At 39.2% G+C, this 72,089-nt stretch overlaps 1 protein-coding gene across 2 annotated transcripts; it reads right to left on the bottom strand.

Annotated features, from left to right (window-relative positions):
- Positions 1-44,944: 44,944 nt before the first annotated feature.
- On the bottom strand, positions 44,945-49,381 carry LOC131524592 (uncharacterized). 2 transcript variants are annotated; one of them, XR_009267018.1, is made up of 3 exons: positions 48,715-49,381; positions 45,374-48,449; positions 44,945-45,097 (listed from the first exon to the last, which is right to left on the bottom strand). XR_009267018.1 is itself a non-coding variant. In XM_058751812.1 (2 exons), exon 2 carries the CDS (start codon positions 47,998-48,000, stop codon positions 47,254-47,256), a length of 747 nt encoding a protein of 248 aa, XP_058607795.1. In that variant the 5' UTR covers positions 48,001-48,449; positions 48,715-49,381; the 3' UTR covers positions 44,945-47,253. The 2 variants fall into 2 exon arrangements, 1 of the variants encoding a protein (XP_058607795.1); XM_058751812.1 differs by having other exon boundaries at positions 44,945-48,449.
- Between the last annotated feature and the right edge of the window lie 22,708 nt (positions 49,382-72,089).

The raw sequence follows: 72,089 nt of genomic DNA, 5'->3' as shown, positions 1-72,089 counted from the left end.
TGTACCGAGCAGAACATACATCTAAATTTGGGAGCATCAGAGATTAGAGGAGACATTCACAGTTGGCCAGAAAGGCTTAATGAGCCGGTTAATGATGGCAGAGCCACTGATATACCACAGAATAGGTACCTACTGATTAAACTTATGATTTTTCCTTCCAAAAATGTGAAAGTCTCCTAGGGGGTAGGGCAAATGAATTCATGGCCTTTGAATATACATAAAGCCCCTGTTAAAGCTGTTTAGCAGGGAAACAGGCCTCATTTGAGAGCAGAAGGTAATGCGAGGACAGTCATATCAGACGAGTTGGAGTCAATGTCCGGGGTTTTGCAAGGTCTGCTGAATACTGTTATTATTATACTTTTAAAAAAAAATTAATATGAAGAGCTCTGAGGCTTCTAACATTATGCTGAATCACTGTGAGGGCTGCTGTTACTAAAGCCCCAAAATAATTGGTGGCCATCATAAATACAGTACATGCTAATATAACAACAGTTTTATTTATGTATTTATTTATTTTTACAAGAATGTGCTGATTTGTTTACGCCTCTGGCTCAGTAGACAGAAAATGCTAATAGAAGCAAAAATTATTTAAAAGTTGAAATCTACAGGGTGCAGTTTTATTTCATCTGCCACTACCTTTGTACCTAAATACATTGATGGCATGTTTAACAGTCTGCTAAGATAACGCATTACTCAAAATGAGGTGGTTAAAGTTTTGCAATTCAGGCTTGTACACTATATGACCAGGGGTGTGAAGTAACGAATTACAAATACTCACGTTACAGTAATTAAGTAGTTTTTATCAGTAATTGTACTTTTTTGAGTAGTTTAAAAATTGTGTACTTTTACATTTTTAATGTACATTTTAAGTGATGTATCAAAATGTATTTGCTTACAACTCATGCACTATGGTCAAATTGTTTTGAGGTCACAACATAGTATTTTGTAAAGAACCACTTGAAAATAACTTTTTATTAACTTTTTTATTAATCAATAATCCGCCCTTGTAATCATACTTTGTGTGAAATGGAATAAAATTTGTTGACATTTTACTTCTACTAGTGTTTATTTCAGCTGGAAACTGCAGTGAATTGCACGTATACAGTAGTCAACATTTGAAGTGGATCAAAAAAGTTAATCAAAATTGTCCTAAGACAAGAACAGGTGTTTTAGTTTTAAGACAACTGTGATGAAAATTTTGATGAAAGGTTTTGATCCACTTCAAATGTTTAGTACTTGTAGTTTATTTATTTATTTATTTTTGTATTCAATTTTTTTTTTCATTTTAAAACTGGTTTGTTTGGTAACACAAATATGAGTTTTAGTTAAAGTAAACAGTGAACACATCAAAATGATAGCAAACAAATATGTTTTGGGAATTAATTCTTAATGCATGGCTTCATACTCTTGGATTCTTCAAACTCTGTTACATGGAAGAAATAAAGTCGTATGAGATTATAACAAGATGAGGGTGAAATTGATGAGAATGTTATTTTTGGGGTTAACTATCCCTTCAAAGAAAGCCAGTCAAGGTAAAAAAATGGTTCAGCTTTCAAAACCATAACTCAAGACCTCTGCATTCAGTTTTATGCAGTTGTGCTTGCTCTAGATATTTTTGAAAAGAAGAATGGTTCACCTACTGTGCACAGTGTATGCCCTCTAATGCTTTTCAATCAGTGTTGAGTGCTGTTGCTACCTTGAAAGTCACAGCATTCAGTGCTAACACAAATTGCTGTCTGATGAGTCAAACCACAAGATAATACCAAACATATGTATTATATTAGCTTTTAGCTCATATATACCAAGCATATTATATTTGGCCCCACCTCCATAGAATGCAACAATCGGTTTCTGGAAGTAAGTGCATCATCCTTTTTTTTTTTTTTTTTTTATTGATTTTTAAGAGTTGGTTAATTGATAGTGTATGATTTGATGAACTTATTTTTAAAATAATTGTCTTGAACAGTGGAATTAATTGATGAAAAACTACATTACCCATGATGCTGTTCAGAAAATCCCACCAATCAGAGCTGCGGCCAGCAAATCATGCCAAAAGAGGTTGCAGGGAATGTCCTCTACAAAAATATGCATATTTTGAAAAATAAATAAATAATATATATTGTTAAAAATAAATAAATAAATAAATTATATATATATATATATATATATATATATATATATATATATATATATATTGTTTCTATAGATATAATCAACAATTTTAAATTAATAGTTTTACATTTCACCATTGATTTAATTTGATTATGCCATTTGCAGTGCTTTGTGGGATTGTAGTTCTTTCCCTCATTGAAGCATTTTTCTTAAAATAAAAAGTGATTCACCTTGCAACTGGTTGGCTTTGTTCATCATGTTAATGCTTTAACAAAAAAAAAAAAAAAACAGCTGAAAGCATGAACAAGTGATGAAATATTTAAACAGCTTTTGATCCCAAAAGTCACATTAAACTTGCGAATGATGGCCATTCCAATACTGTGGAAATCTGTCAACATTTGTGGGTACAGATACTGTGTGGGCTCGACCATCAGCGGTGGTGGTTACCAGCTTCTGAGTCACATGCTGTCATTATCACCACCCCCAGCAACCTATTTTCATGTCAGTATCTCTCCAAGAGGCACAGTAATTGGCTGAAGGTTTCAGTGAGACTTTGATAGTTGATCATTGCTGCATTGACAGTGTCCTGTGAGGGGCCAGTGGATAGGTAGGAGAGGCAAATCATCGCACGCAATAATAACTGAGCACGTGGGCTGATTACTAAAGAGTCTGGGAGATTTACTGGGATCAGCAGCCTGCTGTGTTGGAGTATATTTGCATTGGTGAACGAATGCAGTGATCCTGTTTCTGTCACATTATGGCTGTTAAAAAATATTCTCTACATCTCTGGATGCAGGCAGGAGAGCGGCTACCTTCAATCAATGTAACACAAAGCGCGAGCGGTTACACCTCACTCCACATCCAGCTGTGTAGCTATTAGGGGTGCAAAAACTCCCATACAATTAAAAATAGATATAAGTACCCATATGGTTTGCTACGCTTGTACTTCAGTTCATTTAATGTCTAATGACATCTGTGAAAATATACAGATAAAACGTGTATGAAGTGCAAGGTGTATGTTTTCAGCGGTAATTACTGTAATTTCCTGTGTTGTCAGAGAAGACAAATAAAATGAACAAAACAGCAATAGATTACATGGATTTGGAGCAAATGAATTTTGCAACAAAAAAAAAATGCATTTGATAAATTCCCTGAAAATCGTAGAAACAAATATTGTCATCATTTGGTAAATTGTGCCGTTTTGAAATATGTAATTTAACCTGTTTAATTCACACAGAACCAAGTAGCTTTTGTGTGGTTAGTAGGCCGTTAGGGGAATCAGTCCAAAATGTAAATAAATATTAACCTTGTAAAGCCTGACAAATGAAATTACAGTCAGATTTTTTATTTATTTTTTTTATTTATAATTATTATTTTTTTCAATTAAAACAGTTTATTGAAACTTAATACAAGGTCTAGTGCTGATGGTTCAGATTAATGAGTTTTTATAAGTGGAAGACTGAAAGAGTGCAGGACTTTTATATTAATATGCTAATATTCTAAAAATTCTGGAATATCTGGAATATCACTTTGGTTCATAATTCAAAAGTAAACAACACAATATTTTTAAGATCATTCAATGTTTTGATTCATTCTAAATTATAATTTATTCAGGAACAAATCAAGTGACTGTCTTTATGTGTGAGCCACTGAATCATTCAATTGATTTGTACTAAATGCTGACTTATTCAATAACAGCACTGTTTCAATAATTAATTCAATTATGGCATTTGGAACTATTTTGTTGGCAGATAAAAACAGACAAAGTAACTGTCAATATTGTATCTAAAATGTAAATTAATATTAATTTATTGTTTAATGGATTGTTTTAAAGAATAAAAGCAACAGACACACATGTCCTAGGAAATGTCCAATCTTTGGTTATTTTATTAATTGTAGTCAATTACAGGTCCCACTTTATATTAGGTGGCCTTAACTACTATGTACTTACATGTGAATTAATTATTTGGTACAATGCACTTATTGTGTACATACATGTGTTTACATTGTACTTATATTTGTAAAATACTTATATGTAATTACATCTGTAATTAATTTCTGTAATTACATTTAGAATTACACTGTTAACCCATCCCTTACACCTTAACCCACCCTTAAACCTACTCATACTACCAAACCTGTCCCTAACCTTACCCGTATCCCACCTCAATAGCAGCAAATGTGTTTTGCAATACAATATGAACACAATAAGTACATAGATGCAAATACATAGTAGTAAAGTATACCACCTAATATAAAGTGTGACCCAATTACATATCTAAATGTGTCAAATATCCAAATAGTTTTAATAGAAATTTAATTGAAAAAGCTTTTCAGACACACAAAAGAAACTGACATTAGTTTCAATGGCCTGTTAATACATGATGACATGAACGCACATGCCTTTCTCATTATTTTTAATTATACCAGTCCACCCACAATACTTATGGAGATGATGAAGAATGAAAACAATGGATGATTATTTAAAAGAATGGGAAAATGGCACAGGGGTATAACAGGGTTATTATAAGATGTAAATAATTACATTCTTTATATTGATTATAGCTAATTATTGTGTCAAACTAGACATATTGTTATGGAGCCGACAAGACGTGAGGCGTGCGGATCCATTTGCAAGGCTTTTTTTAGGGACGTGGTCACAAAACAAGCAAGGTCCATGCAATGGCAAACAGGTACAATATAGACAAGACAAAGAGTAATCCTAGGGCAAGCGTGGGTCTTCGATCGGCGAACAACATCCAACAGAGCAAGGCAGAGAGATAATCCAAAGGGTTAAAGGGTTAATCCAGGAAACATGGGCAGGAATCAAAACACGAGAAAACAGGCAAGGCAAGGCAAGACTATGACAACTAAGTGGGCTCCGTAGAGTAGCTATCGCTAGGAGAGTGATATACGCTATACAATACTCGGCGATCTGACTGAGGAAGTCCATGGCTTAAGTAAACTGTGTGATCAGAGCAATCAGCTGTGTGATCAGTGCAATCAGCTGTGTGTGTGTGTGTGTGTGTGTGTGTGTCATCAGTGCAATGGATGATGGGAATTGTAGTCCGGATTGACATGCAACAGTTAGTGTGGTGCAAGAGTCAATGTGGCCAACGAGTGACCTCTGGTGGTGAGTGAACAGAAGTGCATGGACAGGATTCGTGACATAGCCAGCCCCCTCAAGGAGCAACTTCCAGATGCTCCTATACAATCCAGGAGGGCGGTGGAGCGGAGGCAGAACAGGGGGAGGGACGGAGGGCCAGGTCCACATGGAAGTGGAGTGGTCGGGGACCGAGGCAGAGCCGGCAGAACAGGGCACCAAGGCGGAGCAGGGAACCAGGGCAGAACCAGCAGAGCAGGAAGCCAGGGCGGAGCAGACGGAACAGGAGTCCACCAGGACAGAGAAGACAGAACTGGAGCCCACCAGGGCGGAGCAGATGGAACTGGAGCCCACCAGGGTGGAGCAGACGGAATTGGAGCCCACCAGGGCGAAGCAGACGGGACTGGAACCCACCAGTGCGGAGCAGAAGACCTCCACGGTGGAGCAGAAGACCACCAGACCAGAGCAGGAGGAACTATAGACCATGGCAGAGACTGGGACCTAGGGAACACTGAGACACACAAGACAGACAGAGCATTTATGGCCTCAAGGGACGAGGCAGAGAACACTACAAGTTCATCGACAGTCTCCCTGATGACCACTGAGCGGGTCAATAGTTCATAATCAGGCTCATTGACTGTGACTGGACCAACAGACAGTTCATAATCTAATGCATAGGCTGGAACAGGACTGACAGATAGCTCAAAATCTGGGGCATAGACAGAGACTGAAGCAGACAGTTCAGTGACAGAAACTGGCAAGACAGACAGTTCAAAAACAGACTCATTGAGGGAAACTGGACTGACAGACATTTCAGTAACTGGAAATGGACCAACAGACAGTTCATAATCAAATACATTGGCTGGAACAGGACTGACAGATACAGTAGCTCAAAATTGGGGGTATTAACAGAGACTGAAGCAGACAGTTCATTGACAGAAACTGGCAAGACAGACAGTTCAAAAACAGACTCTTTGGTCGAAACGGGACAGATATATGGTTTAAACTTAGACTCCTTGACTGAGACAGGATGGGTACACAGTTCATTAAAGGTCCCATGACATGCTGCTTTTTGGATGCTTTTATATAGGCCTAAGTGGTCCCTAGTACTGTATCTGAAGTCTCTTTCCCGAAATTCAGCCTTGGTGCAGAATTTCAGCCACTACGAGCCAGTCCCACAATGAGCTTTCCTTAGGACGTGCCATTTCTGTGTCTGTAGCTTTAAATGCTAATGAGGAGGAGGCGTGGCAAGGTGGAGGGTGGGTGTGTGGCCTATAACCAGATTGTGCTACCATGCGCTAATGTTGACAGTGGATGTATCGCAATGGCTCGTAGACACACAATCGTTCAAGCTTTTCAGTTTAACCCAGAATCTGATCCTGATGGAGAAGCACTGGATGAAGGAGCTGCAACTCAGCGGCTACAGCAGGACGTCTCCGAATGTTTAAAATATTGTGTCTGGATACGGTACTTTAGTTGGATTGTTTATGTATGCTGTTACACAGTGGCGGTTCTACATTGAATTACTCTCCGGGCGAGACCCCCTCTGAGCGCCCCCCACCCATCCGAGAAAAAAAAAAAAAGAATAATAATTTTGCACAAACAGCCATGTTTTACTATAACAATATAAGTGTAAGACAAGCTTATATTTCTCAATTGCACAAATCATTCAACAGAACATTTGAAAAACACAATTCTGCACAAAACAGTATAAGTTATCAGAACTTAAATAAATATACTCTATATACATAAAAGTGGCAAAAATATGTACAATCAGAATGTTTCACAATCAGGCTTTGACCTTTTTCTCTCCATCGCTGTGTTTATTTGGCACTCAACAATCAACAGATTTCCCATTCCCCAACATTGTCACTCACGACCAGAAGTCAAGACTAAACCAATTCACCTCCACATAATCGTTTTGTATTACCTATTTTTATTAGCCATTTTACACAATTCAGAAAAAAACAAAAACGTGCAAATTATAGGCCTGTGTTTTAATATTATGAAAGAAATGTGCGTTATTTGGAAGAAAGTAAAGGTATGACTTTAGCCTTGGCCGCCTGGCAGAAGCCCCTTCTTGACGCGAATTCGCGTCTGTTGTGAAGTGAATTTCAGGCGCGAATGAAGAGAGTAAACTCAAAATGTTCAAGTGTCCAACTATGCGCGAATAGCGTGATTTATTCGCGCAAGTCGTGTCTGGTGTGAACGCACAGTCACACAGCTTCTGTGCACGGCACCTTCTCAGCAAGCAGGGGTGCCAATTTGCAAATCCCCACACAGTTATATGAATAGAAAACGGCTTAGCGGCACAGATGATTTTTTATTTATTTATTTATTTTTTTCAAGTGCTTGTGCTGCCCCCCACGTGTCATGAAAAAATGCCGCCCTGGGCGGCTGCCCGGTTCGCCCATGCCTAAAACCGCCACTGCTGTTTCAGTTATTATCATGTAGCTAATGCTAGCCATAGGCTGGATGAAGGAACTAAAAAAATATTTCGGTGTTCATTTGTACATCCAAACACTGAGAAACTGCCATGCTTCGCTCATGTGCAAGCCATGATGTCTCTCGAGGAAAAAAAAAATATTGCTCTCGCCTCGCACGGTAGTAGCTCATTTTCTCATGGGTGGGCAAAGCAGAGAAAGGGGAGGTAACCTTTCCCCATATGACGACATAAAGGGAAGATTTCAGATTGGGCCATTGAGCTTTCATTTTCTCAAAGGTGAAGCAGGATACACAGGGCTCGGTTTACACCTATCGCCATTTCTAGCCACTGGGGGACCATAGGCAGGCTAGCGGAACTCATATTAATGTTAAAAAACCTCATAAAGTGAAATTTTCATGCCATGGGACCTTTAATGGTTTCTTTGGCAATGACAGGGGTAACGGGATAGACATAAAGTGCATTTATAGTTCCTGAGTTCATGACAGGCAGGGTTAAGTGTTCATGAACGGTCCCTAGAGGCGCAACGCAACAGTCAGGAAGTTCACCCATAACCTCCTCAGTTATGACTGACGGGACTGGTGGCCTTCACAGATGGCCTCTATAGCAGTGACAGTGCAGGACAAGGATTCGCAGACGGCCTCCATAGCCGTGACAGGGCAGGCCAAGTATTCTGTTACGGAGCCAACGAGACGTGAGGCGTGCGGATCCATTTGCAAGGCTTTTATTAGGGACGTGGTCACAAAACAAGCAAGGTTCATGCAATGGCAAACAGGTACAATATAGACAAGACAAAGAGTAATCCTAGGGCAAGCTTGGATCTTCGATCAGCAAACAGTATCCAACAGGGCAAGGCAGAGAGATAATCCAGGTACACGAGCAATAGCCCGAGCTAGGTGCAAACAAAGTCCGAACGGCAAGGCAAAGGGTTAATCCAGGAAACACAGGCAGGAATCAAAACACGAGGAAACAGGCAAGGCAAGGCAAGACTATGACAACTAAGTGGGCTCGGCAAAGTAGCTATAGCTAGGAGAGTGATATATGTTATACAATACTTGGCGATTTGACTGAGGAATCCATGGCTTAAGTAAGCTGTGTGATCAGTGCAATCAGCCGTGTGTGTGCGTGTGTCATCAGTGCAATGGATGATGGGAATTGTAGTCTGGACTGACATGCAACAGTTAGTGTGGTGCAAGAGTCAATGTGGAGAATGAGTGACCTCTGTTGGTGAGTGAACGGAAGTGCATGGACAGGATTCGTGACATATGGTGGTGAGCTATTTTCTGCCACGGAAGTTAGTTTTTATAGAAAAAAAAAAGTCTATTTTCATCAGGTTTCAAAATATTAAATAATTATGCATTGCAGTCACAGATTCAGGCAGATGGTTTGACATTACAAATCCTTTTACTCAAGGAACCTTTAAAATGCAGCAGCTTTGTGTCACAAACAAAAAGAATGAATAATAATATAGTCTCACTCCCCAAACAACTCAAATCATAGATTTTAGACAGAGCTTAATCTCACACCCACAACTTTACTTTCCTGGAAAACAAGTAAGACTCAGTCTAGACAGCAGATTTTAAACAATAATACCAACATATGAATAGCAAGAACTGTGGAAAGCTCAGTTTGCCATTTAAATCAACATTTGAGACAAAGACATGAATATGGGAAGATTTTGCCCTCACACTTTAAATTAGGTGGCCTTAACTACTATGTACTTACATCAAAAAATAAGTACAATGTACTAATTGTGTTCATACTGTATTGCAAAACACTATTGCTGCTATTGAGGTGGGATACGGGTAAGGTTAGGGACAGGTTTGGTGGTATGGGTAGTTTTAAGGGTGGGTTAAGGTGTAAGGGATGGGTCAACAGTGTAATTATAAATGTAATTACAGAAATTAATTACAGATGTAATTACATATAGGTATTTTTAAAAATATAAGTGCATTGTACCAAATGATTAATTTAAATGTAAGTACATAGTAGTTAAGGCCACCTAATATAAAGTGGGACCGATTTTGCTTCATAATACAACACTACAGTTATATATATTTTTTTTGCATCTGTGTCTTTGGGCCGCCTGCCATCAGGGAGCAAGAGAGCTTCAACAACCTCCCCGAGCTGAAGCATGGATCACTAAAGAGATTAGCAGTACTTCGTTCCAAATCATAACTGCCTATGTAGGCAGCATTTTAAAGTAACATATAGGTGCACTCATGACACTACGGCTGTTCCAAACAATAGGCAACGACATGATGCTGCCTTGCCTTCTAAAATCTTTTGGCCCAAGTTTAAGGCACCATTGCATGTATGTTTCTGGGTCCCTGGGTGCACCAGCAGCGGAAGAGGCGAGCCAGACCCCGCGCAAGGACCTCTCCTAAGAGGACGAGAGCATCGGTGCGAGTCGGAGCGGAACTCCTGTCGGACAACATATCCAGGATGCTATGCTTCATACGACTAGTAAGCCAATTCTCAAATAACTGCAATGATGGCTTTTGTCCTAACCACTTAAATGATAGAAGTACTTGCGTTGTCCAATCTATAAAAATAGATTTAATGTACTCTGCTTGACTGAAACCTGGCTCAAACCAAATGATTATATTGGTCTAAATGAGTCTACTCCACCAAGCTACTGTTATAAGCATGAGCCCCATCAGATTGGTCGTGGTGGCGATGTTGCAACAATATATAGTGACATTCTCAATGTTACCCAGAAAACAGGATATAGGTTTAACACAGTCACAATACTGCTTAATGTTACACCTGTCAGACCCACTCATCGTTTTAATCATATGCTAGATTTAATTATATTGCATGGAATTGACCTTACTGATATAGATATCGTACCTCAAAGCGATGATGTTACTGACAACTAACTTGTAATATGCATGCTGCCTATTAATGATATTAACTATATGGCTCCGCATTATCGTCCGGGCAGAACTATTGTTCCAGCTACCAAAGACAGATTCACAAATAACCTGCCTGATTTATCTCAATTGCTCTGTGTACCCATAAATACACATGAACTAGACAAAATGACTAGCAACACAGGCACTATCTTCTCTAATACATTAGAAGCTGTTGCCCGCACCAAATTGAAAAAGGTTAGAGAAAAACGTACTGCGCCATGGTACAACAGTAATACCCATTATCTGAAGAAAGAAACTCGTAATCTTGAGCGCAAATGGAGAAAAACTAACTTGGAAGTTTTTAGAATTGCGTGGAAAAAGAGTATGTCCAGGTACAGACAGGCTCTAAAAGCTGCCAGGGCAGAGCATATCCGCAAACTCATAGAAAATAACCAAAATAATCCAAGGTTTTTATTTAGCACAGTGGCTAGATTAACAAATAACCAGATGCCACCCAATCTGAATATTCCCTCACAGTTTGATAGCAATGACTTCATGAATTTATTCACTTATAAAATAGATAACATCAGAAATACAATAACAAATGTAGATCCTACTGCGTCTAGTACTTCAGCTTCATTCATCGCACCCAAAGAAAAACTGCAGTGCTTTACAACTATAGGACAGGAAGAGCTAAATAAACTTATCAGTGCATCTAAACCAACAACATGTTTATTAGATCTAGCAGAAGAACCGCTTCATATTAATAACTCATCGTTATCTTTAGGTCACGTCCAAAAACCATTCAAGCTGGCGGTTATTACGCCTCTTATTAAGAAACCACAACTAGAACCTAGTGAACTGACAAATTACAGACTCATTTCAAATCTTCTGTTTATGTCTACAATTTTTGAAAAAGTTTTGTCTGCTCAAGTGTGCTCCTTCTTGCAAAAAAAGATCTCTATGAAGAATTTCAGTCAGGTTTCAGGCCCCACCATAGCACATAAACTGCACTTGTTAAAATTACAAATGACTTGCTTCTTGCATCAGACCAAGGCTGCATCTCATTGCTAGTTTTACTTGATCTTAGTGCTGTGTTCGACACTATAGATCATGACATACTCATAGATTGATTACAAAACTATACGGGTACTCAAGGGCAGACTTTAAAATGGTTTAGATCCTACCTGTCCTACACTGTGTTTATTTAAACTAATCTAAATTATCAAAAGTAAATAATGGAGTGCCACAAGGATCTGTCCTAGGTCCTTTGCTATTGTCAATATACATGTTGCCCCTTGGTAATATTATTAGAAAATACGGGATTAGTTTTCATTGTTATACTGATAATACTCAACTATATATCTCAACAAGACCAGATGAAACTTCTAAATTATCTAAGCTAACAGAGTGTGTTAAAAATTTAAAAGATTGGATGACCAATAATTTGCTCCTATTAAATTCGGATAAGACAGAGATATTACTTATTGGACCAAAAAAACAGTACACAGAATCTCTTAGATTACAATTTGAAACTAGACAGATGTACTGTTACTTCCTCTACAGTCAAAAATCTGGGTATTATATTAGAGAGCAACTTGTGTTTTGAAAATCATATTTCCCGTGTTACAAAAACAGCATTCTTCCATCTTAGAAACATTGCCAAGCTTCAAAACATGCTACCTGTTTTTAATGCAGAAAAGCTAGTTCATGTATTCATGAGCTCTAGACTGGACTATTGTAATGCACTGCTAGATGGTTGTCCTGCATCTTCAATAAACAACCTACAGGTAGTCAAAAATGCAGTGTCCTCTGCACTGGCTACCTATTAAGTTCCGTATCAGTTACAGTTACAAATATTATTATTTACCTATGAGGCCCTTAATGGTTTAGCTCATGAATACCCAACTACTCTTCTATCTCGCTACAATCCATCACACTCCCTAAGGTTGCATAACTCTGGACTTTTGGTAGTACCTAGGATAGCAAAGTCCACTAAAGGAGGTAGAGCTTTTTCACATTTGGCTCCCAAACTCTAGAATAGCCTTCCTAATAATGTTCGGTGTTCAGACACACTCGCTCTGTTTAAATCTACATTCAAGACACATCTCTTTAACCAAGCATTCATTTAATGCATCTCATAATCTTGTACTGCAGTTAAATCTGATCAAATGCACATTATTATTCTTTAGCTTGGGTTGAACAAATCGTTTTACTTGGCTGGAACAGCAGCTACACTAATTATGTCTCCATTTGTTTCTCTGTTTCTGCCACGGGATTGACATCCTGTGGTAACTAGGAATTACAAAAGCTTCAGTCTGGATCCAACCCTTAAAAGATCTGAGATAACCGAAGACCTGAGAAGAAATGATGCCAGCCCCTCAGAGGACCTCAGATGATGACAACCCTGAAACACATAGAACTACCAAATTTGGTAACACTTTATTTCGATAGTCCACTTTAGACATTCAACTAACAGTAAGTAACTTTGCAACTACATGTCAACTAGCTTTCATTAGAGTATTAGTAGACTGTCTGCTTAATATCTTCTAACACTTTATTTTGATGAGTCCACAACATACAACATACTGACTATGAGAAACTTTACAAGTATATGTCAACTTTTTCTTCTAACCCTAAACCTACCCTAATAGTCTACTCTGAGAGTTAGTAGACATGTAGTTGCAAATTAATGATAATTAATTGACATGTAGTTGACATGTAGTTAATAAGTTACTTATAGTTAGTAGAATGTCTAAAGTGGACTATCAAAATAAAGTGTAACCCCAATTTTTGCTAGAAGTTTGATTGCAACATATAATCATTGCTGTTAATAGTGTTCATCGTCTGTTTGATTATGTCGTTAACTGATTTTTACCATACATTTCTGCCATATGTACATCAACTTGACATAGTCACCACTGATAAGCAACTACTAAATATATTGTAGAAACTTAATTTCCTATAAAGCTGCTTTGCAGTGATTTGTATCGTGAAAAACGTTATACAAATAAACTTGAATTGAAAACTTGAATTGTTTCTTGGAAAAGGAAATCCAAGATTGCAATGTGTCTCGCTAATTCAAGATGGTAGACGACCTAAAAGTAACTTTGATTATAAATATATCCATATGTATCCAAAGCAGTGTATGCTGCAGTGACTTACACTCTTTGAGTTACAGGAATGCATATTTAATTTGTAATACCAATTATATTACATATTTTGTCATTTATATTTATATTTATTATACATTTTATAGTTCTAAAACTGAGTTTTTATAGGTTTATAATTTTATAGGAATTCTATGAAACTATGTAATGTTAATATATAAAAACCTATTGTAGCAATACATATCTGTCTGGTATATTTTACTTATCATTTTAGCGATATAATACTGTACATTACAAGTACTTTCGACACTGTAAAACACACACACACACACATATATATATGTGTGTGTGTGTATATATATATATATATATATATATATATATATATACTTGTATATATACAGTATATGTAAATATATATATATATATACTGTATACACACACCCACACACAATACACACACATCTCATTATAACGATACATCACTGTACATTACATGTACTCTCTACATTGTAAAACAAAATTATATACAGTGGGAAAAAAAAAAAAGAAGAAGAAAAAAAACAGATCCCCTGCTGATTTTGTACGTTTGCCCATTGACAAAGAAATAATCAGTCTATAATTTTAATGGTAGGTTTATTTGAACAGTGAGAGACAGAATAACAACAACAACAACAACAAATATACAGAAAAACACATTTCTAAAAAGGATTTCACTTTATTTTGATGGTCCCTTTAACACATTATGTTGACTATAAGTAATGTTGCACCTACATTTCTACTAACTCTCATTAGAGTGTTAGTAGTGTATTAGTTGACTGGTAGGGTTAGGGTTAGAGTACGTTGACACGTTCTTGCAAAGTTACTTATAGTCAGTAGAATATCTGTTGGGAGACCAACACAATAAGGAGTTAGTAGATATGAAGCAGACAGTCTACTAATACTCTTATGAGAGTTTGTTGACATGTAGTTGCAACATTACTTAGCGTCAACTGTCACGAATCCGGTCTATGAACTTCCGTTCACTCACCACCAGAGGTCACTCGCTCACCACATTGACTCTCACAACACCCATCACACTCGACACAATCATCCATTGCACTGATGACACATACACAGCTGATTACACTGATTGCACATACACAGCTGAAGGCACTGATCACACAGCTATCACCAATCACACACTCTACTTAAGCCATGGACTTTCTCTCCCTCACTGCCGAGTATTGTATGCGCTTATTGCTCCCCTAGCTTTAGCTACTCTACAGAGCCCTTGATAGTTTTCCTAGTCTTGCCTTGCCTGTTTTGGATTGTGTTTTCCCCTGCCTGGACTATTGCTTTCGTTTTGGATTTACCTCTCTTGTCTAGCCCCTTTGGATACTGTTCGCTGTCGACCGACCCAGGCCCGTTTTGGATTACTCTTTGTCTTGTCCCTGCCATACCTGTTTGCCATTGGTTCAACCCTGCCTGTATTTATGACCATGCCTTTAAATAAAAGCTTGCACATGGATCCGCACATCTCACGTCTCGTCAGCCCCGTTACAAACAGAATGTTCAAAAGGGACCATCAAAATAAAGTGTTACCCAAAAAAGTTATGAATTGATTTGCATTTTAATGAGTGAAATAAGTATTTGACCTTTTCGCAAAACATGACTTTGTACTTGGTCGCAAAACCCTTGTTGGCAATCACAGAGGTCAGACGTTTCTTGTAGTTGGCCACCAGGTTTGCACACATCTTAGGAGGGATTTTGTCCCACTCCTCTTTGCAGATCCTCTCCAAGTCATTAAGGTTTCAAGGCTGATGTTTGACAACTCGAACCTTCAGCTCCCTCTACAGATTTTCTATGGGATTAAGGTCTGGAGACTGGCTAGGTCACTCCAGGAACTTAATGTGCTTCTTCTTCAACCACTCCTTTTTTTGCCTTGACTGTGTGTTTTGGGTCATTGTCATGCTGGAATACCCATCCTCGACCCATTTTCAATGCCCTGGCCCTGACGGTACATGGCCCCGTCCATTGTCCCTTTGATGCGGTGCAGTTGTCCTGTCCCCTTAGCAGAAAAAAGCACCTCCAAAGCATAATGTTTCCACCTCCAGTTTTGACAGTGGGGATGGTGTTCTTGTGGTCAGATGAGACCAACATCGAGCTCTTTGGCATCAACTCAACTCGCCGTGTTTGGAGGAGGAGGAATGCTGCCTATGACCCCAACACTTTCACCCAGTTCTCCTCTGAATCATTCAGATGTTCATTGGCAAACATCAGACGGGCCTGTACATGTGCTTTCTTGAGCAGGGGGACCTTGCGGGCGCTGCAGGATTTCAGACCTTCACGGCGTAGTGTGTTACCAAGTGTTTTCTTGGTGACTATCGTCCCAGTTGCCTTGAGATCATTGGCAAGATCCTCCCATGTAGTTCTGGGCTGATTCCTCACTGTTCTCATGAAAACTCCACGAGGTGAGATCTTGCATGGAGCCCCAGACTGAGGGAGATTGACAGTTGTTTTGTGTTCCTTCCATTTGCGAATAATCGCACCAACTGTTGTCACCTTCTCACCAAGCTGCTTGGCGATGGTCTTGTAGCCCATTCCAGCCTTGTGTAGGTCTACAATCTTGTCCCTGACATCCTTGGACAGCTCTTTGGTTTTGGCCATGGTGAAGAGTTTGGAATATTATTGATTGATTGCACCTGTGGACAGGTGTCTTTTATACAGGTAAACTGAGATTAGGAGCACTCCCTTTAAGAGAGTGCTCCTAATCTAAAAGACACCTGGGAGCCAGAAATCTTGCTGACTGATAGGGGATAAAATATTTATTTTACTCATTAAAATGAAAATCAATTCATAACATTTTTAAAATGCGTTTTTCTGGATTGTTGTTGTTGCTATTCTGTCTCTCAGTGTTCAAATAAACCTACTATTAAAATAGACTGATCATCTCTTTGTTAGGGGGCAAACTACAAAATCAGCAGGGATCACATTTTTTTCCCCCCACTATATATATTTATAGTATATATATATATATATTTTTTTAATTTGAATAAAATGAAAACTGAAACACTTTCAAATCACATGAGCCAATATTTTATTTACAATAGGACATAGAGAACATAACACGTTTAAACAGAAATTTTACACTTTTATCAGCATGATTCTGTCATTGACATTACTAAATGGGCCCAGGAATACCTCCACAAACCGGTAAACACAATCCGCCGTGCCATCTGCAGATGCCAACTAAAGCTCTATCATGCAAAAATGAAGCCATATGTGAACATGGTCCAGAAGCTCCATCGTGTCCTGTGGGCCAAGGCTCATTTAAAATGGACTGTTTCAAAGTGGAAAAGTGTTCTATGGTCAGACGAGTCCAAATTTGACATTCTTGTTGGAAATCATGGACGCCGTGTCCTCCGGGCTTAAGAGGAGGGAGACCTTCCAGTGTGTTATCAGCATTCAGTTCAAAAGCCAGCATCTCTGATGGTATGGGGGTGCATAAGTGCATACGGTATGGGCAGCTTGCATCTTTTGGAAGGCACTATGAATGCTGAAAGGTATAAAGGTTTTAGAGCAACATATGCTCCCCTCCAGATGACGTCTATTTCAGGGAAGGCCTTGTGTATTTCAGCAGGACAATGCAAAACCACATACTGCAGCTATTACAACAGCATGGCTTTGTAGTATAAGAGTCCGGGGTGCTGAATTGGCCTGCCTGCAGTCCAGATCTTTCACCTATAGAGAACATTTGGCACATCATTAAACAAAAAATACACCAAAGACGACCACAAACTCTTCAGCAGCTGGAAACCAATATCAGGCAAGAATGGGACCAAATTCCAACACCAAAACTCTAGAAACTCATAACCTCGATGCCCAGCCATCTTCAAACTGTTTTGAAAAGAAGAGGAGATGCTACACCATGGTTAAACATGCCCCCTTCTCAACTATTTTGAGACCTGTAGCAGGCATCAAATTTGAAACGAGTTCATTTTGTGTATAAAATTGTAAAATTTCTCAGTTTAAACATTTGTTATGTTATCTATGTTCTATTGTGAATAAAATATTGGCTCATGTTATTTTAAATTCTTTTAGTTTTCCTTTTATTAAAATTTAAAAAAACTTCCCAACATTTCCGGAATTGAGGTTGTATATATATATATATATATATATATATTAGGGGTGGCACGATACATGTATTCGTACCAAACCGTCACCATACGGACATCTCGGTTCGGTGCATGAGGCCTTACAACGAATACAGGAAATTCACCCCCAATCCAGAAGGGGGCGCCTGCAGTAATGCAACACTGTTTGATAACCGCCAGCAGAAGAACAGCGAATGCCGAGTTGCACACTTGAAAACAAAGCTCCCTAGACAGTGACCATGTGCTGATTCTGAATGCATCTCTCACTGACAAGGGAGTATACTTTAAAGGCTTGCGCACTCAACTGTTTGCGAAATGGAGCTTTGTTCTCATGTATCCTACCTCTCTCATTCGGCACAAATCCAAATATTGTAACGTATCTGAATGCAAAACTATTATTTATTATGTAAATGATAGGCTTTGTACTTCAGTCGCGTTCCAACGGTGACACAGAGGATGGCGCGCTGATGTTTGGTTCACTGTATTTTATTTTAATAAAGTACCAACTGTGCTGTCACATTAGCAATGCTGGAACTGATGTGTTTTGTGTGTGTGTGTGTGTGTGTGTGCGCTCCGGCGCGATCACTTCAACTGTTTCCTTATACCAGCAGAATCAACTTTAAACACTTATCGTCTTATTAATAATGCATCACTGTATAAAGGTCTGCTTTTATTTGTGTACACTCACAATGAAAACGAAAAAAATAAAATAAATAGGATGTGGCTTTCTGCCATTTGAGTTTCCTTTCTGTGAACAAATTAAGCGTGTCACAAAAATGAACTGAAACTCAGCATATATAGGCTGTTACGTGTCGTTGTCGCACTGTTTTTCCCCTTGTTTATCTGTAAACTAAATCAAATATATTTCAATAATGTATTCCTTGTATGTATATATATGTGCTTACTGCAGATTTTAAATATATAACATAATGCAATAATATTTAGTATTTTCACATCTAGGTGGAAAAAAATAGTCATTTGTACTACTGTCTGTTCAAAATAAATGAAAAGAAACCGAGCATATAGTAGATTTTTTTTTGTTTCCCGTTGTAATGAAATCGTATCGAACCGTGACCCCTGAACCTAGGTACGTACTGAACCATGACATCTTTGTACCGTGCCACCCTTAATATATATATATATATATATATATATATATATATATATATATATATATATATATATATATATATATATATATATATATATATATATATATGTGTGTGTGTGTGTGTGTGTGTGTGAAATGTTCTCTTACTTTCTGAGTGACCATCATTTTAGTGTAATAAAATTATTATTTATAAAGCCAGTCATGCATTTCACTTCTAAAACACATTTTTATTTTACAGTAAAATTATATTTTTCTCATACACTTATTTGACTAATTAGGGGGGGTTTACAGTAGCATTTTTAAAGTCTTTATCCATTAAAGTTTTTATTTACAGTGCAATATTTATGTGTGCTAATGCCTAACTTCTGAAATAAATTGAGTCGAACTGTTGTGAATGTACAATGTTATAAATCAGTCATTTTCGATGGTTCAGTTGTTGCTTACACAGACAGCAAGACAGCTGACAAAGTTTTGGAACGGAGCCATAATGTGAAACGCTTAGCTGATATCATTTTCTATAAAAGAGAAGGACATTTTGCCAGGGATTTTATTTCCAGCAAAACAGGAAAGAGGTTTTCTTTCTGTTGCAATTCAAGCCATTTTATGACAATTTCCTAGAAGCTGTTGTGGGAGGACAGTCTGACAGGAAATTCAGACAGGCGCTCTGAAAGTGGACGACAGAGTTTCCTTTATATTGCAATAGCTGCCGACAGGGCACCAGGGTAGCTAATATGCCTCACTTAAATTCATTAGCCATAGTCTCATAAAGAGAGTAATTATTAGAAGTCCTGCTCCTCCGTCCTGTTAGCATATGAAGCAATTATAACGAACAACTGAATGTTAACAGGCTCATTAGATAGCAGAAGACCATACAAATGCCTCATTTCCATATAAGGCCTTTAACATGGCCTGACAACAGACAGGGCCAGAAGAGAGACACAGCCAACTGGAAGTGCTACTTTAGCCTCGTGACATGCCCCCTCAAAATGAAGCTGTTCAATTAAACCGTCTTGCTTTAATCCAAATGACTTCATTCCTGAGGGACACATACAGGTCTCATTCCCTGCAGTCTATTAATGCTGAATTGCTGCAGGTCGCCACGTATATAAACTTGCCATTATGCACTTGTGACATTTTTGCTGCTAAGTCACCATATGTTCATCCAGTTTGTTATTTGTAATTAGTTCAAGCAATGAATCATTGAGATGAGGGGATCTGTCTTTGTAAAATAACATTAACACATGAAGGCTTTGCAGAGATAAAGGTTTATTTGATTTGAAATTCAAATTTTCCATGCAGAGGCATGTTATACTTATTTTAACCATAAAAGAGACGTTTTACCTTAATGTCTGAGAAGTGCAGAATAGTTTTTTATTCATTTATTTATTTTAAAAGACAGCAAAATAAATGAATCACCTTGATGAGTTCATTACATATGCTAATTAGAGAGTTCTTGATGCTTATTTCTCAAAACAGAATCGGTCTTTATGAAAACTACGCAATTTGATAACTGATGAAATGTAGCTAGCTTTTTAATGTGACCACATCTGAAGAGGTCAAAAAATATGAAAATCTGATTATTATAGGCTATAATATGTCTGTAATATTTATACATTAATTTGCTTGTCATAATATCATACAGAGACCACAAATAATGTGTCATCTCTGCACATACACACGCACGCAAGCAAAAGTAAACTGGGGAAAAACAAAACAAAAAAAAACAAACAAAAAAAAATTGGTCATTAAATTAAGAAAACAAGCTTTGTCAGAATGACCAAGAAAAATTTATTTAGCTTTTTTTAACCAAGTAATTTGAAACAGGACTTTTTTTTTTCTTGTCCTTTTGGAGTTTGATTTGAAGAGTGTGTGTGTACTTGTTTATATTACATTGTGGGGACCAAATTGTAAAGGGTGGGTTTAGGGTTAGGGTTGAGTTAGGGGATAAAAAATATTGTTTGGTCAGTATAAAAGTAATAGAAGTCTATGGAAAGTCCCCACAATTCACAGAAATGAACGTAAATTGTTACAATAACTACATTTCCAAAAACCATACTTCATTTGTGTAGTTCATGCCATAAATGTATACAGGTGCATCTCAATGAATTAGAATGTCATGGAAAAGTTTATTTATTTCAGTAATTCAACTCAAATTGTGAAACTCGTGTATTAAATAAATGCAATGCACACAGACTGAAGTAGTTTAAGTCTTTGGTTCTTTTAATTGTGATGATTTTGGGTCACATTTAACAAAAACAAAAATCTCAACAAATTAGAATACTTCATAAGACCAATAAAAAAATAAAATAAAATAAAACATTTTTAGTAAATTGCTGGCCTTCTGTAAAGTATGTTCATTTACTGTATATGTACTCAATACTTGGTAGGGGCTCCTTTTGCTTTAATTACTGCCTCAATTCGGCGTGGCATGGAGGTGATCAGTTTGTGGCACTGCTGAGGTGGTATGGAAGCCCAGGTTTCTTTGACAGTGGCCTTCAGCTCATCTGCATTTTTTGGTCTCTTGTTTCTCATTTTCCTCTTGACAATACCCCATAGATTCTCTATGGGGTTCAGGTCTGGTGAGTTTGCTGGCCAGTCAAGCACACCAACACTATGGTCATTTAACCAACTATTGGTGCTTTTGGCAGTGTGGGCATGTGCCAAATCCTGCTGGAAAATGAAATCAGCATCTTTAAAAAGCTGGTCAGCAGAAGGAAGGATGAAGTGCTCCAAAATTTCTTGGTAAATGGGTGCAGTGACTTTGGTTTTCAAAAAACACAATGGACCAACACCAGCAGATGACATTGCACCCCAAATCATCACAGACTGTGGAAACAACACTGGACTTCAAGCAACTTGGGCTATGAGCTTCTCCACCCTTCCTCCAGACTCTAGGACCTTGGTTTCCAAATGAAATACAAAACTTGCTCTCATCTGAAAAGAGGACTTTGGACCACTGAGCAACAGTCCAGTTCTTCTTCTCCTTAGCCCAGGTAAGACGCTTCTGACTTTGTCTGTGGTTCAGGAGTGGCTTAACAAGAGGAATACGACAACTGTAGCCAAATTCCTCGACACGTCTGTGTGTGGTGGCTCTTGATGCCTTGACCCCAGCCTCAGTCCATTCCTTGTGAATTTCACCCAAATTCTTGAATCGATTTTGCTTGACAATCCTCATAAGGCTGCGGTTCTCTCTGTTGGTTATGCATCTTTTCTTCCACACTTTTCCTTCCACTCAACTTTCTGTTAACATGCTTGGATACAGCACTCTGTGAACAGCCAGCTTATTTGGCAATGAATGTTTGTGGCTTACCCTCCTTGTGAAGGGTGTCAATGATTGTCTTCTGGAAAACTGTCAGATCAGCAGTCTTCCCCATGATTGTGTAGCCTAGTGAACCAAACTGAGAGACCATTTTGAAGGCTCAGGAAACCTTTGCAGGTGTTTTGAGTTGATTAGCTGATTGGCATGTCACCATATTCTAATTTGTTGAGATAGTGAATTGGTGGGTTTTTGTTAAATGTGAGCCAAAATCATCACAATTAAAAGAACCAAAAACTTAAACTACTTCAGTCTGTGTGCATTGGATTTATTTAATACACAAGTTTCACAATTTGAGTTGAATTACTGAAATAAATGAGCTTTTCCACAACATTCCAATTTATTGAGATGCACCTGTATCACATACAGATCCAAATAGAGTATATCGAACAGACCACAGTGATTCAGCAGAACCCTGTTCACTCTGAACATATGGTGAGTGCTGAAATACACTACACACATTTTATTTTTAGAACAGGCAACTTGGGTAATAAGTATGACCCACTCGTTTTTTATTAACATCAGCTAACAAAACAATAGGGAGTTTTTCCTTCCATGGTTTCGAAACAAGCAGGCATCAATACAAATACAACAATATCAAATAAAGTACAATATCCAAACTGATGTTTTGAAGAAAATGTAAGTGGTGCTTGCCGGAGCAAAACACAGTCAATGCATCCAAAATCACGTACTGAGGTAGAACATTTGAATTTGAACTTACTTCACAACCGTTAAAAAAAGTATGTTCTATATAGTATGAAGATGGGTAGTATGAATGAAATTCAAATGTACTCTGTCTGCTGTGTTGTGACTACATCATGTGACCTACCAGTGTCAGTTGCGTCGCTTCAATGCCATTCATAAATCCTCTCCCGTTGCCTCATGGGATAGTAAAGTGTCCTTCGAATACACACTTCAGAATCCTGGTGGAAGCAGTAAGTCATCTGGGTATTGTCCATCTACTGTTTTTTTGAGCACCATGAATTTGGACATATTACTCTTTTGGTGTAGTATTTTTTTGCATACTGTAAACTATATAGTAGGGAAGTATTTAATTTTGAATGCAGTGAAAATAGCTTAATATATATTTTTTTTCTTTTTTCTTTCAGGTTATTGCTATGGGGTGTCTACTAACTGGCAAACTGGCTCAGATCCCTTCTGGGATTTTATTACTCGTTTTTATCCCTTGAAAAATCCAAAAGTAATAGTACACCTCTCAGCATTCATTATGTGGAAATGTGGATGTACTTTCAGCAAGTTAGGCTCGAATACATTTCTGGAAACCTGCACAGTGGTACATGTAAGTTTCGGATTATGAAGCGATAACATCTCCTTGTGCTTTCCGAGGAAGTGAAAAGCATTTCTGGATTTTCCAAAGTGTTGCACTTGGCAAACGGCCTGTAAAATCTCCTTTGTCATGTCAGAGAACTGCACACTCAATCTGAGCAACACACACTGACACAGTGGCAAATATCTTAATAATATAGGCCCTGTGAGATGCAGGCTTTTGTCATAACAGGGGAAGGATCTATGCTTAGCACTGAGAGCTCTGCACATGCTGAAGTCAAGCCAAGTCTGCTGGGAAGTCTCATGTTGGATTCATTTGTAAGTGCATCAGGTAATACGCTGTCGACTGGAATTTTAAGCACACTGTACTGTATATGGCATTTAATGAGGTCAACACAGCTTTTGTCATGGCAACATTTGTAATCCCCAACAAATTGAGTTGATTTTTGCTATTTACTGTTCTATTCAGAGCCACACACACACAAGAGCCAACGCATCACCACCTGTGCTGAAATATCAACATATAAAGCCCTGATCAAGTGCATCTACATATGTTTAGGGTTAGTAAACAGGTTTGGCTTTACACACAGTGGCTCTATTCCAAAACCTAGTAAGTGGCTTGCTGCCTACATACACAATTGCCATTTAAGGCAACATCCTAGCTTTAATGGCATGATAAGTTACTGATTTAGGGCATATGTAGCAATTCTGTGCATTATACGAAGCACACAGGAGGCTTTACAATTGATTTCAATAGAATCTGTTATTAGCATGTTGTTCAATGATACGTTTCGTGAAATTATGTGTTTTGTATCATCCAGCAGCCTTTTGACAGCTCCAAGGCTTTTGTTAAAATTACAGAGTAAACTTCCACATTTTTGTATACCTGCCTATTGACAGTCAGGTTTGCATTTTCAAAAAGAAAAAAATATTTCTACTGCATAGAAGTAATACATAAATAATCTGCCTTCACATTAAGAACGTGCTTATTTTGTAAAATAATGCACTGGAAGAGCCACTAACAAAGGCATTGGCTTGATACAAATGCACACATGAAACAGAGGAAAATAAGAGAATTTGAATATATATCCTATGTGACAACTACAATAAACAAATTGGGGTGTCAATAATACAGGCAATTAGTAGCAGCAGCAGCTGACAGTGGAATTGCACTTTATCTAAAGCAAAGCAACTGATATTTCGACCTCGTAATCTTGCTGTGGGATTTTGAGGGAAGTTGAGAGAAAGACCCTTGTAGTTTTCAGCTTACCCACACTGACTTAAATGACATATGTCTAAATGTCTAGGAGTCAGGGCAGAATAAATACAGAGGGCACAAAAACAACATTCGTTCTCTGTGGCAGCCTGATCACAGTGCAGACTATCTGTGGCCTGATTTTATATCATTTCTGAACTGGACCCATGGGGCATTTACCCAGGTAACAGATTTAGCTTACAAACTGAATTCCGGAAATGTTGGGACATTTTTTAAAAATTTGAATAATATGAAAACTAAAATAATTTCAAATCACATGAGCCAATATTTTATTCACAATAGAACATAGATAACATAACAAATGTTTAAATTGAGAAATGTTACAATTTTATGCACAAAATCCAGAGAATCCAGGTTCTACAGCCGGTAATTCAATGTTCCGAAGAAGGATGGGGGGTTGGGTCCGATTTTAGATCTGAGTCAGCTGAACCGCTCAGTCATGTGACTGAAGTTCAGGATGCTCACTATCAAACAGATCGTGTCTCAGATCAGGTTTGTCATGTTAGATCTAAAAGATGCATATTTCCATGTCTCCATCCTTCCTCAACACAGGAAGTTCCTGAGGTTTGCTTTCGGGGGGGAAGCTTATCAATATCGGGTTCTTCCGTTTGGACTTGCACTCTCACCCCGAACTTTCACGAAGTGTGTGGATGCTGCTCTGGCTCCACTGTGACTCCAGGGCATCCGCATACTAAATTATATCGACGATTGGTTGATTTTAGCTCAATCAGAGCAGACGGTGGTTCGACATCGAGATGTCGTTCTCACCCATATGAAAGAGTTGCGGCTAAGATTAAAGGCCAAGCAAAGTGTGCTCTCTCCATTACAGAGGACCATTTATCTGGACGTGGTGTGGGATTCGACCACGATGCAGGCACAGCTGTCTCCTGCTCGGATCGAGTTGATCCTTACTGCAGTCGCAAGAGTCAAAGAAGGCCGGTCACTCACTGTCAGTCAGTTTCAAAAATTACTGGGTCTGATGGCAGCTGCATCCAATGTGATACCTTTTGGCCTGTTGTACATGAGACCCCTACAGTGGTGGCTCAAGACCAAGGGGTTATCCCCGAGGGGAAATCCACTTTGCATGATTAAGGTCACGAGGCGATGCTTTCGTGCCTTAGACATGTGGAGGAAACCTTGGTTCTTGTCACAGGGGCCGGTGTTGGGAGTTCCTTGTCGTCGCATAACGTTAACGACAGATGTGTCCCTCACCGGTTGGGGTGCGGTCATGAGTGGCCACCCTGCCCATGGTCTGTGAAGTTGCCACCATCTCACGTGGCACATCAACTCCCTGGAGATGATCGCTGTGTTTCGAGCATTAAAACACTTTATCCCTGACCTAAGAGATCGCCATGTGTTGGTGCGCACCGACAACACAGCGGTGGTCTCTTATATCAACCACCGGGGAAGTCTGCTTTCATGCCCCTTGTATAAGCTGGCGCACCAGATCCTTGTGTGGGCCCAAGGGAAACTCCTTTCACTCAGAGCAGTTCACATCCCTGGACATCTCAATCAGGGTGCAGACAACCTGTCAAGACAGGGGCCGAGGCCCGGGGAATGGAGACTCCACCCAGATGTGGTGTGTCAGATATGGAGAATGTTTGGCTAGGGTCAGGTGGACTTGTTTGTGACTCAGGAGACATCGCACTGTCCCCTCTGGTTCTCTCTGACTCATCCAGCTCTTCTCGGACTGGATTCCATGGTACAGACGTGGCCAAGGCTTCGTCTGTATGCTTTTCCACCGATTGCTCTGCTCCCGGGAGTTCTGGAGAGAGTGCGCTGGGACGGGGTCCTTCTGCTGTTAGTAGCTTCGTTCTTGCCGGGCCGAGTATGGTTCTCGGACCTGATTTCCCTTCTCGATGCCTCTCCATGGGAGATTCCCGTCAGGAGGGATCTCCTTTCACAGGCAGAGGGTATGGTCTTCCACCCCTGCCCGGAGTTGTGGAAGCTCTGGGTGTGGACTCTGAGGGGGCACAACTCGTACAGTGCCCTCCACTAATATTGGCACCCTTGGTAAATATGAACAAAGGCGGCTGTGAAAATAAATCTGCATTGTTTATCCTTTTTATCTTTCATTCAGAAATTCACAAAATTCCAACCTATCATTGAAGTAAAACAATTGAAAGTGGGGGAAAAATCTCATTGTGAAATAAATGCTTTCTCTAGTTCATGTTGGCCACAATTATTGGCACCCAATTATTGCAGCGTCCATTTCCCAGGGTAACAGCTCTGAGTTTTCTCCTATAATGCCTGAAGAGTTTGGAGAACACCTGATAAGAGATCAGAGACCATTTTCTTCATACAGAATCTCTCCAGATCCTTCAGATTCACAGCTCCAAATTAGTACTTCTTCTCTTCAGTTCACCCCACTAATTTTCTGAAGGGTTCGGGTCAGAGGACAGGGACAGCCATGGTAAAAGATTCATTTTGTGCTCAGTGACCCATTTTTCTGTTTATGTTGATGTTTGTTTTGGATTTTTGTCCTGGTGGAAGATCCAAATATGAGATTTGCCCATTATAAGATTTCTAACAGAGGCAGTCAGGTTTCGATTTTTTATCTGTTGGTATTTGATAGAATCCATGATGCCATGCATTTGAAAAAGATGTTCAGGACCTCTGGCAGAAAAACAGGCCTACAACATTAAAGATCCAGCAGTATATTTAACTGTGGACATGTGGTACTTTTTTTTATTTTTTATCCTTGTTTGTACTAAATTCATCTGGTGGGTTTGCTGCCAAAAAGCTATTTTTTTCAGTTTCATCTGACCATAGAAGCCAGTGCCATTTGAAGTTCATGTCATGTCTGACAACTGAATTTGCTGGAGTTTGTTTTTGGATGAGTGAGGAAAATTTTCCTTGAAACCCTCCCGAACAACATGTGGTGATGTAGGGGATGTTTGATATATATTTTTTTAGGTTTCTGACCCCAAGACTCAAGTAATCTCTACAATTCTCCAGCTGTGAGACTTGGAGAGTCTTTGGCCACTCAAACTCTCCTCCTCACCATGCATTAGGATGATATAGACACACATCCTCTTCCAGGCAGATTTTTAACATCTTTAGTTGATTGGAACCTCTTAATTATTACCCTGATGGTGGAAATGGGGATTGTCAATGCTTTAAGTCTTTTCTTACAGCCACTTTCTATTTTGTGATGCTCAACAATCTTGTTCGGCACATCAGAACTATATTTGTAGGTTTTACTCCTTGTGATGGATGATTAAGGGAATTTGGCCTTTGTGTTCCTCATATTTATAATCCAGTGGAACAGGAAGTCATGGCTGGACAATTTCATGCTCCTAGTCAGCCTGGTGTGCTAAAAAAAATGTAAATACGAATGGGAATATACTTCAGAGACATTTTACTCATAATAATTTCTAGGGGTGCCAATAATTGTGGCCAACATTCATTGGCAAAAAACATTTATTTCATCATGAGATTTTCTCCCCACTTTCAATTGTTTTACTTCAATGATAGGTTAGAATTTTGTGATTTTTTTTTTTTTTAGTGAAAGATCAAAAGGATAAACTGCAGATTTATTTTCACAGCCGCCTTTGCTCATATTTATCAAGGGTGCCAATATTAGTGGAGGGCACTGTAGCTTCAGGTCTCTCAACTGAGGTTGTTGAGACCATCCTCCAATCCAGAGCTCCCTCTACAAGGAAACTGTATGCCCTGAAGCGGAAACTCTTCACTTCCTGGTGTAGAGATCACCAGCTTGACCCAGTTAACTGCCTGGTCGGTTCAGTGCTAGAGTTTTTGCCAGCTTGATTCTCTGCAGGGTTGACCCACTCCACCCTGAAGGTGTACGTGATGGCTATAACTGCTTACCACGCCCCTCTTGGTGGCCAGTCTGTGGGAAGACACCCCCTGGTTACACGTTTCCTCTGTGGTGCGCTGAGGGTGAGACCTCCTGTACGACCTCATGTTCCTCCATGGGACCTGGATGTCTCCACCACATGTGGTTTAATAGCTTCCTGGTCACAATGAAGCTGTGTTTAGTTAAAACAGCAATTTTATACCCCTCGTTGCTGAGAAATATAATGTAGAGATTCAGTATTGATTAATAAAAGTCGTTTATGATAAAAGTTTATGAGCTTCTGAATGTTACTTTTTGCACAGCGTGATCTCCGATCTCTGTGTGCGAGTGGTGTGAGTGAGTGTGTGTGTGTGCGCGTCAATTAAAGCAGCGCATTCATATAGAATGGTGATTAAACTGAACAGTTTGAATGCATTGGTCTTGTCACACACACATATACACATACAGTGGTGCTCAGTATGGTCACATTGTATATCTGTTATTCAAGAAACTTTTTAAAAGTTTGAAGGGGTCATATGATGCGATTTCTTGTTTTCCTTTTCTTTAGTGTGTTATGTAGCTGTTTGTGCATGTATAAGATCTGCAGAGTTACAAAGCTCAAAGTCTCCCACAAAAGGATTTATTCTATCTAAAAGAGAAGGCTGATATAGACCGGGCTAAAACGCCTCATTCAAACATGCCCCCACATGTCTACGTCACGATGTGGAAATATTTGCGTAATGCCGCCAAAATGTTCATGCAAAGAATGAAGGCGTGGTTTCAGTAACCGCAGAAGTGTTGATGCAGCCATGTCAGGAAGATGCTGTGTGTTTCCATGCGAAAGCAAAAGCACTTTATTTAGCCTTCCGAAAGTAGATGCAATTAGGAATCATTGGTTAAGATTTATTTACAACAGAACAGCACAACCCAATTGTTCGAATTTTTGCAATGCATTTTATGGACGACAGTTTTGTGAACCTAGGAGAATACAAGGCTGGCTGTGTACAAAGGCTATTTCTAAAAAAAAAGGATCAGTTGCGACTTTGCTATGACAATCTGGCACTTCTGAATCAGCGACTGTAAGTATGTTTTGTTATTAGTTTAAGTATTTGCTATTGACTGTTCAAGTGCAGAGTTTTGCACAGCGAAGAGTAAGGCCTGTTTCACACATAGTCCATTTGCAGGTGCGTTTGCGGTGCGTATTTTTTTTCGCACCCATGTTAACGGATTAAAGGAGGGGAGGGGTGGGGAGGGGTGGGAGGGTATTGGCACAGTGGTTAACCAGAAAAAATTAAAAATGGCTTGTCATGCTGAATAGGTTGCCAACTCCTGTTGTAAACAAAACTTTTTTTCTCGCTAGACTAGCATATTCTCACCGGAATTTACATTACAGAACGCCAATCTCTCGTAAATGTGCATGCGACAGTTAGCGGAAGATAGAGAATATGGTTTATAAAGTGTTAAACATAGGGTGGCCATATGTGCCGTTTATACAGGACACGTCCTGGTCAGAAGTTTTATATTGCCTAAAACATCCAAAGTGTGACCAATAAAATGCAGGTATTGTACATAATCGACCAATCGTGGCGCGTGAGAAGGTGAGAACGATCAAATCCATGCAAATACGCGCATGAGTTTGTCCGTTCGTTCAACTTGAAGCTGCGCACTGATCACTGTATGACACCAAAGTACCGCAAGAGTGATTTGAAAGCATAAGGAGCCGTCTGCTCTGCTCTCTATAGCTCTCGTGAAATAATGTCATACAACGATCGATCTGCACAGTGCAGACTGCCAAAACCTGGATATTTTAGGCAATATAGAAATCCTGGCAAGGGTGCGTCCCGCAAAAATGGCCTGTATGGTCACCCTAGTTAGATATGAATACTTTTACTCAAACAAACGCACTGATTCGATTCAGAAGGTTTATATAAACCCCCCGTAGCTGCGTGGAGTACTTTTTTATGATGGATGGATGCACTTTTTTGGGTTTCAGAGTCTCAACAGCAATTCACTGCCAGTATAAAATTGGGAAGAGCCAGGACAATTTTTTTTATATAACTGATTGCATTTGTCTGAAACAAGGACGTCATATACACCTAGGATGGCTTGAGGGTGAGTAGATTATGGGGTAATTTTCATTTTGGGGTGAACTATCCCTTTAATAGGCTTGATATTCTTTTGTTTTTATATAGCAAGATCTGGCAACGCTGAGTCAAGACATACCTTGTGATTTCTTGCACCACAACTGATATTTAAATATGTCATTAAAAACTGGTTGTTCAGTTCAGTTCCATACACACTGCGTAGAATACCTGTAAAGACGTTGTCACTACCTGCATATTTTGAGAGCAAATGTGGTTGTAGAATGCGGTTGTCACTCCTGTAAATTACTGAATAGTGTGTGCGCATTGAGCACTAAAAGGTGAATTGACAATCAATTTAACTGCAGGGTGTACATGGCCCATGCTTAAATCTAAACTGCCAGTTCAACACTGAGAAATTAATAAATTTAGCTCTTCCATCTTGTTAGTCATTGTGATAATTTTCTCATAATTTACATAGTTAATTAACTAATAAAAGTTAGGTGTGAAGCTTGCCTAGAACCAGGGGCGGACTGGTCGTCGGCCTGGCTGGTTCATCATCAAAGAAAAAGTGTCAAATTAAGTGACGTTTATGGCCAACAAAAGGGGGCGCTAATGCAATCTATTTTTGCTTATAATAAACCGACACTGATGCAAAGGAGAGTGGGCTCGTGATGGCAAGCAAAAAACGTGAAGATAAAGGCCGGTTGAGAGAAGCAAAAAGGGGAAAAAGCAAACAGTTATGTCAGGTTATTTTTGCCCGCCTCTCTCACTATACACAGGTAGCCTATAGCACTATAATAAAATCCCAGGACAACCCTAGTCCGAGCATCCACTGCTATTTGTGACTCAGCATTGTCTGGCATGAATATACCATTCATTCATAGACCGCAGCGATTCTACAACGGGTTACACTTGTCACGGTGCACACAGCAGGGAGGAACGAGGAACACGGAGACGAGGAGTAACTTCAAAATAATAATCTTTAATGAGGACATCAGGACAAGGCAAGGCAGACACGGACAGGAACACCGGGGAATAACGAGTAGACCAGACGAAAACTAACTAAACAGGCAGGAACTAAATACACATGACAATCACTGATAATAACTAAAACACAGCTGGACAAGACTTAACTAATAATCACACTTAACCCTTTAAAACCTAAGGGTAAAATAGGTCATTTTCACACATTTTGTTTATTTGACTGTAAAATTCTAACAGAATGTGCTATTTTCAAGTGCAAGGTGTCTTTTTTTTCAGAAAACAAATGGCTTTCCAAAAAGTACAGTTTTTGACCATTAATCTTGTGTTTTGAGTTTGTGAACAGAATTTAAATAGACAAAAATAAAAAAAAGGAATATTTTTTTTTATTATTATTTAGAAAAAAAAAAGAGAAAAATCATGATCGAAATAATCCAACACTTCTTACTTCAAAATGAAACTATAATACATATATACACACACACAAGTATTTTTGGGACACTGGGTTGCACAGTTTTCATTCAGGAGGCTTTTTTGTTCATACACGCACACATTTACACATGCATGTACATGCATACACCCATTCATTTACATGCACGGACTCATTATAGCGACGCACACACCACATGTGAAAAAGTCTCACTCAGCCTGCTCCCAAAGTCTCATTAAAAATCATCCTAATCGACTCTTATGCTGTTTACTCCTCCTTGACCATGTTTTTGTTCATTTTGTTTATTATTTTATGCAATAACAAACTCGCGCTCCCTATCTCTCCATTCAAATTCTCCCTTCCCACTCTCCCGGAAATCTGCCGTCATTTGTTGACGGAGCGCAAGAAATTACCGTAATAAGCCATATATTGCCGAAAAGCGCATGTTGTCTGCTATCAGGAGCAATTTGAATTATTTTGATAGTGCAAACGGTAGAAGAGTTTTATGGTAACATGAATACAGCTTGGTCTGATGTGTCGGCGCCGACACAGCCGGTTTTAAAGGGTTAACAAGGACAGGAACAAGACCAAATATGGACACAAGAGGCGGGAACACATGACACACACGACAGAGGACGTGACAGTACTCCCCCCTCCCGAAAGGCGCGACCCGCGCCGTAACAGTTCCACCAGGAAGGGGGGGTGGGCACTCTGGAGGCCCCTCAGGACAGACATGGACAGGAACACAGGACAGGGACCTCCAGAGTGGAACAGACAGAGGCCATGGCAAGGCAGGGAGCTCAGGAGGCCATGGCAGATGATCTTCGTGGCCATGGCGGAGCAGGGAGCTCAGGCGGCCATGGCGGAGCAGGGAGCTCAGGCGGCCATGGCGGAGCAGGGAGCTCAGGCGGCCATGGCGGAGCAGGGAGCTCAGGCGGCCATGGCGGAGCAGGGAGCTCAGGCGGCCATGGCGGAGCAGGGAGCTCAGGCGGCCATGGCGGATGGTCTTCGTGGCCATGGCGACATTCTTCGCCCGCCCACCCTACCCCAGAGCTCTACTACCCCCCCCCAAAATTTCCTTGGGGAATCCAGGGGGTATCAGGAGCCCTCCAGGGCTTAACAGACAGGACACGACACTGGCCAGACACACAGACAGGACCGGATAGCCCTCCAGGGCTAAACAGACAGGGACAGGACAGGCCAGACACACAGACAGGACAGCCCACAGGAACAGCTTGGAAGCTGAGGCTTCTTCTGGGCATGACAGGGCGTCAGGGGCCCTCACAAGGTCCCTCAGCAACCGCCTCCACTTCCACGACAGGGCTGCAGGCGGCTGGACTGGCCTCCATGGCCACAGAGGAGCCGCCTGCCCTCAACAAGTCTCCATGGACATGACAAGACAAGACTAGGTAAGTTTCAATAAAATTTTCCTGTGGGCAAGACAAGACGGCACTCCTGGCCGTCACGTGTGGACTTGCTCCACGGGGACCCGGGTCTGGACTGGAGTCAGCGGCGGCCGGCGGGCGGGAGCTCCAGGCGGGCTTGCCATACGCGCTCCAGGTGGGCTTGCCACACCCCAGGCGGGCTAGCCACATGCGCTTCCAGGCGGGCTAGGGTGAGCCGCGGACGGCGGCGTGAAGGGAGGGAGCCGCCGACGTTCGGGTTGGCTTTCCCCGTAGTCGGCGGCGTGCACGAGCGGCAGCCCGTGAACAGGACTGAGGACAGCCGCGGACGGCGGCGACGATTCTCCCGCGAACGGCGGGCTCAAGACAGCCGCGGACGGCGGCGACGATTTCCCCGCGAATGGCGGGGTGAAGAAAGCCGCGGACGGCGGCAGACCGGAGGAGCTCGCGGCCCTGGACTCGCGGCGATTCCGCCGAACTCCCACGCTCACTTGCTGTCCAGACGAAAACTAACTAAACAGGCAGGAACTAAATACACATGACAATCACTGATAATAACTAAAACACAGCTGGACAAGACTTAACTAATAATCACACTTAACAAGGACAGGAACAAGACCAAATATGGACACAAGAGGCGGGAACACATGACACACACGACAGAGGACGTGACAACACTTGAGAGATATTGAGTTAGAAAATAGAGTAAATGAAGTAGCCTATAAGGTGATTGCTCTGATTAACACACACACACACACACACACACACACAAATACTCAAATTGAAGAATGTAGTTTCATGTTTCTAGATTTTATGTTTATTATTATGTCATATACATTTTTGCATTCTGCTCTTTTTATGTAGCTTTTGAGTATTCAAGTTCTTATAATAATACATTTATTTCAATCCCTTGCTGAAAAAAAAAAAAAAAAATAGAAACCATCAATAGAATTTGTAATGGTTTTACTGGTTATAATTGAAATTGTATTGGTTTTAATGGAAATTGCAATGGACCCTATTGGTCTCTACTGGTAATTGGTTGCCTGTTGTTGTTAAATATTATTGTTAAAACCACTAAATCCAAATGGAACATGTCCCAAAACACACTACAAGAAACCATTATTTAATGGTTTTAATGATTAAAAGTTGATGGTTTGAGTAATGTTTGTAATGGCATTTGTAGTGGAAACCATTAGAATTTCTTTGATGGTTTCTATTGTTTTTTTGTTTGTTTGTTTGTTTGTTTTCAGCAGGGTCACCATGGGTTTTGTGAAGTTATTTGCCATAAATGCAATACATTGATTGCTGTAATATTGTGAGATAGTAGCGGCTGTTTGTAGTTGTGGTGGGCCTATTTGGGAGAAAATCCAGGGCCGTTTTTTTACTCCCAGTCCGTCCCTGCCTAGAACATACTTCTAAAAGTCTGTTACACTTTGATAGAAATAAATCATTAAACTATTACGAATTGAATGATTGATTGATCGATCGATTGATTCCAACAAGAATTGCCAGCTGTGCTCACTCACATCACACTAACCAGGATACATTTTCTATATTATCTCACTCTCTCACCTAATAAAGAAGTTGAAGACAAGGATTTATCTTTTTTTTCCCGTCTTGATCCTTCAAATCCAACCTAAAAAAAAATGTTGCACTGGGTCCAAGAGGATTTAAATGTCAGCTACTGAAATTAAATTATGTACCTGGATCAAAATGTTTGATCTGTGTATATGATAAAATTCATATTGCTACTCTAAAAATATTGCAAACCTTCAGAAAGGTAAATTACTAAAACAACAGTATCTTTACAGCAAGACATGATAACTCAGTAAACTGAAAATGTGAGATTGATCAATTTTGTTGGTGAAATGCTGTATGTAGCTATAGCATATGCAGAGTATGCAGCCATCTATCTTCTGTTTCCTGTTGGCAAATGTGGCGGCACCTGTGCAATACATCATCAGCTACGCTGGGGCCCTACAGCTCATCAAGTCTGTTGAGACCTTCCACAATTCAATTCCAGTCCAGCGCATATATTACACTGATAGGAAGATTTACTTTTTTCCGAAAAAAAAAAAGAAAAAAAAAAAAGTGTTTTCCATGCAATACTTGCCAACACAATTCTAGGTTGCTGGTTGCTAGGGTATTCTGGGTAGTTTCTAAGTAAATTCATACTAGCCTTATAAATGTTATTCGAAATATGTTTTCTATGAAATTCACCACTGTAGCAGTAGAGTATACTGTTAGCAACCATAAGGTCAAGGGTTCGATTCCCAGGGAGTGCAACTAATAATATCTATACTTTGAATCCACTGTTAGTTGATTTGGATAAAAATGTCTGCCAAATGTATAAATGTACTTCGAACTACTCAAATCATCTTTCTCTCTTTCTCTCTCTCAGAATGCATGTGAGGTGTTAATGGCAGAGGGCTTGGCCTCTCTGTTTAACCTTCCTTGCAGGACCAATTGTTATTTATGCTGCGAGTTCATTAGCTGTGTTTGCTAAACGAGATAAGGCTAAAATATGCAGAGGGGAATGATTTGCATAGTTTAATTTGCATAGTTTTAAATTCACCCTCTAGAAAAAGAAACATATCCATCATTTTGTTATTATAAACCGGTTTGAATCAACCCGTTGCCACCATCTAATTTGATGCATGGATATACATGGAACTCAAGAGGAAATTCAATTTTATATATTTTTTTCCCCTCTAGAAATAAAACAGACAAAAGCATTGCTTACTGTTGGTAAGGGAAGAAAATTTGTGAGAATTGCAAATCCTTATTTAAATAGAGGTTTCAAAACGACTCCTAAGGCTTTGTTCAGGCTGCACATTTTTATATATTTTTAATTATTATTTTTATTTTTTCTCCAGGTTTTGTTTTTTATTTTTCATTTTTAAATCTAAATATTTGGAACTGACTTTTCACAATTAGTCAGCTGTTCTGTTTTCCTTGTTTTCTACATTGTAAATCAGTATTGGGAAACCATAATTTGTTTTGCTTATCATGTGAGCTCATTCTACCTGTCAGAAGTACAGTGAATTCCATTCCATACTCATCCATTTCTGTTGGCATGAGAGAAGAAAACAGTTCTGGTAGGAGAACATTTTGAACAACCACTCCAAACTGCATTTGAATTTGTACTTTTATCACGACTGTTAAAAAGTATGCTCTATGTGGTTTGAATATGGATAGAATGAATTAAATTTGGATGTACATCTACATCCACCACAGTCACAAGATCTATGAATGTCAGTTGTGTTGCTTCACTGCCACTCATAAATCCTGTCCCGTGACCTCATGGGATAGTTAAGTGTCTATTAAATGTGCACTTCAATATCCCGACAGAAATAGTAGGTCATTCAGGTACTTTTCATCTACTGAATTTCGAATACTATGAATCTGGACATACTACTCTTTTGGCTTACTTTTATCATATACTATACAGTCAGGACACAGTGAATATCTCCAAACACCTTTGGCAATCACCTAGCAACATGCTAACAATTAATCAGAACATTTTTAAAACTGCATAGCAAAACAATGACAACCACTCATTGTACATGTAACATGCTAACAATCACTCAGGATACTTGCAACCGCACAAAGCAACATGCTAACCACAACTCAGAAAACTTTAACAACCACATAGCAACATACTGAGAACCAGTGTTCTCTCTATGCTGCACTCACAGCCGCACACTACTTCAACCGCAGCTGCGCAGAAACAATAATGTGCCGCACACATGCAAAAATGAGTAGGGAAAGCCTATTACAGCGGTCTATTTAAATCACATTCATTCAGCCTCTCTTCTATTGCTTGGATGCACGCCACTTCTAACTCCCTCCTCCATCCCCAACTCCTCCTAGCTGGGATTTATATATTTAAATCTGATATCTGTTGAGGTTGTTGAAATACATGGCAATTATCCTTTATGTATCTGGCTGTTTACAACAACTCATGTTAAATTGTGAATTGTAATATGCATGCATGATTACTTGATCTGTTCTGTTACTTCGGGGGATGGGGGGTGAGGGGGGCATGACTGCATGGAGGGGTGTATGGAGTTCGCCCAGAACAGAACCATACCGCCAACATTAACTGTATGCTTTTATTATAATAAATATACTTTTGGCGAAAGTGGACCTGACTGAATTGCAATGCTCGGGCAAACCACTATATATCACTGTAGGGTTAGAACCAGTCAATGAGTAAAATGAGTCACTGTAGAAACCAAATACTTCAATAGATGCGGACGAAATAGCTCAATACAAGAGCCAACGCAAACGCAATGACGTGAAATAAAACGTCATCATATATTAAAGAAGAGTGGCTTGATTAAGTGGTGGAAATAGTGGATGATGGGCACAGAACGATAACAAAACTCAGAGACATTTACAGTCACACACAAGTGTATTGTGCAAACTGTACTTCGTATGGATGTTTAGATAGCTATATAATAATTCACGTTAACGTTTTTTGAAAATATTTAACTTGCAGATCTCAGTTTAATTTTTTTTTCTTTTCCATTCTATCAGTTTAAATGCTTCAGTTTGCTTTGATATTATAAACCTAATAAATAATTGACCTTGTTTTTAATGGAGTCTCTTCTGCTCATCAAGGTTGTATTTATTTGATAAAAAATACAGAAATAAACAGTAACATTGTGAAATATTATCACAATTTCTAATATTGGTTTCCTATTTTAATATACTTTAAAATATAATTTATTCGTGTGAAGCAATGCTGAATTTTCATTATCATTACTCCAGTCTTCAGTGTAACATGATCCTTCAGAAATCATTCTAATATGTTGAATTATTATCAGTGTTGAAACAGTTGTGCTGCTTGAATGAAGGTAAAGTTACCTACTGCAGCCACAGAACAGAAGATAACCCCAAATCTTCTTTACATGTCTTGTGAGAAAGAAATGAGTTCTCATGAGAAACATCACAGCTTTTCTCACAGTGAGGGGTGAGATCACACACAAGGCAGGATATGGCATGTGCTGATAGTCACTTGAAATGGCACCAGCAGAAAATAATTATTCTTATTGCCCTCTCTCTCTCTCTCTCTCTCTCTTTCTGCTGCTCCCTTACCTTTCCTTCTCACCACAGGGAATGGAATCTCTTGGAAGTCGACAAGCTCTACTTTGACAGGAAGGGTCACAAAGAACAGAGGTACTTTTGACAAGCGTACCAAAGTTGGGGCAATGAACCAAGAGAGTCAATTAAAAATTAAGTGGACCCATTTGATAATTACTTTGAGCGCTACTTTCCAGATGCTCAAGGTGACTAAATAATTCTTTGTGAAGGAGTTAATAATACTCAAAGCAGCAAGGCAAAGGAAACTCATTTGAGGGTGACGGAACAAAGCAAAGTAATTGCTTAAAGGCTGACCGTGTATTAGGACGCCAAACGAGCTGTATATTTCCACTGGGCTTTGTCTTGACTGCTGACCATCAATGGGCAGAACTACTTTACAAATAAGAGCTGTGGTTTTCCAGTCTTTCGACAAACTATAATATGGAAAGCCTTATTCAGTTTTCAGGGACAATACTATGGCCAATAAATGTATTTTCTCACTCTGCATTTTGCATTTCTCCAATTTTCAATTCAATGTGCTTTTCTGATATGACAAATATTGTTTAAACTGTAAAGCTAGATTTGTACATTTTATGATGAAATTTGAGTGGTGTTTGCTCATGCAAAAATTATGTTTGAGGTTGAATGACAACTTTCCCATTTTTTGCAGAAAATGTTCTGGGTGGTTTTAATGGCATTGCTAGGGTGTATAGGGCAGTTGCTAGGGTGTTGCTCTGCAGTTGTCAAGGTGTGTTGTGAGTAGTTAGGATATTTTTTTAGGCTGTTGCTTATACATACACGTATGTATGTATATGAAGAGTTTGTTTGCAAAAACATATAACTAAACATATAACATATAACCATATAATTTTTTAACAATTCTCAAAAATCATGTTTTTTCATTGTGCATTCAAATTAATCTCAATGAAACTGCAGTTGGGTTTTTCTTGACTAGGTTAAAAAAAACAAAAACAACAACAACTAACCAACACAATAAAACACAATAAAACATGATAACATCATAAAAAACATGATTTTTGAAAATGTTTAAAAACGGGGGTTATCTGTTTTTGCAAATAAACTCTTCATATATAGCCATATCACCCTGCAGCCCAAGGCTGTTTTCCCACTAAAGCTAAGCAGGATTGAGCCTGGTCAGTACCTGGATGGGAGACCTCCTGAGAAAACTAGGTTGCTGCTGGAAGAGATGTTAGTGAGGCCAGCAGGGGGTACTCACCCTGCAGTCTGTGTGGGTCCTAACGCCCCTATACGACACTATACTGTCAACAAGCACTGTCCTTCGGATGAGACATTAAATCGAGGTCCTGACTCTCTGTGATCATTAAAAATCCCATGATGTCTTTTGAAAAGAGTAGAGATGTCACCTCAGCATCCTAGCCAAATTTACCCATTGGCCTCTGATCATCATGGCCTCCTAACAATCCCCATATCTGCTGATTGGCTTCATCACTCTGTTTCCTCTCTACCAATAAGCTGGTGTGTGGTGGGCGTTCTGACGCAATGGCTGCCATTGCATCATCCAGGTGGATGCTGCACATTGGTAGTGGTTGATGAGATTCCCCCTCACAATGTAAAGTGCTTTGAGTGCTTAGAAAAGCAGAATAAATGTAATGAATCATTATTATTATTATTATTTGCAATATACATACATATATATATATATATATATATATATATATATATTTAGGTAGCTTCAGTAAAACATCAGTGAACTGTGGTCAGATGAGATGTTGTCAGGCCATATGTTAGTAAAAGTGAATTTCCCTGTCCTGTCAGCCATTATACTATGCTTATAGCGCGTGCTGTTCAGTTGCACACACAAATATGGCGGCACACACTGTGCACATCCTGATTTTGCTGAGTTAGATGTGTTCCTAGGTCAACATATTTTGTTGACCCTGGATCAACATTTTAATCCAAAAATGTAGTCTTGATCATATCCCGACACGTAAACCTAGCCTTAACCAGAGGTGGGTAGTAACGATTTACATTTACTTCATCACATTTACTTGAGTAACTAATACTTTTAGAGTATATTTAAAAATGGGTATTTTTACTCTTACTCAAGAGTATATTTTTAGTGAAAAAACAATACTTTTACTATGTTACTGTGGGCAACGCTCCTCTTGTTACTTTATCTTAATGCAATACAAGTTAAAAATCCTTTTACCAATTTATTCCAAACGCGCCGTCTACTTATTTTCTGGGCAATGAGTGATGCCCGTTCGCACATGATTCATTCTTTTGAGTCAATTCTGTTCGAAGGCTTGATCAAACCTGTTGGCAAACCAGTGAATTGGTTCGCGAATCAGTTTGAATGATTCGTTCAGTTCCCTACCGCACGTGCTGAGTCGTCTGAAGCGGCTCTCACTCAGAGTTGTAACATCAAGAACGTTGAAGACGTGGCTTTGGATCAACAGTCAGTTGAAAGCAAATCTGCAAAGGCTATGGTTTGCTAGCTATGAAGATCTTTATTAGATGAACACCGAGTGTACTGTCGGTTCCACAGGTATAGATTCGATTACAGTACACAATACCACTATGACATTACCAGTTTGTTGTACATGTACCTTACACATTAAATACAATGTATAATGTATTCATTAAATAAGCTGTCACAGAGTATGAAATGAACACCCGCCAAACCCATGTTAGTTCCAGGAGGAATGCCTTTGTCTAGACACAATTAATATAGTTATTTTCACAATATTTACGCTTGCAGAAATAAAGGCTACATTTGTTTACATTTTGCAGAACAGACGAAGTTTTCACTCTTCTCCGTGTCAGAGGTTATATATACATGTATAATACATAATTAATATACTTTATTATACTTAATTCAGTGATGCAAATCATAATTTTTTATAAGCTGTTACTCCAGTTTTCAGAGTCATATGATCCTTAAGAAAGCATTCAAATATATTGATTTATTATCAGTGTTGTTGAAAAAAAAAAAAAACAGCATATGCTTGTTAGGTATGTTTTGAAGCTGGGATGCTGGTTTATGCTGGTCCTTTACTGGTTTAAGCTGGTCCAGCAAAGGACCAGCTTAAATCAGATCAAATCAGCATCCCATGCTTTAAAACATACCTTACCAGCATACTTTACCTCTTATCATGACATAGGCAAAAAAAATTTTGGGCCCCCTTCATCATTAATAGGCCTATATAATATTACCACCCCAGCAAACAAAAATATTTTGTAGCAGTGGAAAATGTTACAGTGTTTTCTATCGCAATAAACACTTGCATTCAGTCAATAAAATTGAATGTCTTAATTTGTTTGAGAACCTCGCTACTGAGAAATGTCATGTAGCTTTTCAGCTGCGAAACTGTTTTACTGATAAATTCGTGGGGCAGCGCTGATGACAAGTTTCTGTTCGCATCTCCGCGTGTGTGCGCGAGTGCGTGTCTGTACTGTGTGTGCGTCTGTCAGAGAGAAATCGTGATTTCCGTACATAAAAAAGGTGGAAAACAAGGAAATAGTTTGCTATTTATTTTTTACCCTATTGTTTGTTATATTTATTTGCTCAATGTCTTCTGGTGTTTTGGTTCTTTTAATGTTGTAGAAAGCCCTTAGTATAACAAAAAAATATTATATATGTCTTCATTGTGTTTGGCTGATTTGCAAAAAATGATTTGCATAAATTACATTAAAAAAACATTAAAAGTATTTTGAACGGCAGTGTGTGTGTGTGTGTGTGTGTGTGTGTGTGTACAGTGGGGCAAAAAAGTATTTAGTCAGCCACCAATTGTGCAAGTTCTCCCACTTAAAGCCTGTAATTTTCATCATAGGTATACCTCAACTATGAGAGACAAAATGAGAAATAAAATCCAGAAAATCACATTGTAGGATTTTTAAAGAATTAATTGGTAAATTCCTCTGTAAAATAAGTATTTGGTCACCTAAAAACAAGCAAGATTTCTGGCTCTCACAGACCTGTAACTTCTTCTTTAAGAGGCTCCTCTGTCCTCCACTTGTTACCTGTATTAATGGCATCTGTTTGAACTCGTTATCAGTATAAAAGACACCTGTCCACAACCTCAAACAGTCCAACTCCAAACTCCACCATGGCCAAGACCAAAGAGCTGTCAAAGGACACCAGAAACAAAATTGTAGACCTGCACCAGGCTGGGAAGACTGAATCTGCAATAGGTAAGCAGCTTGGTGTGAAGAAATCAACTGTGGGAGCAATTATTAGAAAATGGAAGACATATAAGACCACTGATAATCTCCCTCGATCTGGGGCTCCACGCAAGATCTCACCCGTGGGGCAAAATGATCACAAGAACTGTGAGCAAAATCCCAGAACCACACGGGGACCTAGTGAATGACCTGCAGAGAGCTGGGACCAAAGTAACAAAGGCCTCAAATCCTGCAGTGCCAGGCGTGTCCCCTGCTTAAGCCAGTACATGTCCGGCCCGTCTGAAGTTTGCTAGAGAGCATTTGGATGATCCAGAAGAGGATTGGGAGAATGTCATATGGTCAGATGAAACCAAAATATAACTTTTTGGTAAAAACTCAACTTGTCGTGTTTGGAGGAGAAAGAATGCTGAGTTGCATACAAAGAACACCATACCTACTGTGAAGCATGGGGGTGGAAACATCATGCTTTGGGGCTATTTTTCTGCAAAGGGACCAGGACGACTGATCCGTGTAAACGAAAGAATGATTGGGGCCATGTATCGTGAGATTTTGAGTGAAAACCTACTTCCATCAGCAAGGGCATTGAAGATGAAACGTGGCTGGTTCTTTCAGCATGACAATGATCCCAAACACACCGCCCAGGCAACGAAGGAGTGGCTTCGTAAGAAGCATTTCAAGGTCCTGGAGTGGCCTAGCCAGTCTCCAGATCTCAACCCCATCGAAAATCTTTGGAGGGAGTTGAAAGTCCGTGTTGCCCAGCGACAGCCCCAAAACATTACTGCTCTAGAGGAGATCTGCATGGAGGAATGGGCCAAAATACCAGCAACAGTGTGTGAAGACTTACAGAAAACGTTTGACCTCTGTCATTGCCAACAAAGGGTATATAACAAACTATTGAGATGAAATTTTGTTATTGACCAAATACTTATTTTCCACCATAATTTGCAAATAAATTCTTTAAAAATCCTACAATGTGATTTTCTGGATTTTTTTTTTCTCCTTTTGTCTCTCATAGTTGAGGTATACCTATGATGAAAATTACAGGCCTCTCTCATCTTTTTAAGTGGGAGAACTTGCACAATTGGTGGCTGACTAAATACTTTTTTGCCCCACTGTATATGTATGTATATATAAATTTTAATCTAAATATCTATATATCTAAATAAAAATAGACTATATTCAGTATATGATCCAAAGCAACTAGTAACTAACTACTTTAGTAGTTTTTTTTTTTTTTTATACAATACTTTTTTACTCTTACTCAAGTAACTATTCAGACTATTACTTTTACTTGAGTACAGTTTTTAGGTACTCTACCCACCTCTGACCTTAACCATGAGTAATCCCTAAAATCAGAGGAAATGATAGATGAATGGCACTGATGAACAACCACCAAACACTGATTGTAAGCCTAAACTTCACAAAAACTATAAACTGGTTCTTCAAATCTGATTGGTTAATCAAAATGTTGTTCCAGGGTCAACAAAGATGTTGATCCAGGAACATGTTGCACTTGGTAAAATCAGGTTCTGCCACACACTGTAGCCTGTGTCATTGCATATTAAAGCGCAAATGAAACTACGAGCATGTGTGTCAAAACCACATCATGTTCAGCAGCGGCAGCTCTTAAAGTAATAGCAGCCAAATATCCTAATAACCCAGCTGCTGTGATGTCTGTTAATCAAAAAACAAAATAAAAAAAGAAATCAAAAACTTTTGTAGCTTTAAGGATTCATCTACATTTAATTTACAATTTAGTGTTTAATAACTTTATTCAGTTTCTGTATATTTCCTACTTGCTGAAGGGCACAGTTAAATATGGCATTTATTATAATTATATGAAGATTATTTTAAGTTCACTTAAAGTAGAAGTTGTTTTTTTTTAATGTTAATATAGTTAACATTACATATATTAACTTATTAAATATAAGGAAACAAATAACAATTTCCTAGAAAAACAGTAGTATTGGCATCAGTAATACTCACATTTAGTCATAAAACCATTAAACAAATATTAAAAAGATAATGTCTTTGTTTTTGTTTTTTTACATTAATTTGAAGATTGGATGTGAAATTATTGCAATATAAAAGTATATAAAAAATTTAGGTGGGATTAATCACAATTAATTTCAGAAGAAATGTGCAATTAATTAGTTATTTTTTAATTGAAAGACAGCACTAATATATATTGTGGCGGGTGGAAGAATCACACGACAAGGTGGGTCAATGAATGCCCCGAAGGGTGCGTTTATTGTGCCAAGAATTCGTGCCGAAGTGCTCTTGTGAGATATTCTCGTGCTCCAGGATCCGCGTCTTCCCTCCTTCCACGTGGGTGAGTGCTGGGTGTCGGTGTGGTTATATTGCCTCGGGGCTGGCCGGTCAGACACTGCTCTCTGTCAAGTAAGGAGAGGGAGGTTAGCGATCTCATAGTCGGAGACGTATCTCACCAGTCTGTGCGTGTTGGCGGCTTTTGTAGGTGTCTCTTGATTTGGTTCAGGTGTGGCCGGCCAGCCCGCGCTGATGGCGTGCAGGTGTTCCTCCTACGTTTCCAGGGCGGCGCTGATGAGGCCTCGGGACACGCGTCTCACTCCCCCCCCCCCTAAGCGTCGTCCTGGTCCTGCGAGCCAAAGGGGAAATTAGGTGTGGGTGGGGAGAGAAACCTGACATACCTGCGAAAGCTGCCCATATCCGCGAGAGTCCATCGGCGTTAGCGTTGGCCGTCCCCGCCCGGTGTCGCCCTGGCGTTGGTGTCCTTGGCCCGGGCCATCCACTGTAATGGGGCATGGTCAGTGAAGAGAGTGAACTTTCTGCCAAGGAGGTAATACCTGAGCTCAAGGACTGCCCACTTGACGGCCAACGCCTCCTTCTCGACGGCGGCATATCGTTGCTCTGTTGGGGTCAGCTTCCGACTGATGTAAATCACCGGGTGTTCCTCACCGTCCTGTACCTGGGAGAGGACGGCTCCCAACCCGGTGTTGGAGGCGTCCGTTTGTAACAGGAAGGGGCAGTTAAAGTCCGGGGCTCGTAGTACCGGTTCCGCGGTGAGAGCCGCCTTCACTTTCCGGAACGCTTCGGTGGGGCCCCAGGGGATATTCTCCGGCTGCCCATTCCTGGTCAGGTCTGTCAGGGGCGTTGCTAAGGAGGAGAAGTTAGGGATAAAACATCGATAGTACCCCGCCAATCCCAAAAAGGCACGTACCTGGGTTTTTGAGGTGGGCCGTGGGGCCGAGAGGATAGCTGCCACCTTAATAAGTCTAATGAGGCCCCGGCCCACCTGGAAGCCCAGGTACTTCGCTTCATAGAGGGCCAGGTGACATTCCGGGGATTGGAGGTCAGCCCCGCCCTGCGCAGCTCCATAAGCACCCTCCGCAACCGCTCCAGGTGGTCCTCCCAGGTCTCCGAATGAACGACAACATCATCCAGATAGGCCGCGGCGTAGGACTGGTGGGGCCTCAGTAGGATGTCCATCATCCGCTGGAAGGTAGCTGGGGCCCCATGCAGGCCGAAGGGGAGAACCCGATACTGCCAGTGGCCACTGGGGGTGGAGAAGGCGGTCTTGGGTTTGGCTTCATCCGTTAGTGGTACTTGCCAGTAGCCTTTAGTGAGGTCCAGCGTTGAGATATATATCGGGCTCTCCCCAGCCGATCCAGCAGCTCATCCACCCGCGGCATGGGATAGCCGTCGAACTCGGAGACTTCGTTTAGGCGGTGGAAGTCGTTACAAAAGCGGAGGGTGCCATCTGGTTTCGGGACCATGATGATGGGGCTGGACCATGGGCTGCGTGAGGGCTCTATTACCCTAACTTCAACATCTCCTGCACCTCCTCTTCGATGGCGTGTCGCCGAGCCTCCGGAACTCGGTAGGGCCGCTGCCGAACAATGGTTCCGGGTGGTTTGTGTACGTCATGTTGGAGGACGTGGGTCTGCCCGGGGAGTGGGGAGAACACATCGGGGAATTGACTGACCAGATGTTGTAGCTCGTTCTTCTGGGCAGCCGATAGGTGGGGGTTGACATCTACAACCACGGGGTTGGAGGTGGCCAGGGCGGCCAACTGGGTCCTAGTCCCGACCCATCGCTTTAGGAGGTTGACATGGTATAATTGCTCTTCCTTTCTTTTCCCGGGCTGTCGCACTCTGTAGGTGACGGGCCCCACTCTCTTGGTCACCGTATATGGACCTTGCCACTTCGCGAGGAACTTGCACGCTGCCGTCGGAACTAGGACCGAGATGAGGTCTCCTGGCTGGAACTCCCGTGGTTGGGCTGCCCGATCATAGTGGCATTGTTGGGCCTGCTGGGCTTTCCTGAGATGCTCCCGGACCATTGGCATGACCCTGTCTCGCTGATGTGCTCGATGGTGGACTGATGGGCTGTTGTTCCCACGCTTCCTTGGCGACGTCGAGTAGACCGCGGGGCTGACGTCCGAATAGGAGCTCAAATGGGGTGAAGCCGGTGGATGCTTGCGGCACTTCCCGGATGCCGAAGAGAATATATGGCAGCATCCGGTCCCAATCTCTCTTATCCTCCGCGGCCACCCGACGGAGCATCTGCTTCAGGGTTTGATTGAAGCGCTCGACCAGCCCATCGGTCTGAGGATGTACACGGAGGTGCGTAGCTTCGGCAGCGGCCCAACCAGATCCATTCCTATTCGCTCGAAGGGCACCTCGATGATGGGTAATGGGATCAACGGGCTGGGGGGAGGGGTGCGCGGCAAGGTTTGTTGGCATGTGGGGCAGGCGTGGCAAAACCGCTTCACGTCGGCATCCAGGCCGGGCCAGTGAAAACGGTCTCGGATCCGCTGAATGGTGTTGTGGGCCCCCAGGTGGCCCGCCATCGGATGGGAGTGGGCCAGCTCCATCACCGTTTCCGTCTTCGACCGCGGCACCACCAAAAGTTGTTTTTCCTCCCCCCTTCGTGGAGCGACACAGTAAAGCAGGCCATCTTGAATGATGAAGTGGGGGACCGGGTGTAGAGGTGGCTGTACTTCTTCCCCTTCGATCACCCTCACTTGTGTCCAGCAGTGCTTTAGCCGTTCGTCCGCGAGTTGTTCCATGGCAAAAGCCCCACCTCCCTTAACCTGTTGAAACACATCGTAAAAGAGGTTAGTGGATGGGGAGGGGGACTCACCGTCTCTGGGGCTGTCCGAGGCAAGCAGGGCGGGGCGTCGTCGGGGACGTCGGTTGCACTTTTGGGTTCGGCGGCTCCCGACAGGGCTGGCAGGTTGGGTGGCGAGGGTGAACAGGCGGTCAAAGCCTGGCCAGTCTCTCCCAATGAGCACCGGGACGGGGAGGTCCTTCATGACCCCTACTTCAACGGGCCAGGAGCCCGGGGTGGCCGCGATGGTGACTCGACGAGAGGGGACCTGGCGAGTATCGCCGTGCACGCAGGTGATGGGGAGACAGGTTTGGGACCCCGCCCGTGGGGAAACTACCGTTGACTGAACCAGGTTGACCGCACTGCCCGAGTCTAGCAGAGCCTGGTACGGACGTCCGTTGACTTCTACTTCCACCTTCGGTGCGGTGATAGGGGCTCGCGGTGTACGATGCAACCTGCCAGCCAGGCCCGGCGTGGTGTAGCGGGAGGATCCGTAGGCATCGGTTCATCGTGGGGGTCGGGAGCCGCCTGCCTGCTCACTGGTCGTACGGTGCCCTCTGGCGAGCGCCGCTCCTGGGGCACCCTTCGGGGAAATGGCGGCGCTCGCTCCCCAGCCTCGCGGCATTGAGCCGCCTCCGCCAGTTCTCCCACTGCCTGCCGAATCGGTGCTGATGAGGCCTCGGGACACGTGTCACAATATATATATATATATTTATATATATATATATATATTATTTCCTTTGTGTGTGTGTGTGTATATGTATGGCAACTTTGGCATTCCATATCTACTGAGTGTTTACCTCTATTGTTAATCAAGTCAGAACACAGTTCACTTCTCCCATAATCAGAATTCAAGTCAACTGTCAGTCCTGTGTTCATTTAAGGCATAGAGCCGATGGTCGTAATATCGATAACATACCCTGCTTGTTATTTTCATCTGACTGGACCCATGTGTCTCGATTCCCCCGACTGCTAATACAGCAGCTCTTGTTGATCACACGGATGTCCCCTCCTCCTCCTCCTCAGGAATGAAGTAATTAGCAGACTCATTGTACAGTCACGCTCGGATGCTCTCTTTCCCCATCTGTGTAATACACAGAAAGGCCTTTATTACTGATGCAAACAGACACAATTTCACACACTCTTATCAGCAGGTTTGCAGAGCCCAGTCTCAGGTGTGTCCCCGTGCAGCCAGGGGAGCCGGAACAGATTAAGGGTCATCATAACAGACAACAGAATGTTTACCAATCAGCCTGATATCACACCAGTCACAAACACCGTCTGGCACAAAGGCAGGGGGCAACTGTGGCTTTGGTCTGGGGCAGGTTAGAGGGTAATACATATAGCTTCTGTTTCAATATGCCTGTTTATCTGATAAAAAAAATACACACCATGTGTACGTGAATCGAGGATGTTGTGTTATGAATATTGATTAGTCCTTTTGGGAAATCCACTGATAATTAGGTTGGAACCTTCAGATTTTTCAGTCTTTGTCAAAAACAGAGCTCATCTGTCAACAGACATTTCATTATAGCCTTCAGCATCTGGGGTGTCCCAGGTGAAAAAGACGTAGTATTAAATGTATTAAAAATATACTTGAAATTCAAGTAGTATGTTTATAATACATTTGTATTCCCAACATGCTTATTTGAAGTGCATTAAAAATATATTGAATTGCATTTTAATATATTTCTAAAAAGTATACGAAGTACTTATATTAAATATATGCTTAGTTATACTTCTAAGAAATATGCTAAACACAAGCACACTATTATATATTTCTAAAAAGTATAGTAGAAATACTGTGTTAATAAATATATTCTTCATTACACTTAATATACTGAACACAAGCATACTTTTAGTGACGTTTTAGTGTATTTACAGAAAACATACTTATGTTGCCCTTACTTAAAGTATATTTTATGGGTACTTTGTGTAAGAACATAACAAAGTGATTACACTTTTAGTGGGTTTTTAATGTACTTTATATTGCAGTACCCAGGTGAAAAAGACACAGTATTAAATGTATTAAAAATATACTTGAAATTCAAGTAGTATGTTTATAATACATTTGTATTCCCAACATGCTTATTTGAAGTGCATTAAAAATATATTGAATTGCATTTTAATATATTTCTAAAAAGTATACTAGGACTTTTGTATTAAATATATGCTTAGTTATACTTCTAAGAAATATGCTAAACAGAAACATACTTTTAATGTATTTATAAAAAGTATACTAGAAATACTTTGGTAATAAATATATTCTTAGTTACACTTTTAAGGAATATACTAAACACAAGCATACTTTGTTACATTTTAGTGTATTTACCAAAAAAAAAAACACACTTATGTTACTCTTACTTTAAATATATTTTATGTATACTATCACAGATCCACCCATCACATCATCCACACCAACCACCTACACCCGCTCGCAATCACCTGACTACTGATTACCACCTGATGCCACTTACCTGCACACTATATCTAGACACTCACCTCATTCCCTTGTTGGTTGGTCTTGAGGTTACAAGCCAGCCTCACTCCGTTACCTACCTTCTGGATTGCTGGAACCCTCTGCATCATAGCTCCTGCCAGAGATCACCTAAAGGAGGGCCAAGATAAGATTGATTATTACTCAGTTTGAAACTCTTATGTTATGTGATCGTTTTGAACCCCTTGTGGAAGTGCTATTTCTGGTGGGAATTATTAAAGGAGATTGCTACCACTTACCCGGTGTTTGTCTCTCAGTCCAGATGTGACATATACTTTGTGTAGTAACATAACACAATTATTACACTTTTAATAGGTTTTTAATGTACTTTATATTGCAGTAGGCCAACACATGGTTATACTTTAAATATTTATGTATTTATAATTTTAATATTTGGAAAAGTATGATATTTTGTACATTTACAATGTACAAACCTTTGTCAAATATTATTAACCATTGCAATATTTAAAATGTTGTTTAATATGGTTATGCCACTTTGGTTGATTAGGCTGTTGTTCAGTATGATACATTAATTGTAATAAGCTAGGTGTTTATAAATTTGTTCAAGCTTGACATCTTTATTTTCTAATATATATTTTCTGAAATTCCCACAAGGATTTCATCATATCTGAAATGAGAAAAAACAAACAAAAAAATTGTTTCGGGACTGGTAAATGTGTTTTGCGTCTTGTTAATTTGTCTTCTAAAATGTAAATTTGTTTCGTCCTTGGTAAAAGTGTTTTCCCCATGTAATTGTGTTTTTATGATGGGTAAAAATGTTTTCCAAAATGTAAATTTGTCTCGAGCTTCGTAAGTGTTTCACACTTTGTAATGATGTTTTGCACTTCCCGGCCACCATAGGGAACCGCACGGCGAAAGTAGTTCCAGGCAGCTCTTGACTGCATTATATGACCATATCACTTCGCCAAATGATTTGTTATTTCAAAGGTTTTACAACAGCAAAATAACCAAGACCCACAACGACACTGGCCAAACAAATAAATATTGTAAACAAAAGGATAAAAACGACAGATCATGTCCATATTTTTGCCACAAAATTACGCTTTATTATACGGAAAGCACATACTCAAATGCTGCGTTCACGCCATATCGTAATTACCGTAATTCCGAGATGGCAACACCTGACGTTCAACTCGGGGCTGTTCACGTCCTCCAACTGGGGATTATCTGTTTCTATAGCGACAGTCAACAAAACGAGCCCGCGAAAGAATGTTGAGAACAACAAAATAACAGTACAAACACGGTATGTTTTTTTTTCTTATAGTACAATATAGTATCTATATACATCTCTTTTCCTTTTTTTTTTTTTTTAAGAGCAGTAATATAGCTTTCTTTGAAAGCGCCGGCATTTTTCTCTGGTTCCACGTTAGGTGTAGCGGTCACGTGGTACAAGCCGTAGCTTTCAGAAAGCTCCCAGTTCACAAGTTGTAATTACGAGTTCTGCGAGGACGTGAACGCTTTTTACAAGTTGGTATCTCGTAATTACGGTTATTACGATAGGGCGTGAACGCACCTTTATCTCTCCCGCTCTCTCTCCCTCACAGACCGCACATGCATAACAGTTTGCACACACACTAACAGGGCTCTCAAGTGTCACGCATTGAGCGTGACAGTCACTCATTTCGGTCTTTTGTCACTCACTCCCGCCACACATTGTATTTCTCACGCAGAAAAACTATTTATAATATATTTTAATATGCCGTCGCGCCGCTCTCACTATGGAACCCGGCAGGAATCAAGCGCGTCGAGTTCTTAATCGAGCCTGCCACTTATCCGCCAATCAAAAAAAGAAATGGGCTACACAATAGCCAATCAGAAAATTGCACTATTGTATCCGGGTAAGATTTAACGCAAAAACCAATGAAAAAAAGCATATTCTGGAATTGTTCACCATCTTCCTCGTTCACCCACAGAGGAAACCACTGGCGCTCATCACTTTGAGCACAGAGTAAGTCATGATCTCCTGTTTTATTGCTACAACAAATTCACAACTTGTTTGACACAAACAATTGACAACTTGACTGCTGTTAGAGAATGTTTCCCAGATAAATTAGCATCAGTTTTTCATGAGTGTCTGTTACTTAGCCAACAGTGTTACAGCCTGTTCACTGACAACATCTGCTCAGAACAAGTAGTCTAGGCCTTGTCATATTTTCGTTGTCACATTATAAATATATCTCTCTTCAATAGGCTTAATTTTATTAGCACTAAATTAAAGTGTATTGCATAGTTATAGGTCACTTTTAAAATCATGTCATATTTTATAATTATATCCTGGCCATGGATGCATTAATCATTGCATCTGTCTTTCAAAGATGTCAGGTAAAAGGCAACTAAGCATCCTTTCATTCACCCTGAGAGGAAAGCCCCCCCAAAAAGGGCAGGTTACAGGATTCTGGCCTGGAGAAGGTGGCAAAAATGGTAGGCACATTAGAGGATGAGACAGAGGAGGAGATGGTGCAGGTGGAAGAGGAAGAGACAGTGCAGGAGAAAGGAGAGACAGGAGAAAAACTCAATGTGGGTTTCACCACCAGAGCTACGCTCAACAGGCTCCTTGAGGCTGGAGAGGTCACATCACAGAAGGCTCAACAATTCCAGCAGGCAGCACTGGCATTTTTGGTCAGAGCTGTGGAGTATGCCATGGATAAACTCCCTTTGAAAGATGCTCTCCTGAAGCATGCCAGATTTATTGATGTGCAGCTGAGAGCTGAGTGTGGGGTTGAAGATGCCCAATACTTTGTAGACAGGCAAGGATTTTCACATACTGATTATATATTTTAAGTTTAATGGTCATGATCACAAAATAAATCTGTCTTTCACTGTATTCTAATCAGTCTTGTACACACGTGCTCTTTTTAAGATTTCAGGAACTCCTTCCTTTTCATGACCCAAAGGAACAAGACCAAGTAAGTGAGGAGTTTATGGAGTACCAACTCATGGACATTCTTTGATGTTGAGGAGTTTTGGGGAAGAATGTCCACAACAAAGAACAAGGTAAGAAATATTTTGCACACAACATGACTTGCTCATTAGTAATTACGATGAAGGGAAAACATTTGAGAAATAGAGGCCCTGCCCTGGTTCCTTTTTTCAAAGGTGACTGGCTTGAACCAATTTGGGAGGCTATCAAAGATCGCAGCCTTGGTTTTAGTGCTTCCACATTCTGATGCTGAGAGGGTATTTTCGATGGTTGGTTTGAACAAAACCTCAACACGAAACAGCTTGTCTCTGGACGGGACATTGTCCTCAATCATGACCCTGAAAATGGCTGGGCTTGAGCCGAACTGTTTCAAATGGGAGCCAACACCACAAATGATAAAGGAGTCCAAAAAGGCAACAAACACTTACAACAAACAGCACCAGTCATAATCTCACTCACTCACTCACAAATTGAATAAACACTTTGTATTTGAATAAACAGTTTGTCTTCTATAGCAGCTGATCAGAAAAACAAGTAAGGAATAATTGACGACGGGCCGTTGGATTATTAGAAAAATAATGCACACCCGAGGTGTAACGGCCCACGACGCTATTCACTTCTGCACTGTTTTCAGTATTTTTATTTTTTCTTCAGAAAATTGCATTGTAATTTTTATTTATTCATTGATGTAAAATTCTGTACTTTTCAAATAAGCCTGGCTTATTTGGTAAACTTGTTTTATGAAACAGGACCCTGCTTTCTGGAATATACCCCCTTGTATATGAGAAGTGTGTTTTATGGAGGTGTAAATTACAGTGACCAGGAGGTGACATGTTCGGGTTCACTTGTTCATGTTCATATTAACTCGTGGGAATGTCATATGTTGTGGCCATGAGATAATTTTGTCGAGATACAAATGAAACTACGTGAATGATAAATTCCTCTATCGAAACACTATAGTATTTATAATTATGGTCTATTAATTAGCTGAAATAAAATTAGATATTTGTTAAATTTAAACTGCATTCCAGTAAAATTTCCAGTCAGCATTAACAACAGTCTATTATTTTCAAAAGTATTCAGAACGTTATTAAAGGGTTATCTGGGTTACCTATCTGAGGGTTGTCCCCCCTAAAAATATCATTACATGCATCTGTGTAATGAAAATAATATAATGGACATATACTTAAAACGTTTTTTTGCATTTATTTTTGTTTTACTACTCACACAGTTATTTTAAGTTCAGAAATGTTTTGATTCCCCCCTCCCTTGCCTCACAGTGGTTTGGTCCACGGCCTGCTTTCCTCTTTTACCGATACAAACACAAGAGTCCAGTCACTCCGGTGGGAGAGAGCAAGTTCCTCAGTAACAGTTAGTTATGTGTAAGTAACTTAGGCTGTCAAGGCTATTTTATTCTCTAAACATCGGGTGAAATGATTCTTTCTCTTTAATACAGATGATACTGGATCATTAATAAATTAGTCATGACAAAAAAATTATGATATCAGATGTTTTTTCTATGAGCGATTATAAGGTTAACAAGCGTAATACCGTAGCTTGTCACCCACTACAACTAACATGGCGATAAGCCTGTGTGTGAACTGATATTTGGCTAATATTGTAGACCTACAGATGTGTTGGGTTTTGCTCAGTATGATGTTAAGTGGCAAATCAGTGGGCTTAATGCGGTTGAATATCTAAAGAGAAGTACTCTGTTTCAGAGGAAACCTAAAATACTATGGAGGATGCAAAATAATAATTATAATTATACCCATATATTAGAGGCCTGCATTCCCGCGGCTGTCCCGCGGAAACCGCGGGACCCAACCAGATTTCTTGCGAAGCAGATTCAATTCCCGAATAAAACGCGGTTGCGGTCGGTAACTCTGGTGCAATTTAAACGGGAGCGGGCGGTCTAACAATATCCCGTTCCCAACGTCTTTTCAGAACAGCATATCTGCGCTTTATTCAAGCACCAGTACAGAATACACTGGACTGTTATAGGCGCTATAAAATTATAATAGGCCATTTTTGTACTTTTTTTCCCCTCTGCGACACTTGTTCCTATTGTATCCCTACAAGACGAATAAAAATAAGAGAAAATAAAAATGTAAAATTTTTTTTTTTACCTCCGTAAATGTTTCATGTTCAAAAATAAAATTTGAAAACATGTGAAAAACTATTTAAAATCATGTCGCTGAATAAATTCATATGGCTGACTCGCAGGAGTGAAGGAGCTCGGCGCAAGTGCAGCCTCCACACCGCTCCGCCTTGTTGCCAGATCTAGTTATTATAAGCGTCGCTGGACTTGTTTTAATCTTAATGTAACAGCGTTAATAAAGTAATTAGGGCATTAATAAAGTGGCAAGATAACAGTTGAGGTTAACGATTCTGTATTCTATTTGCAAAATACAAGATTTAAACTTATTTTGGTGCATTTGTCAGGAGATTGGTTGTTTGTTTTTTTTTTGTAGCAATATCTGGCAACACTGCTTCACAGGCAATGACAGGCAGCAATCAAAAAAAAAAAAAAAAAAGGGCGTGTTTAGTTTATTGCTGAGGAGACCACATTCGTTAGAGAAACGCAGTTATCACCATGATATTATCTGTACGAAACTGTGTCAAACGCTATCAAAGCAGATCTAGCCATTATTATTGCACAAATCGTAACAACCGCAGACCTCACTAATGTAGTGCTGTTCCAGCAAACCTGTGATTGTGTCTGCCGAATATTTTTTCTGTTATTCGGATAAATCCGTTATTTGCTTTGAAGCCATTATCCGTGCCTTTCCGAATAAGGTATTCGGGTTCAGGCACATCCCTACTGAAAAGTAACTTAGTTACTCAATAAGTAATTAATTATTCAAATCGCTAATTAGGCTACATCTTAAAAACCCTATAAACCTTAATAGAAATTAAACTCTTTATTCTTTCAATTTGAGTAAAATATAGAATAGTTTAGCCTTTTAGCTTTAAAACAACTCTAATAGCCTACTTAAACATTTTTTATAAAAAATGTAACCACCTTTGTAACGTCAGGTTGTGAGCTCACTCTACTAGAAGTGTTGCATCCTCCTGGGCGTTAGCTCGTGGCGCCTCGCTGGCAGATATTTGTAGAGCTGCGGGCTGGGCGACCCCCAACACGTTCACTAGATTCTATAGCCTTCGTGTGGAGCCGGTATCCTCCTGTGTTCTCACCTCAAATGGGTAGAAGCACTGAGAGGCTTTAGTGTTGGCTTGCTAAAACTGCTCCAGAGAGTCTGTACTGTAGACCCTGTCGAGCTCCGTCCCCTCGGCAGCCAGACAGGGTGGAACATCCGACGCCAGGCCCTCACTCGATAAATCCATGATAGCCGGTAGAGGGCTGGGATCCATATGTAGAGACCTAAGTGGATCCCATATGTGTGAAGTCCACAGTATAGTGTAAGAGCCCGTGTTTCCCCGGCAGGATTTCTGCCACTTGCCAAAAGTATAATACACCTCTAATTTTCCATATGCACCTAAACGGTTGTTCATATGTGTAAGTGCTTCCGAAACCTCCTTTGGGAAGGATGCGGCTTCTGCAAGGTTCCAGCTCCAAGTGTAACGGGTACGTTTTCCCAAAATTATTTATTTATTTTAGTTTATTTAGAAACAGTACAATAAACACGATTCCAGTCAAAGACTGGAAAAAATGCACTGCACATAGAGATTATAGCAGGTGCTAATTTGCATCTCATGTCCCTAGAAAGGCTTTTCAAAAAAAAAAAATCATTACATGTATAAATAACCAAAATAATTATAATAAAATAACTATCTGTACCAAACAAAAATAAATTAATAAATACAATAAAATAATGTAACAAACTCTTCATATATAAAAACCTCACCCATTACAAACAGAATACAAAACAATTAATTAAATTAAATTATAACTAATTAGGACCAAACGAGAACAGGAAAAACCAAATAAGGACATAGAGGGAGAAACTAGGGCAAGGGAGGCACATGGGGAGCAAAACAAAACACAAGATTTTGTTTTATAGACTCTTCCAATCCTAATAAATAACTACTACGGAACCATATAAAAATGTAAATATGCGTACAAGTCTGGTTTATTTTGAGCCAATGCTTAACCTTCAATGTAAAATATTTTATATCATGTATCACTTTAAATTCATTTGGCAACATATTCCAAAGATGGGATCCCTTTACAGAGAAAGCTCTTTGCCACAGTCCTACAGTTTCCAACCTCTGTACTCCTAGTGGTTCGGCCTGTCACCGTATCTCTTTACTAAATTACATAAAACAGAAGATGCCTTATTATGCAAACATTTAAAAATCAATTTCACATATGATGTTTTTTTTTTTTAATTCGTAAAATTAAGTATATCCCATTTCTTTAAAATATGACAATGATGCCATTGACTTGTTTTTTTATCCATTATTTTTAAAGCCTGATTATACAGCATCTCAATTTTTCTAATTACTAGTTTGAGACCAAACTCAAAGATACGGGACAAAATCATTGTATGCAGAAACATATGAGTTGCCTCAGTCGTAATATCAGTCTAATGAGTTTAAAATAATTTAAATTAATTTGAACTATTTTTGAAATGTTTGTCAAATTTAAGTTGTGAATCTAGAGCTACTCCTAAAATGCGAACTTCATTTACTTTATCCAATCTCACTGAGTGGGTAGTGCTACGACAACAGTGACTAGTCTTGTGGCGAGCCCACCGCGTTCAGGGAACGAGGGTTACATATGTAACCAAGACGGGTTTATTTTTGGAAAAGTCACGTCATGGCAATAAATAAATAATTTCAATCAAAAAAAGATAAAATAACAAAAATTCACTAAACGTTTTTTTGAAGAAGAAAAATCTAAAACATATGTATACTCTGTTGCAACAGTTTTGGAAGTGTCTAAAATGACAAGTCATTGGTGTTTGGTAAAGAGTTTTCGGCTCAAGATCTGCATTTAAAGTCACACCAGAGGTGTTCAGCTTGGATCAGGACTTGGCTTTCTGCAGACCAGTCAAGTTCTTACACACTGACTCAATCATTTCTTTTTGAACCTTGCCTTGTACACAGAGGCATTGTCATGTTAGAATAGAAAAGGTCCTGTCCAAACTGTTGCTTTAAAATTAGAAGCACACAATTCCTAGAATAGCATTATATGCTTAAACATTAAGATTTGTACTCATGGAAATTACTGAAGTAGTCAAACCTGGTCATTAGAAGGGGTGACCCAATACTTTTGGCAATATAGTGTGTATATATATATATACTCTGTTGCAACAGTTTTGAAGTGTCTAAAATGACAAGTCATTGGTGTTTGGTAAAGAGTTTTCGGCTCAAGATCTGCATTTAAAGTCACACCAGAGGTGTTCAGCTTGGATCAGGACTTGGCTTTCTGCAGACCAGTCAAGTTCTTACACACTGACTCAATCATTTCTTTTTGAACCTTGCCTTGTACACAGAGGCATTGTCATGTTAGAATAGAAAAAGGTCCTGTCCAAACTGTTGCTTTAAAATTAGAAGCACACAATTCCCTAGAATAGCATTATATGCTTAAACATTAAGATTTGTACTCATGGAAATTACTGAAGTAGTCAAACCTGGTCATTAGAAGGGGGTGACCCAATACTTTTGGCAATATAGTGTGTATATATATATATTTTATTTTTTTCTCAAATGAACCAATTGTAGTCAATAATGTCAAAAAGTTATCCATTTGAGCTCTCCCATGTTTTTACAAACCTGTGGAACACAAAATGGGATATTTTGAAGAATGTTGATAACCAAACAGTTTTGTCTCTCATTGATTTCCATTATAAAGACAAAAAACAAACAAATAAATAAATACAGTGTAAGTCTATGGGAATTGAAACTGTCTGGTTAACAACATTCTCAAAATAAAGTAAATGATGAAACATTTTCATATTTGGGTTGACTTTGCCTTTTAATATGTGAACTTTTTACAAAGTTACAGAATGTTTTCAAAGTACACCAACATATTTTACCTCCAAAGATCAAGGAACATTTGATTTCTCAAGATGTGACCCCTTTATGATTGCTTTTATTCAGACCATGCAGTGTGTGAAAATATATTTGCAAGGCATATTGCCTTGTTTCTGTGAGATATTATTGGCCTGTAAAATGACAAATATTTGTTATGAGATGCACTGAAGATAACAGTGTTACCGCGAATGTTTGCATCAGGATTGGTATTGCAGGAGGAGTCTGTCAGGAGCTCCCAGTGCCTTCTGTTCATGTGGAGGGATATTTGATTGGAAGTCTGATAAGTGAGATAGAATCTGTGCTTTGGGAAATGAATTCTATTCCTGAAGACTCACAACATAATTTCATGTGTAAGTAGCTCCTTTATAGTCACAGGCCTTGCTCACAGGCCTTGTTCCCCATCAGGGAATATAATATATTCAATATTAAATAATATAGTACAACATAATGTAGAGAGATCACAAGTATTCCAGCTGGGAGGATAAAAAGCAATTGAGAAGCGATCTATTCCCTTTCTAATACACATTCAAATTTGAGACCACTATTTTGGGCATGATACGGAAATAATATTTATGAGGAATTTCAATTTTTGATGTTATTCTTCTGATCTGTCTGTAAACATATTCCAAGCTGATTAATGTTTTTCAAAAACAAAGATATTTGAAGTGTATAGAAGAATATTAGAGATTTAATTCAAGCTAGTGAATTAATTTAAGACTGTCTATGGTCCTTTTAAAAGGGGTCATATCATGCGAAATGAAATTTTCATTGATCTTTTGAGATAAAAGAGCTCACTGTAGTACGAAAACATACTTTAACTTTCAGAACTCAAATCTCTCCAGTCCAAAAACACCAGTTATTGACACTAAAATAAAATATGACTTTGTGCTTATGTAACTGACTCGCATCAGACAAAAGAACACATGATTGCCACATTCTCACATCAGCTACACCTATTCTGTTCAAAAGTGTGGCCTGCTCACTCATTCACAGAGAGTTGAAAAGAAGAAAGCTTTAGAGATACTATTATTTCTAAGCACCAGACAGACTAATGATAAGATTAAAATGCGATAAAGATTGCCAAACCTTTTGTTGTAGCACCTACAGCTCTGCAGAGATTTAATTTTATTTATTTAGTTTATTATTATTTTTTTATAACATGCCTTAAAAGGATCGGTCACCCAAAAATCACCCCAAAATGAGACTTGCTATTTATTTACTCATGCCATCCAAGATTTAGATTATTTATTCCTTCAGTAGAACAGTAAAGAAGATTTTTAGCTGAAACGGTGGTCCTTGGTGATTCATAAAATGCAAGCCAATGTCACTGTGAAAGAAAGAATATATAGGCAACAGAAAATGAATACCTCCTGGAGATATATTGAAGATATATTGAGGTGAAGTAAAACAATTGGTCTGTGCAAGAAACCAAACATTATTATCTATACATTATTATCTTATGAGTCACTGAGGACAATGATTTCAACTAAAAATCTTTGCAGTACTAAACCTATTATATGTTAATCTTATGTGCAGAGATAATGACATTAAAACATAATTTCACTTAAAAGTGTTCCCAAATATCCACAGGACATCCTGTCTAATCCTCAGTCCTGCTCATTAAATTCATGGGTCAAATGGGAATGATTGAAGATGATATATAACAGAACACCGATCATACAGACATTTACTAGACTCTGCTGTGCTTCAACATGAATTATATAACCAAACAAAGTTCAGCGTGGGAAGGTCAGATGAATAATGCTGCTCCTCTGGCATGAGAAAAGGGTCTTATTTATGTTGTATTTAGTGGAGTTATCAACTAACTTGTATATACCAGACAAACTTGATCTAACCTTGTTGAACATTGATTCTCACTGCCACTAATGACAGAACAACAAACACAACAGCGAGATGTCTGCAAACACCTTGTTTTGATGAGCATTCGAGCATGTCAAGCCGTTTTGATGTTTACAGAAAATAAGAGACGTTAACAGATACTTGCTGCCCTCTGTATGGATGGTGGCGTCTCATTCAGGCTCTTGGAGATAGCAGAACAAATGGAATGATTTATTAGAAGTAAAATATTTATCTGTCCACAGTGACAGGTCACACTGCATTCAGCGCAACACCAAGGTGAGTTGTTTTCTGAATACTCTAGAGACAATATACACATTAGTGCTGTTGTCATAACACTTGATACTATAACGCTGGCCCTTGCATTTAGCATCAGTCATGCACTTAAAATAGCAATTAAAATAATACTAGCTTTATGCAAAGATGAGCATGTTGCAGCTGTAGAGAACTCGGAGCATCAGAGAGGAGTGGCCACATTACAACAATTTGCATTGGGTTCTTTCTTATTATTTTACTGTATTTTAAAGCATCTTCATATATTTCTGATTATCTTAACATATTTTAATAGTAGTTTGAGGTGGTCTTATGCAGATTTTTGACTTTAATATAAACTATAAGAGACACAATGACCCCCAAATCTGGATACTTTTACCAACTGAAAAGCTTTTAGATTTTCATAGACAGTTCTGTGGCCTGTAGCAAAAAGCCGGTTTGGGTTTTTACCCAGGTAAGTTCATGTTTAGTTTGAGCAAACTGAGTTTTCAGGCTCAAGAAGGTGGTTTTGAGCTAGTTTCATCACCATGGTAACTTACACTACATGGCAACCCCGCTCCAGAGCAGGTTTTATTCTTGGTTAGAGATCGCAAACCCAAACTGGACCAATCAGCTGTGAGCAAAGTGACATATATCTGATGCAATGAAGCCACCCTCTCGTATCTCGCTCTAAATTAAAGCAGTTTAAAGTCAAAGAATTTTAGAGACAAAATTGCCCGACTTTTGCAGCTACTTATTAACTCTATTTATATTTTATTAATTGTAATTGTTTTATAATTCATATAATATATTAATTTAATTATTATATGAAGTGACAATTAATTTTAAGCTTCACATTTGAATTAAATGCATATAGATAAGCTTTAATATATCCAACTTTTAAAATGACTAAACTTATGTTTTCTTTTTGAGCGCTGTGTGGAACTGTATATAAATAATTACATTTAGTTGATTCCTTTGCATATTTTCTTTCTGCTGCCTTCTCAAACTTTTGCTGCAGCCTTGTAAATGCATTTAAATTTTTACTAATGCGCTGACTCTCGCGAGAAGTGAATCGAGCTGACGCTTTGCTGACGCTCTCCACGTTCCCTGTGATTGGATGTTTGCTGCATGTGTGACACGTTCAGGTGCACCCGCTCCAGAGTTAATGACAAACTCTGAGTTGTCAGAGAATGTTTATATCGAGCTTTGTGAGCCTGCTGATCCTGATCTAAACCAGTATGGCTTTATCGGGTTCTGTCAACCCAAAACTTACTCTGCAACTCTGAGTTTGTTTATCTCTCTTTGTGCTACAGGCCACAGGAAACCAAACATAATTTCAGAGGAAAAAAATAAAATAAAAACACAACTTGCTGCTTTATTCATCAACAACAACTAAACACAAGGTAAATTCACTGAAATGCAGTGCAGTATTTAAATTAGTATATAAATTATTTATTATAAAATTATAAGTAAATTTAAAATATTTCAATAAAGGTGTCTTCAATCACTGATTTTTTTTTTTCTTATCCCCAATTTCTTTTTAATTTTGTGCTTTTCATTTATTAATGTCTTTATCGTTTTGTTTTTATGCTTTCATCTTTCAAAATGTTTTGATACTGACCTGTAAATCATCTATTATTATTATTATTATTAATGTGGTTGTTGTTGTTAAATTTTAATGCAATAACATCAAAGGCTTCACCATTCATAAATAGCATAAGTTAGTACACTCTTAGGTGCTCTTGTGCATAAATTATTTTTCAGCTTGATGCCTCTGGATGTGTTATTGGATGTATGAGGTTGTAAGATTAATCTGCATGCATGAACCTAAATGGATTGAAAAGTTAAAGCTGTCAGCCACATGCATGACAGACATGAGATAGCAGGTGATGTGATACTGCACTCTCAGACAACAAAGCCTGAGAACGTGCTCATATGGCAGTACGCCTCGAATAACAACCTATATCCGAAAAAACCTGAACGGGAAGCTGCATTAAACCGACAAGGAGGATAAAAAGGTGACAATTGTGACTGCCGAGTGACTTTTGCCATCTGCAAGCTGAGCTGCGAGCAAAACACAAAGGACCCTGAGCCAATGTGAGCATGAAGCCTGTAAATGTGCAATTAAGTGGCAAATGGCTCTTGTGTTGAGAAGCATGATGGCAGCCGAGGCATAACACAGATTCCACAAACCGTTCCGGAAGGACGCAGGGGACGTGCTGAGCACTTAGTGTTTCTCCTGCATGCAACAGTGAGTGGTCAGTGTCTATTTAGCTCTGCGCTTGAGTTTCTTGGCATGCTTTCTCCCTTGTGAACCCAGACATGTTGGAGTCTACAGAAAGTGCCTGTTGTTTGCCATAATGCCTCCTGTATGTCAAATTCAGATGTCGGACATCAAAATGGCACAACCCAACCCACATGCAGTTACTTATGTATTGTCCCCATGAATTAACGATAAAATGAGGAAAATATGGAGGCCACTATTAAAATGCCAAAATATAAATAGTGGCTGTCAAAGTAACCCATAATTAGCATGAATGATATGATTTCCCCATGTTGTTTTCTAGACCTATAGGAACATGGTGACCATTCAGTAGCCACTAAAACTTTATAATCCTAACCCATGAAACCCACTGATTACTTAAAAAAAAAAAAAAAAAAAAAAATGATTGTGCTCATAAAGATTTTACTCTGCAGACAGGACAATTTGCAGTTAAAAACAGCATACATTACAATCACAAAGCTATTGTATGGCACGGAATATAAAGCACACTGGGGGGGCAATATAAAGTCTATTACTTTTTACTTTGAAAAAAAAAAAAAAAAAAAAAAAATATATATATATATATATATATACATACATACATACATACATACATACATACATACATACATACATACATACATACATACATACATACATACATACATACAGGTGCTGGTCATATAATTAGAATATCATCAAAGTTGATTTATTTCACTAATTCCATTCAAAAGTGAAACTTGTATATTATATTCATTCATTACACACAGACTGATATATTTCAAATGTTTATTTCTTTTTAATTTTGATGATTAGAGCTTACAGCTCATGAAAGTCAAAAATCAGTATCTCAAAATATTATAATATTTACATTTGAGTTTGAATAAATGACCATCCCTACAGTATAAATTCTGGGTATCTCTTGTTCTTTGAAACCACAATAATGGGGAAGACTGCTGACATGGCAATGATCCAGAAGACGAACATTGACGCCCTCCACAAAGAGGGTAAGTCACAGAGGGTCATTACTGAAAGGTGTGGCTGTTTACAGAGTGCTGTATCAAAGCATATTAAATGCAAAGTTGACTGGAAGGAAGAATTTGGGTAGGAAAAGGTGCACAAGCAACAGGGATGACCGCAAGCTTGAGAATACAGTCAAGCAAAGCCAATTCAAACACTTGGGAGAGCTTCACAAGGAGTGAACTGAAGCTGGAGTCAGTGCATCAAGAGTCACCATGCTTAGACGTCTTCAGGAAAAGGGCTACCAAGCCACTTCTGAACCAGAGACAACGTCAGAAGCGTCTTACCTGGGCTGTGGAGAAAAAGAACTGGACTGTTGCTCAGTGGTCCAAAGTCCTCTTTTCAGATGAAAGTAAATTTTACATTTCATTTGGAAATCAAGGTCCCAGAGTCTGAAGGAAGAGTGGAGAGGCACAGAGTCCATGTTGCTTGAAGTCCAGTGTGAAGTTTCCACAGTCAGTGATGATTTGGGCTGCCATGTCATCTGCTGGTGTTGGTCCACTGTGTTTTCTGAAGTTCACAGTCAACGCAGCCATCTACCAGGACATTTTAGAGCACTTCATGCTTCCTTCTGTTAACAAGCTTTATGGAGATGCTGATTTCATTTTCCAGCAGGACTTGGCACCTGCCCACACTGCCAAAGATACCAAAAGCTGGTTCAATGACCATCGTGTTACTGTGCTTGATTGGCCAGCAAACTCGCCTGACCTGAACCGTATTGTATTGTCAAGAGGAAGATGAGAGACACCAGACCCAACAATGCAGAAGAGCTGAAGGCCACTATCAGAGCAACCTGGGCTCTCATAACACCTGAGCAGTGCCACAGACTGATCGACTCCATGCCACGCCGCATTGCTGCAGTAATTCAGGCAAAAGGAGCCCCAACTAAGTATTGAGTGCTGTACATGCTCATACTTTTCATTTTCATACTTTTCAGTTGGCCAAGATTTCTAAAAATCCTTTCTTTGTATTGGTCTTAAGTAATATTCTAATATTTTGAGATACTGATTTTTGACTTTCATGAGCTGTAAGCTCTAATCATCAAAATTAAAAGAAATAAACATTTGAAATATATCAGTCTGTGTGTAATGAATGAATATAATATACAAGTTTCACTTTTTGAATGGAATTAGTGAAATAAATCAACTTTTTGATGATATTCTAATTATATGACCAGCACCTGTATATGTATGTATATATATTCACTCAGATATTATGACAAATAATTACACAGAAATGGCACAAATGTGAAATTTAAAAATAACGAAATAGTACTTTCTTTTAAAACATGGTCAAATAAATAAAAATAAATGTATGTATGTATCCGTCCCTTTCATTTTATTACAAACATGCAGCGAAACATATTTTATTTGATTTCCACATAAGCATTACAGTCATATGTGTTTGGAGTGACATGAGGCTAAGTAAATGACACACTTGTCATTTTTGGTTAAACTATCCCTTTATTTTCAGTCTCATTGGTGTATGAGCATTTCAATGCATTTCATAAGGGGTAATAATGTGAATCATTTAAATTCAGAGCATTACATCCATATCACCAGCTTGTTTAGCGGAGCTATCTATAGAAACACACTGCCATGATGAGTCTAATTTCCTCTTCTCATTGTCAGTTTAAGTCTGAAATAACTTAACAGCAAAGTTTTTTGGCCAGCATTGACTCAATAATTAGTTCTAAAACTTCTGATTGCTACAATGCATATTTTCATTCTGTTTACACTGTCCTTTCTTCTGCTCGTGTTGTAGTGTTTGAGGACTGTGCTAATATGTATTGACCTCAGCAACTGAAGAGGGAAAAACACCACACAACCAACTTTAGAGAGGAAGTCATGACCTTTGTGATAATGTAAACAGTTGCAAGCTATAGAACAGCTTCTCTTCCTTTAACATTTAATGTGCTCTTATGAATATGAACAGGTCTAGGGTCAACATGACATGCTGTTCATAAGCCATTTTTTCCTTTGTTATCGGATGCATCTGCAAGTGAAATGAGATATTCAATAAGAAAAAAAATTTAAATAAGAAAAAATGTTGTGCAGCACTTGATTTATTTATTGGATAATGAAAAGTGGCATTATATACCACAAAGGAGTCAAATGGAGGGGAGAGGAGATCATGGCTGCCGATAAGGAGGAAACTGGACCTCTTGGCTGGGGTCTGGGTGCAAGAGGGGCCTGGACTGGATCGCCAAGGTCAATTTATTATGTAGTTATGCAAGATTGTGAAGATCAGATTATTTTTATTTACAATGACACCGATTAATCATTTGCAATAGAGATGGATGAATGGATAGATCTCCAATTGCACCACATTCCAAAGGTGCTCTATTAGACTGAGATCTGGTGACTGTGGAGGCCATTATAGTGAAATCATTGTCATGTTCAAGAAATTTAGGCTTTGTGACATGGTGCATTATCCAGCTAGAAGTTAGTGCAAGAAGCACAAGATGCGTACACTGTGGCCATAAAGGGATGGACAACAATGCTCAGGTAGGCTGTGGCATTTTAACAATGCTCAGTTGGTACTAAGGGGCTCAAAGTGTGCCAAGAAAACAGGCGTTAAGGCAGGATGGATCCATGCTTTCATGTTGTTTATGCTAAATTTTGACTCTGTCATCAGTGCTTGAATTGGAAAAAAATAAGTGCCCCCCCCCATTTATTTAAAATAAGTACTTTATTTAATAAGTCAAGCTGCGAAACAGGACCACAGAGAGACGCAAAAGACCACTAAACCTACTATATGGATCCATTCAGAATCCCTAAAACCTCTGACCACCTCTCTTGCTTTTAAGCCAAATACACGCTGAAAAGAATAATTTAATGACATCTTGATGTAAGTCACTATTCTCTCAGCAATCTCTGATGAAATCAGCCATGTTTTCTCTGCATTAGCGCTATTTTGAATTTACTGTCTGAATTCATTTACTGGATCCTTGGACTTTCCAGGAGTTTACCAGTTTAAAATTCTACTACTCTGCACACCTCCCCTGACATGCTCTGGCACCCCACACCTGAGGTAGAAAGATTCCGCTTGAATTCGTTCACGTGATTGGTCGAGATGAGAGGTGATCCCACCTGGGTAGTATGATTTATATAGTGTCCTTTCTAATTACCCAGACACTGACACTTTTATTCAGAGTACCGGCAACATGTCAGGAGTGGCAGTATGCACAAAAAACAGCAGGTGCGCTAAATACTAAAATACAGAGGTGCCTGTACTGCGTACTGGTGCGTACCGGCCCACTTCAAGCACTGCCTATTATCCAAATGCCGCAGCAGAAATCGAGACTCATCAGACCAGGAAACTTCTAGTACAGTCTTCTATTGTCGAATTTTGGTGAACCTGCGTGAATTGCAGCTTCAGTTTCCTGTTCTTAGCTGACAGGAACTTGATGTTGTCTTCTGCTGCTGAAGTCCATCTGCTACAAGGTTTGATGTGTACCTCGGTTGTATGAGTGGTTTTTTGAGTCGGCTTTCTATAAGCTTGAATAAGTTTATAACCATTCACTAGACATTTTCTCTTTTTCGGACCATTCTCTGCAAACCCTAGATATGCTTATGTGTGAAAATCCCAGTAGATCAGCAGTTTCTGAAATACTCTGAAATAGTTATATTATCATATTTCTTCCCATTTTGATGTTTGTTTGATCTTCAGTAGATTGTCTTGACCACAAAATAAATACATGCAGGTTTGGAACAACATGAGGATGAGTAAATATTTTCATTTTTGGGTGGACTATGCCTGGTTAAGTGGAGTGCAAGACTTGACCATGCATCAGTTTTTAAGTATTTTCATGACATTCATCTGCAATTATTGCTGTAAAACATCCTCAAGTGTTAAGATTGCTGAGGTAGCTTATTTAAAATATGGTTCTTGCATGGTTTTATATTCTCTAAACAACATATTCATTTGGCAAAGCTAATTTTAAATGAGTGAAAAAGTTTCTTTCCATTGTGATGGAGAACATTTCAGACCTTCATTTGCAGAGCTATAGAGAGCACAGTCTAGAGGGAACATAATCGATGGCGTTTCAATCAATATCAAAACATGAATCACAGATTAATGCAGCATCCAGAAAGTTTCAATCGAACATTCTGTAAAGCCAGATGCTGTGTCTGAATATAAAAAGCCCCAAGGATGCTCATTCATTCCAATAATAACATGATAAATAATAGAAAATCCCAGAGATTTTAGCTTGGATTTTGAGAAATTGAGTCATCATTTAGACTGCAACGTGTGATGCCCTGCAACACTCTCAAACTGATAACAGAAGTCATTAAAGGAATCACCCTATAATGACGATTCTGTCTTTTACTCACCTTAATGTCGTCCCAAACGCATATGTATATTTCCTTTTCTTATGATTGTTTCATCCAGTTCAAGCTATTTACTGTAATATGACAAAGACTTTGATTACCAAGGCAAAACAAGCACTGCTAGCTTTGAATGAACATTGTTGAAGGTCAACATAGCAAACATACTTCAAAGTACTCAAATACCGCAAAGTTGCTTTAAAAATTGTTGTAAACAAAACATTTTTTGTAATGATTAAACTGGTGTCCGTATGGTTTTAATATGAAGTGCCATTCATAAATATGGTCATGAAATGTACATTGAGTATTAATGACATTGGTGATTATTTAGTATTATTATTGACATTAATATATCATTATTTACAAAAATACAAAATGCTATAGACTTATTTCTGTAAAAGTAAAAAAGACAATTGCAACCTTTTCCTCACAGTTTGGCCTTTTTTTTACAATTATGAGTTTATATCTCACAATTTAGACTTTTCCCCCGTTCCGAACTGCAAGTTTATATCTCACAAAGTGTAAATTCATAATTGTGAGTTTATATTTCACAATTCTGGATTAGTTTTTTTTTTTTTTGGTCAGAAATTTGAGTTTATGTCTTGCAGTGTTTTTTTTTTTTCTCTCAATTCTGATTAGATAGATCCTTTTTACCTTTTTAAATATTTTATTCTACTTTATAAATGTTTTTTTAATGTTTATATTTATATTTTAATTTTATTATTTTATTCTATTGAATAAGCTTCTTAAAATACAAAAGATGAATTAATTTACTGAATTAATAAATACAATAACTAAATGTGAATTCCAATAAACAAAGAACATCCGATTGAAAATAAAAATTGACATTGGTGTCCAGTATAACTGTGCATGCTTAAAATCTAGTGTGAATGCCCCTTTAAAAGCTGTGCCATTTCTCTGGTCTTGAGAGGAAGGCTCTGCAGTCTCTCCATCTGAGCTTCCCCCACCCTGTCTGTCAAATCCCTGGGCTTTAACTCATCATTAGCAGGCTGATCTAGCTTCTCTAGCCCTGCATCTCTCACTTCGTTTCTTGTCTCTCTAATAAACACACGGCAAGTGTTCTCATAATCACAATGTAAGCTTCCTATGCAGGGTTTGGCATTAACAAAATGTCAGATAAACTCCCCACAAGGCCCACCAGGCTGTTAAATTAAGCACAACATGCAAAAAATGGACCTCAAATGAAGTGCTTTAACCTGAGGTAGAGAGTATTCATTTAGTGGCCCGTTGGTGTCTTTTCTTCCCTTATTTCTTTGCCATCATTTTCTCTCCTCTCAAAATGAGTGAATGCAACAAAAGAAAGGAATGGAGAGAATGAAAAAATGTTCTGAATTATGCCTCTCATCTCAGAGGCATGTTTTCAAGAAAAAGAGAGATAAAAAGCCTTGAACTAGCATGAAAATCATGTCAGACCAAATCAGAAGGGCAGTGTCTGCACTGTCATCGTGAGCTGTTGTGTGTCCAGGTTCAAAAATAGATTTTTCCAGATGCATTTATCTGCTCTTAGATGCACTGTGGCCTAGAAGGACAGAGATGTGCAACAGTTCTCCATCAGTCCTGTCACAGGCTTCTGTGACAGTTCTCCTACTTTATAGTCTCTCCCTTATTTTTCTCTTTTGTCTGTATACTGTAGGTATAGGATACTTTTTTTTCTTCCTGTATTATCTTTTTATTGTTTATTATTTATGCATGCGACTCAATCAAATAAAATGCATGACTATTTCATTTTATTATTATTATTATTATTGTGAGTAACATCACTGCACACTAATTTTCACCTCATTTAAAGGGGTAATGAAATGGAAAATCAAAATGTTCTTGATATTTACACATATGAAAGGTTACTCTGCTGTAAAAACACACGGCAAGTTTCAAAACTAACTCCCTGGTTTAAAATATCAATGATTAGCCTCTGTAATTATTGAAGTATATCTGGATGAGGAAATTTGATATCATGTTTGAGGACAAAAGCCCAACAACTAGTTTGTGCTTAAAGGATGCAAACTTACCAGGCCTGAAAAAAGTGACAAAATTACCCCTGAATACAAAAACAACAAAAAGTGTGCTGTTTAACACCACTTTTAATCCCCTGACAGCTGTTTGATCCCAGAAAATAGAACACATAAAAAAATACTACTGCTGCTGCTGCTCCTACTACTACTGTGATTTTTGCAAAACAGTGCCGCCATGCAAAAAAATAAAAGTGCACCCCAGTAAACCAAATAATAAAAAAAAAAAAAAAAATGTATTCACATCTTAACTTAACTTAATTAAAATTGTGTTGCTTTTCTAATAAATGTAGCTCTCTCAAATCATATGAAGTTGTGGAATTTAGAGCAGAGAAAAATTATTAATTGATTCATTCATTTTTTTTCTTCTTCTCACTAAAATTCAGATAGTAAAATTAAAAAAATGCCAGCAATAAAAATAATTCAGTAGATTAGTTGGTTACCTTAAAAGTCCAGAGATTGCCGACATTCAAATGTGATAAGACCTGTTTTCCTGTTCATGCATCATTCAGCATAAAACCTATTGGCTCAAAAAGCAACACCCTGGCAACAGAACTGATTGCCTATATATGTCCAAACATGGCAGATTTCTGTTGCAAAAGCTGCACCAGTCAAGCAACTGTTACAGTATAGAGATGAATGTGAATGCTAACGGCTAGCTTTCTTCAGGAATTACACAGATTCCTGGCTAAAAACAAACAGAGGTTTGATAGCACTTCAGAGCCGCAGTGTTTACAGTCTTTGGGGAAATCAGCCTACGAATGGCTTAGTTATAGTTGTCTCTGCATATTAAACTGAGATAGGGGAAATATTTTAACACAGTAGCTTTAAAAGAGGAACTAAATGTACTGGATGCAATATTTTTTTTCCAAAGATAGGATATATGTTTACATTGTTTACACTGACCTCTGGTTTATGACTGAGTTTGGAAGTTCATGTATTATCTGCGGACAGCATCACAGCCATCACATATTGTTAAAGACAGATGGGCCGCGGTAAGTCCATGTATTCTGCACCGACTGTGGCATTATCTCACCAGCTGCTAATTCACTTACTCATAAGGGACACGAACCTATGAGCTTTTGGATTATCTCAGA

This window comes from Onychostoma macrolepis, chromosome 18, assembly GCF_012432095.1.
Source record: "Onychostoma macrolepis isolate SWU-2019 chromosome 18, ASM1243209v1, whole genome shotgun sequence".
Classification (NCBI taxonomy): domain Eukaryota; kingdom Metazoa; phylum Chordata; class Actinopteri; order Cypriniformes; family Cyprinidae; genus Onychostoma; species Onychostoma macrolepis.
The sequence above is the reverse complement of the archived record's forward strand: the minus strand, read 5'-3'. Positions and strand labels throughout refer to the sequence as shown.

Bases quoted from the DNA above. Each gene is read 5' to 3' on its own strand.
- LOC131524592 (XM_058751812.1), bottom strand. From the start codon at position 48,000: ATGAAGGACCTCCCCGTCCCGGTGCTCATTGGGAGAGACTGGCCAGGC.